The following is a 72,089-nucleotide window of genomic DNA, read 5'->3' on the forward strand; positions in this document are numbered from 1 at the left end:
GTGTATGCCTCTTGTAAAATGAAAACGGTACAAATAATAATGCGTCTTAAATTGTATTTTGCCGTCAATGTTAAAAATCAACTAAAGGTTTATTTCAATTGTTTTCTGACCCACACCGAAAATTAGAAATGTAGTTTTCACTATCATTATCTCAATGTTCGTAGCCACGGCCCATTTTTGAAAAGAAATAGTCACTTCATTATTTTTATAATAGTAAATGAATTACATATTATTAAATTACCTCAATGATTTATTAAAGTATGGGTACTAAATAGGGAACTCTTTTTAGGTTAATGTTAACAGCAAAATGAATACCAATATGAAATATACGTAATAGTCCGCACAGTCAAATTAATTTAAATTGAGATTTTATATAACGATTAGTATTTTTATGTGGTATATTTTGAAAATGTATTCTTTTTCAAGTAGGAACGAGCATATTTTGTCGTAAATAAAAGTACCAATAATTAAGAAAAATATTAACAATACTAATGAGCTAGACTACTACCCAAGCCATCGCCTAAGTCATCAAGCGACTTTTAAAGCCATTAATTTAGGTGGCCGGGTTACAATGCGTAGGAGGGTGGTGGAACAGCACCCTACACTAATAAGCATGGTGCACTCTGAAAAAAAATGTCTTCATTTCTGTTTTATAAAAGCACTTGAGAAGGCAGGGAAGAAAAACGCAGAAAATTAAATAAAATATAATATAAATCTACAAAAAAATTAATTATGTAAATGTACCGTTTTAAACCGATCAATATTCAAACATGATTAATATATTTATTAACATTACCTTTCTACTAAAAGCACTGACGTTCCTTAAAATAGTTTTACAAGTTTCTTGGCTTTCTTTTCTACAAACGCCTCTTATACATACCTGAAAATAAAATTATTATTACAATAACTTATTTAATAGTTGTAATTATTTTCATATTCATCCACGGTGCCCTAACTGTGAACAGTCCATTGCAATTTATAGTGAAATTCATCACTAATTATTGCATGATTGCGAAAACGGTCTACGGTTCGAATCTCTGGCTGAAATTTCGACTTTTGATATCGTTATTTAAGTATAAGATATTTCATATTACAATATAATATTAAATAAATATTTATAATAATATATTTTCATAACAAATAATTATTTTTGATGTAGTTTTATATTAAACTAGCTGATCCCGGCAGACGTTGTCCTGCCAGTGTATATATTTTTTTTGCTATTACTAATTGTTGTAATCACAGTCACAATCACTATTTGTTTTAATTAATATTTGTTGGCGATCGGTTGAACGGTAAACAAAATGTTGCGCTGCAACGCCATCTAGCGGCGAGTTCAAGTAAAATAGATAGCATAAAAACTTCTTCCATGAAAAAACACTTTGATGTGCCAACTTTCATGGTGATCGGTCAAACGATGTTGGAGTTTATCCGCCTCATACATACATACATAACAACATCTATTTATATATATATATATATATATATATATATATATATATATATATATATAATGATAATAATGGAATTTAAAAAAAAATCAAATTCTTACGCCAGCACTTGAGGAAGGTGAGGCGGTTGTTTTAGCCCGGCCTCTAATTGGTTGGAGTGTGCCCTAACTGGTGGCTTTACCAGGGAGTCGGGGTCCGGCTCTTGTAACCCATAAGGGCGTTGGCTCACTGGGAGATGTTAGCTACGATCATATGGTCCTATCTCCACCTTCGACTTCGCTCAGGTAGGGGCTGGAACTGAGTTTCGGCTCAGGCTAACGGAGAGGGTCCAGGCAAACTGGCTGCCTCGGAGGACTGGGTTGCCTGCTGTGGGGTAGCGGGTCTCCGTATGAGGCGCCGTGTTCTCATTTCCCGGCCTTTTGGAGTCCACCGGAATCTCTGGTGCCGGCTGTGCCGGGTTATGCGGACCGCTGTGTGCCCGTCGTTCCCCTTTATACACTCTTTTTGAAGGGTATGACTCTCTACCTTAGGGTGTCGGTTGGAGTTGCTACAGCGCAACGGTCGAAGTTTTTTATCTCCTTTTTTAATCGCTGTTCTACCTAAGAGGGGCGTAATGTCGGAAACGAATTGTGGCTCGTGTAATAAACCATTGTCTTCTGAAAACATTAAGGATATAATACAGTGTAAAGGTCCCTGTACCAGATTTTTCCATATCCAATGCACTCAATTGAAATCGGATTATAATTTCCGCAATCTTGGCAATAAAAAAGCCACATGGCGATGTTCAGCTTGTAAAGAGCACTATGAGGGAGAAAACAACAAGGACGAATCCGCATGTACTGGTGAGCCCATGTTAACTATGCTATTGGCAAAAATGTCTGAAATGTCGGGGAAGCTAGAAAATTAAACGCTATTGAGGGTAAAATGATTGATTTCAATAAACCATAGGCTATTGCTGTGGGAAGCTCGAAGGCTTCACGAGTGGTGGAAACAAGTTTCACACTAGCCTAGCTGATCTACAAAAAAGAAATTGCGACAAACACCTTAAAAATTCGCAGCTAGAAGCGAAGGTCGGTGTGTTAGAGGGAAAAATGATTGAAATTGAACAACACCAACTAAAAGCAAACATTGAGATCTCGGGAATCCCTGAAACTAAAAATGAAAGTGTCGTGGAAATAGTAAGACTAAGCGCAGTGATCGAGGTAACGTTTGAAGATATCCATGTTATTGACTCTTTTCGTTTGCCTAAAATTAAAGTGGGTCCAAACGTCCAATTAAAAAGAAATGGCTTACACGCGTTGAATAACTTGGATATTAGTTTAGATAAAGATTGCCTTAACTAAATCCTTTTCCTAAAAGATTAATTGGAGGTAAAAATCGAGATTTAAATTCTTCTTGGTATGACAAATATCAAATGATTGCCGTCATTTTTTAGGCAGTAAAAATACTGGATTTCTAAAAGGATTTTCGGATTGGAAAAATATGGTGAAACAATTCGAAAAACACTTCACTTCCAACAAATCTTCTCACCAACTAGCCTACAAAATGCACTTAGACTACATGGAATCGAAATCCCGTGGATCAATAGCTTGCCAGGTTAACGACCACCATAGACTAGACATTATTAGAAATAAAGAGGTCCTATCTACACACGTGGAAGTGATTATTTTATTTGCCCAACAAGATTAAGCACTTCAGGGGAACACTTACACATCTGCCGACAATATTGGGAATAGGGGACACTTTACTGCAATATTAGATCTTTTAAAAAGAAAATTCCCTGATTTAAAAGCCAAGTGCGATAATATGCCAAATATATGCACAGCACCATGCAAAACGAAATAATTGGCATATGTGCAAGTTAAGTGATAAAAATTATTGTTCAAGAGGTCAACGAATCCGGTGGATTCTACTCTACAATAGCTGACGAAACTCGAGACAATGCGGGAGTAGAGCAGTTAAGTCTTTGTATTCGATATACTAAAGCAGAAATAGGTGTCGTAGAACCATTTCTAAGGTTCACAGATAAGTTTGATTCTGAGAGAATCAGCTTGTACCCGAAAGAACTCACGGCGTAAAAAGTTTTAAAATAATATTTAAAAATACAATGTTCCGATCATTTACGAACTTTCTTTGAAATTTTATTCATGAGTTAAATTTTCTCTGTTAACCAATAATAAGTTTCTTAACCGAATCTTCGGGCATCTTTCTTGGTGTAACGTTTCGGTAATATAAAGTCGAATTAAACCATTCAGCTGTACTTATAAATGCTTTTCTAAAGCGACAATTATACGTTTTCAAGTCACAGCTGCGACCAGTGAAAAGGGCTTAATTTGATGCTTTTCATTGTGTTGACAATTACTTTTCTTTCACGTACAAATATTATTTTGTCAATATAAACTGCAGTAAAGAGACTGTGACATACAGGGTGTTAAGGATACGCATGTCAAAAATCAACTGAGGTGTTCTTTGGGTAATATTCAGTCGATAATGTTTAATGAACATGGGTCCCAAAATGCGTTACTTCCGAGTAATTGGTCCTCAAAAATCAGCCTCCAAAACGTCGAAAAACGGGCAAATATGCAGTTTCTTTTATTCCTTGGACCCAATTGTTTCCTTTTACTAAGCATTTGTTTTTTCCCCCAAAAAGATAAGAAATCTATCACTAGTAACTTAAGTGCGATATTAAATTAGAGCAGTAGGTGTGAAAATTACATTTTACGTAAAACAAAGATGTTTAAATGTGTCTCAGTTGTTTAAGTGAGAGTGTAATTGAATTGGGATCTTTTTATTCTTCCAAAGTCATGAAACATGTCCTTCAATATAATTACAAAATTGTTCAAAATGACCACCTTGGGCTTCGATACACGCATGCACCGTAGTTATTCGTGGATTACGGGTAACTTTTTTACCACGTGGAGCCATATCACTATGTTCCGAAACGCCCAAAAAACGGCTAAAATTGCCCATAGAATATTTAAAAAACTTTTTGCATATTATGAATCATTGTAAAATCAGATTTCACCCATAGAAATTTCTATTCTCTGCGACCCCTGGCGGCGAAACTAGCCCCCCTGGCGGAATATCGCAACAACACTTATCACAATCTGTAGTTTGCCATCGGGCTAGTCATTTTTAAAATTTTCAGAATTTTTCCACTGCCCAATTTGTTGCCGCCACCGTAAGAAAAGTGAAAAACCCCATTTTCGTCCATGTTGGTAGAGGTTTTTCTCAAAAACCCGCAGGTACCTTTTCAAAAGTTTAACGACGTCTCCTAGTACAATACCCCAACATTACGTTGTAATTACTTTCACGCGTTGATCTCCGCGCATTTTAAAGAAAAATTCGTTTAAAATTTAAAAAGAATATTTCTAAAATAGCCCAAAAACCGCCAAAGTTTTTGGCTAGCTTTGGCTGAAAACAAATTAGTTAGTTTTTTGAAACAAAATGTTTCATTCGTGTACCTGGCTTTATTCAGTTTTATTTTTCTATGTTACAATGTAAAGAGTAAGACTAACGCCTTTGTGATGTGTTGTTGCGATATTCCGCCAGGGGGGCTAGTTTCGCCGCCAGGGGTCGCAGATAATAGAAATTTCTGTGGGTGAAATCTGATTTTACACTGATTCATAATATGTAAAAAGTTTTTTTAAATATTCTATGGGGAATTTTAGCCGTTTTTTGGGCGTTTCGGAACATAGTGCATATTAGAGCACTAAGAAGAATGGTTTTAAATTCAAGAGTAGCCAAATTAGACAAGGCTTAGAAATATATTGTCGAATTGATAATACCTATAGGTGGGTTCACTGGTAACTGGGTAGTAAATCACAGGGGCAGGGCGATGTAAGAATTTGGTTTTTAATTTCAGAAGTTCTTGAGATGGCGCCACTAGTACGTTTTCGCTACAATTAAGGAACTATTTGCGCCATCTTTCGATTGAAAGAAGCTAAAAAAATCCGAGTTTTTGCTCACTCCTGTAAAGCAAACTCTGCGTCGAACGAACTGTAAACCGACCTATTCTCCAAAATATATTCAGTAATGAAAGTCTTTAATATATAACATATATTCAATTACGTACGTTAAAATCTGTATTATTAAATATTTGTGAAAGTAATAAAAATTTTAAAAGGACCAGCGAAAAAACAGACGAGATTAAAAATGCGTCTGCCTAAATAATTGATCGAATACTATTGGTGCTTCGACGTGATAGAAAATAAGTTGAGATAATATATGGAAAAACCTCCTATAAAACCATGAATATATTTAACAATTAATATACAACTGCATAAGATGGCGCTAGTACGATGTCGCTTTGAAAAGGGCGGAAGCTTATGAGCCAAGTGACGCGATTTACGTGTGTCTAAGCTCCAATCAGGAGAGACTAGGAAATGACGTTTTTTAAGTCCTCGATATGTCATAGCAGACGGTATTATTTGTTCAGGAATTAGCTTCGACGGGCTATAATCATGTTTCGGGATTTATGAAGTTTAACAGATGAATGTATTGCAAAAAGGTCGTATTGAAACATGTCAGAAGTCGCGGTAAGTGATATACAATTGTTCAGGCGCGTAGGAACGTTTTGATTTAAGGGGGGTACAGCTTGGATGCTAAATTTGGCGCCCCCTCATAAGCATCCTTTTTGCGCCCCTTCTAAAACAATTTGGCGCCCTTTTCATACCACTTTGGCGCCCCTTTCCAATTAAAGCATTTTCCAATAAAACCAATTTTAACAACCGCATGTGGCGTTTTCGATAATCTAGAAGTAAAAACAGTAGGCCCGGTAACCTTAGGCCTCGTCACTGCTCTTCAACCTCCAAAAAATAAACCAAAACGTGTCAAAAAGAAGAAAAGAGAGAGAATGGTTTCTTTGTCAAAGTATGATGAAATGTTTTCCATTGTTTTCAATTATGCAATTGAAATCTCGTTAAGTCAAATGGATCTTGGCGAGCAGATCATGCCGGTTTTAGTTTGGGCTTTGAAATTGGACAATAAATAAACATATTCTACATCGAAATCGGAGTTGAAAGCATTGTTGACCAATACACCAGAAGACAAATATATCAGTGAGACAGTAAAAAATAAAATCTTCAGAAAAGATTATGGACATAATTTTGGCTAAATCGTCTAATATAACAGTAAGTCTGGGCATGGTAATTTAGAACATTACTCAAATACTTTTCCTAATTCATTTAAACAGGAACCGCAGTTATCGGAATTTCTTAAGAAGTGAGCTAATGTTAATTTTTTGCTTCTCCATATTTTTGATAGATGTTTCAGGTTTGTAGAGGTGCCACCGTCAAAAGGTCAACCAGAAAATAAAATGGTAAACGACGGAGAATTATTTTATGTTGTTGGGACACTTCTGAGGTCATTGCAAAAAACACCAGAAGACAGAGCAATTGTCAAAAAAATTACGTGTGATAAAGAGGACCCAAACTCTGTTGAGTGTCCCATCAAGAACTGGACAGAAAAGCAAGACCGAGGAGCCCTCATTTATGCAAACCAAAATGCCTTTAATTTTTTTTCAAATAATTACGCAATAATTTCAAATTCATTTTCAAACAAAAATAAGCAGATATTAGAAAGAAGCGCTTCAGTTAAAAAACTAGTCAATCAAGATATTGGTACTCGTTCTCATTGGAATTCCATTTGTGATTCTAGTAACATTTCAAATGATCTGCAATCTAAATTTTTGGACAAAATTATTGCGAAATTTATTAACACAGTGGCGAATGGACATGTCAAACATAAAACGGACAATTTAAAGAAAGATCAGCGTTTGAAAAACACCAAAGCAAGATCTAAGAAAGCTTTAAGAAAACAGCTTTTAGAAATAAGCAACCATATGAAATAGACAAATGTACACTCATATTTTTAGAGTAATTAAGCAAAACCAAAGAAGTACAAATTTTCAAAAATAAAATTACTTTTATTTAAAACAATGATCTGGTCTCTATTGACAATTTCTTCCCAATGCTTTAATTTTGATGTTTCCTCTCTTTATCGCAACGAGTTTTGTACAAACTTGTTGGTACGTGGGATGCTGTCCAAATCCGCAAGCTTGTCAGTGCCGACTAAATTCATTTTCCAACGGATCTTGGTTAAAATTGGCTGTTAAAACAAATTTAGCCCCTTTGGCAAGTAGAAATGGGATAATTTCCACAATGGCTTTTGCTATAACACATTAAAAATTAATATATGAACCAGATTAGAGTTGTGTAAAGTTTAAAGGGCCATATTATCGTTTGAAACTACGACAACTGCAGATACGCCCAATCAATTTCTTGCATGTTTGGGAGACTCAAACTAAAATATGGCCCTTTAATGTACTCACTTGTTTGTTTGAGACCAGAAAGTGTCTCCTGACTTAAAGCATTTTCTTCCGCTCCTGATTCGTATACGGTTCCCCATTTAATTTTACTGGGCCATATTATCGTTTGAAACTACGACAACTGCAGATACGCCCAATCAATTTCTTGCATGTTTGGGAGACTCAAACTAAAATATGGCCCTTTAATGTACTCACTTGTTTGTTTGAGACCAGAAAGTGTCTCCTGACTTAAAGCATTTTCTTCCGCTCCTGATTCGTATACGGTTCCCCATTTAATTTTACTCTTTGCCTCACACGATCTTCCCAGTCTCTCAGATATCCCAAAAATTCTTCTTTCATCCACTTCAACCTCCTATCATTTGGGGTTTGGTAAGGGTTTACCCAAGTACTTCTTGTATGGTAACCTTCTTTTGGTTTTTTTACATTCATACAATCAAACCACCAGTTGAATGTACGTAAAAATTTTGTAGTTTCTGAAACTAACTCACCAAATTCTTCTTCAATTGCATTTGCAACTGAAGAACTAAGAACTTGGGTAGCCAGTTTGACTTTCATTTTGGCTTGAGACTGGGGATACACATGGTCATCTGTTAGTTTGTGTGCCTTTCGCAACGTTGACCTGCTCCGTTCCAACTCAAACAAATCGATGATGGTGGTCCAAATTAAATCCTGTCCATTTTTATACATTTGCCGGTAGAGACAACCATCTCGGCTATTTAAGAAGCAGTTCCGTGTAGTTTTTATGAGATGGAGTGGATCAAAAATATAATAAATTTAGCGTTCTTGATCCAATGCATGTACATTAATACAACGATAGCATTGCTCTTCGTCACCCATATGCTTTGTAAAAACTTTCCTATTAGTGGATGCCCCATCACCAATGACAGCTATCATTCGGAAGGCTTTCAACTCCAAAAGGGCAATACAACGCCAAATCAAGAAATGAAGCTCATCTGCTGAAAAGGCATTAATGGGAAAGTGGGCTAGTGCAAATTTTAAGTTAGTGGTTGCTCCTCTGACCATAAAACTAGTGCATGTGTTGCTACTGGTTTAACTTTTTCAAATAACTGTCTTTTTGCTATAGATCAGATCCTCTTTAATTTTAATTTCGTCGATTAGCAGCGAGAAGTATTTTTAGAAGTCTTCAAGGTAATTGTTGTTTGCTTCTTCGGCTAGTTTGATGAACACATGGTTGAAAACTAGGTTTTCGTCCTTCATAATCTGTATGGCGAAGCAAAGTTTTGTAATTGGCAAATGAAGGATGCCTGATGATTCTAGTGATTTATATAGGCCCGGTGACTTATGATACATGAAAAGGCACCACTGAATAACCAGTGGATGCCATCTCCATTGCTTTTTACTGATCATGTGACTCATTTTGAGCTGAGTCCCTAAGAAAAGCTTGGGAAAATCTAAATCTTCTTCATTCAACCCTTTCCCAAGTATATCCTCTAACCATTATTCACCTTTACGACTAACAGCCTCTCCAACCTCCAGGCTCCATGATCAATCGACTAATTTTTTTCCTCCTATTTAGTTTTCTATGTAGGTATTTTTCCTTACATTTACCTATTTTTAGTTCTTGAATGACTTGTGACTGACTTAATCTTTTGAAATATGCTTGTTTTTCTTTTCCCTCTTTCTCCGAAAAACCTCTCCGCGAAAGTAGCTTCTTAAGTTTATATATTTGCCACATCTTTTCATTTGGGAACTCGCATTTTTTTTTGTCTCGTTCGAAATACCGTGATTTGATGTCTCGCGACACGCTTTTTATTATATTTTTCAAATCTATTTTGTCGTTAGTCTTAAATAAATATTGTTTCGGAAAGGTTTAGTTTTTGTGTTCCCCAGTTTTTTGTCTTTCACTCATCCACATTTTCATAGCGTAATTATTATTATTCGCGGTTCTCAACACAACATAATGGTGCCGAAACCCGGGAAGACAGGAAGCTTTAGATCGGATACTTAGGCAAAGTAATAGGCGTGTTGAATCGAGTCAAGTAATTAAGCGGTCAGAAAAATGTCGAATTTAGAGCGTTTGAAGGTCAAACGGGATAAAATTAGAGACAAAGCGAAAGGTTACATAGCCGAATTGAATACGCAACTTGGGGAACCGAGACCGGAGGGGGATGCGCTAACACAGTTAAGAAACCAGCTGAAGGAGGTGGTTAAAACGTTAAAAACGTTGGACGACAAATTTGAGGACGAAGTGGAACTGGCAGATTTATCCAACGCGGTGGATGAAGCTTTCGAGTTTAATAGCCAGATTATCACAGCGATTACAAATGCGGAACTTCAGCTAAATAATGTTCAGAATTCTAAGGAACGTTCGTTACCACCATCGGATAGTGAATCTGGAGAAGATGGCGACTCCAGCGGACGGGAAGGACGGCACAGCAGCCGCGCACTAGGGCGTTCGGTACGGCGGGAAATTACAAGACCATCGGTCAAACTACCCAAGCTTACCATCAACAAATACGACGGATCAACATCCACCTGGCAAGACTTTTGGATGAGTTTCGAGTCCATACACGAGTCATCATTACGGACAACGGATAAGTTTAATTACTTGCATTCATTGTTAGAGGGAAAAGCGCCAAGAACAATAATGGGCTTACCTCGGACCAAAGAAAATTACAAGGCCGCTATAAAACTCCTGACGGACAGATATGGAGACGCTAACGCATTAGAGGACGAGCTCACAGAGAAGCTATTAAATTTGACTCCAGTAAGAAGAGCTACCGACATCGGGGCGCTTAGACAATTGTTTGACACAATTGAAGTTCAAATTAGGGGACTAGAATCTTTAGGCGTAATGACTCAGAGTTATGGCAGGTTTCTTTGCTCTATAATAACGAGAAGTATTCCCCAAGAAATAACGCTAGAATTTAATCGACAGCGTAAGGACAATTCGCCAATGAATGTAGACGAGTTGATAAAGTTTCTGGGCAGGGAAATCATGTGTAGAGAACGCACGGCTGTTCTTTATAAGCGCAACAATGACAAAGATAGAGAAAGGAAAAGAGATAAGGATAAGGAGTCGGTACGAAAATGGTCAAGTAGTGTGGAAAATCTACCATCGGCAGCCACCCTGTCGACCATCACTAAAACTAGAAAATTTTGCGTATTTTGTGGGCGAAATAATCACGTTTCTGAGGAATGCAAACGGTATGGGGTCTCAGAGAGACGTGTTCAGGTACGAAAGAAGGGTAAATGCTACATTTGCTTGGGAGGGAGCCACATGGCTAGGGAATGCGGGAAAAGGGACACACCTTGTAAGGGGTGCGGGGGCTTGCACCATATAGTTCTATGTGAGGGAGAAACTGTAAAAGATGAGGAAAATAAAAAAAACAGTCCTAAAGAAGTTGAGAAACCCAAGGAGGGGAAGGAAACTACGGTCACGACTTCGACCAATTTAGTCCAGGGGGACTACAAGTTCCGGGAAGCTAGAGGTGTAGTTTATTTACAAACTGCAGGCGTACTATTGTCCAAGGCAGACCAAAACGACACAGGGTCGGAAATACGGGCTAGGTGCCTACTTGACAATGGAAGTCAGAGAACTTACATAAGGAAAGATTTAGCTAAACCATTACGTTTACCCGTGACAGGGAAGGAAACGTTAACACTTCATAGTTTCGGGAATAAGGAAGGCCAACGAATTACCACAAATAGGGTAAAACCCACGGTTAAAAATTTTAGGGACCCGAGCAAATTAATTGAAATTGAAGCTTTAGTACGGCCAGAATTGTGCAGTGCCATAATATCGGTACCCGGGGAGGAAGCCGAATCTCTCTTTAGGAAAAGGGGGATGGAATTAGCGGATGGGAGTTTAGAAATTGGACTACAGAACGAGCGCATTGGGCTATTAATCGGGAACGATTACTATTGGAGAGTCGTTAGCGAGAAAAGAGTTGAAAGGCTAGGACCCGCTTTGGTAGCGGCAAAAACATTGTTTGGGTGGACCCTCCAAGGTCAGTCACATATCGCCACAAATATGGTAGTCAGTGAAAGCATTTCGATGCACGTCGCGACTGTTAAGGACAATTTAAGTAATCAAATTAAGACATTTTGGGATCTAGAGACCTTAGGGATAAAACCGGCGGAAACTCTCGTAGATTCAGGTAATGACGAAACGTTAGAACAATTTGAAAATGCAATTAAATGGGTAGGGGAAAGGTATCAGGTACCTCTTCTCTGGAGCTCAAATACCGAGATGCTCGAAGATAATTGGAAGGTTGCTAGAAGAAGAACCGAAAATCTTTACAAGAAATTTCGAGAAAATCCTAGTTTGCACAAAGAATATCACGCGGTAGTGCAGGAGCAAATAGACAACGGAGTACTCGAAAAGGTTCCAAAAAATGAGAAACCAAAAAAGCCTACATTTTACCTACCACATCGGTAAGTTAAACGGACGGATTGCGAAACTACTAGCCTAAGAGTGGTTTGTGACGGGTCATCACACGCGCAGGGAAAACAATCACTCAATAGTTGTCTTAAACAAGGACCAAATATGAATCGGAATATACTAGATCTTTTAATTAGCTTTCGTATTGACGAAGTGGCATTTACCGCAGACATCGAAAAGGCATTTATACAGATAGCGCTCGACCCGAAAGACCGCGACGCGGTACGGTTTTTATGGAACGCCGACTCGACCGAGAATACGTTTGACACCTATCGATTGACGCGAGTCCTCTTTGGGGCTACATGTAGTCCATTCCTTTTGAACGCCACTGTGGAACATCATTTGAAAACGGTCGAAACCGAGTACCCGCGTGCTGTGAAGATGATACGAGAACGGAAATACGTTGACGATTTACTAGGCGGGAGCCAAACAACGGAAGACGCGCTGAAACTGTCCAAAGACTCGAGAGAAGTCTTCAAACGCGCCAACATGAACCTTCGAAAGTTCCAGACGAATTCGCCGGAGCTTCGCCAAGCGTGGACGGAAAACAACATCCCTCAAGGAGGAGGCGGGACGAATTCGAAAGTTCTTGGTTTAACTTGGAATACAGATCAGGACACACTTTCCATCAACATTAAATCACTTTTAGATCAATTAGACCAACGGGAAAACACCAAACGCGGTGTGCTACAAATCGTGGCTATGATATATGATCCACTCGGACTGCTCGCGCCTTTTACGATTAACGGTAAACTTCTAATGAAAGAAATATGGAACGATAAGGATCGGATATGGGATGATCCACTACCGGAAGATTTGGCTTCCAAATTAGACAAGTGGTGCGAGGAGCTTCCGCGTATCACCGAAATAAACATACCCAGGTGCTATTTTCATCAACATTCGGATCAAGACAAGATTGTAGCGCAAGAACTCGTGTGTTTTTGCGACGCGAGTGAGAAAGCTTTCGCGACTGTTGTCTATTTGAGATACGAGTGCGAATCGGGAAAATTTGGAAGCACCCTAGTAGCGGCGAAAACTAGGGTCGCGCCACCGGTCAGCAAAGTGAAAAGGACGGTAAAATCAGACGGCGTGGTACCAGGAAATCAGGAAGAACCGACAATTAGTTTACCACGTCTGGAGCTTTTAGGCGCGCTATTAGGAGCCAGACTAACGAGCCAAATAAAGCATAACAATTTTTTGGATAGAATAAGCCGCGTAAGATACTTTACCGACTCAACTATCGCGCTGGGATGGATTAGGAAGAGCCATAAAGACTTCTTACCTTTCATTAGCAATCGGGTTAGCGAGATTCAGAAATTGACAGGGCCATCCGATTGGAACCACGTCAGCGGAGTCGATAATCCGGCTGATTTCCCAACAAGGGGTCTCAAAATCAAAACAGTGGCGCATTTAAAAAAATGGTGGGAAGGTCCTACGTGGCTAAAACAACCGGAAGAGAACTGGCCGAAATTTAAAGTAAATTCCGACGATCGCGAGAATGACCCAGAGCTTCGGAAGAAAATCGAACCGGAATTGAAGGAGATAACCGAAGGAACAGCATTCCAGGGAAGCTGCACTACGACTCCAGTTCCAGTATCGGTATTGGATTGGCAGAGGTATGGCAACTTTGAGAAATTAGTCAGAGTAGTCGGAAGGATCTCTAGACTGGCCAACAGAGCCAGAGGTAAAGAGACCAGAAAGCTGATGTCACCACTGACGGCGGAAGATTTACTAGCGGCGGAGACAACCATCGTTCGTTTAGTCCAGAGTGAAACATTCACGGAGGAAATTTTCAAGCTACACAAAGGAGAAAAGGTTGACAAGAAATCAATTATATCAGCGCTAGATCCCATCCTAGACACGGACGAGCTGATTCGCGTTGGCGGACGCCTTCAACAAGCGGACTTCTCGTACGCCGAGAAACATCCACTGATACTACCAGACAAGCATCGTTTTACGAACCTCGTCGTCGACTACCATCACAATCGGGTGATGCACGCGGGCATCAATGGTACTATAGCGGATCTTCGCGAGCGTTACTGGATTTTGCGGTCGCGCCAGAAGGTGAAATCGCGAATTAAACTCTGCATTATTTGCAAAAAATTCAAAAGTCAGCCGGGAAACGCGATTATGGCACCGTTACCCAGCGATCGAGTAACAAAATCTCCAGCTTTCAATACGACTGGTATTGATTTTTGCGGTCCAGTATACGTCAAGGGTGAAACGGGTCAAACTAAAGCATATATTGCTTAATTTTCATGCGCGGTGACCAGAGCACTTCATTTGGAAATGGTCACGGACCTATCGGCAGAAAAATTCATATATTCGCTTCGAAGATTTATGTCGTTTCGCGGAATTCCGGCAGTTATCTACAGCGATAACGCGTTAACCTTTAAGAGAGCTGAACAAGACCTCAAGGAGATCTTTGGAGCAATTAGAAGTAAGGCTGTGGAAGATTCCTTGGCGAGCTCCAGAATCAGATGGAAATACATCGTAGAAAAGGCGGCTTGGTGGGGAGGATTTTACGAACGAATGCTTCGCTCCATCAAGACCCACCTTAAGAAAACAATTGGGAAGGCGTATCTCACTTTGGAGCAGATGCAAACGGTGGTGGCTGAAATCGCAGCCACATTGAATTCTCGTCCTCTCACGTTTGAGTACGCGGATAAAGGCGAACCTATGCCTTTAACGCCAGGGCACTTCCTAACCCAAGGAAGACTGACAACTCTACCGTCAAAGATTTTCAGCGCAACGGAATGGGTCTCCAGCTCCAGGGAAGAACTGATCCAAAAATATAGACACCAGCAGACTTTGCTGGATCGGTTTTGGAATCGTTGGCACAAAGATTACCTTCTAGAGCTACGGCAGCTCACGAGCGAAAACCAGTGGAGAGCGGTACGCGTTTCAAAGTCGGGGATATCGCTTTAATTGCAGACAACGTTCCACGGTTGTTGTGGAAAACTGGAATAATTGTCGAGTTGGTTAAAGGACGTAGCGACGGAATTGTGCGTTCGTGTAACTTGAGATTGCCAAATCGGAATGTTATAAAACGGCCGATACAATTGGTCTACCCATTAGAAGTTGATAATAATGAAGATTAATAATGAACTATCAAGTTCATTCCGGGGGAGGGTGTTGAAAATTTAACTGTTTTGGCTCTACTTTTCAAACTTCACGCGGAACTCGCATTTTTTTTGTCTCGTTCGAAATACCGTGATTTGATGTCTCGCGACACGCTTTTTATTATATTTTTCAAATCTATTTTGTCGTTAGTCTTAAATAAATATTGTTTCGGAAAGGTTTAGTTTTTGTGTTCCCCAGTTTTTTGTCTTTCACTCATCCACATTTTCATAGCGTAATTATTATTATTCGCGGTTCTCAACACAACACAACCTCCAGGCTCCATGATCAATCGACTAATTTTTTTCCTCCTATTTAGTTTTCTATGTAGGTATTTTTCCTTACATTTACCTATTTTTAGTTCTTGAATGACTTAATCTTTTGAAATATGCTTGTTTTTCTTTTCCCTCTTTCTCCGAAAAACCTCTCCGCGAAAGTAGCTTCATAAGTTTATATATTTGCCACATCTTTTCATTTGGGAAAGTAGACTGCACGCATTATGGCGAATACCATTTGTAAACCAGCAAAATAGACTATTCGGAACCGGTATTTCACTAAATATAGATTTGTATACTTCTTCATGGGTACTTTCAGAGATGTGAAGGGAATAAATTTGTCAAATCTTCTTTGCATGTTAATTTGTTTCTTAAATTAGGGGGCAAGGTGTGTTCGTGGACAGTAGCATTAATATTCGTAAGGATAAGTCGAAGTCTGGGCTAATCGTTACTGAAATTGTAACCCCTCCAGTCTCAAAGTTTATTTTAATAATTCTCAAACCCTCATCGAATTCGGTAACAACCCATTCTTTGGGAAAAGAGTATGATGAAAACATTTGCACTTTTTTTATGAGAAGAAGTGAAAACCATAGCTTTCAAAGTTGTAGTTTCATTGGACCGTTTATCGCGTAATTTTCCAACATTTCCATCATCAACTTCATTGATATTTTCAGTACTTATATTTTCAATTTCCTCATCCCAGGGATTGGTCATTGGAGAAATATAATCATGGTCATGAAGAATACCGTCCTCCGATCGCTTTCTGAGAGTCGTAGGGGAAGTTGGGCTTAAATCTGAAGTATTAGGAAGGGTAACTGGACTTTTTGAATTGAGACTGGTATTATGCCTGGAGAATGTGGACCAAATGGTGTTTGAGGAGTTACAGCTAAGTCTGGAGTTTTGAGTAAAGACCTTCTTTTCCTGAGTATGAATAGTTTTCTTGGTGGTTTTGGTCGAGAGTGCACAGTAATTGAACTTTGGCTGGGTGTTGTGAGTAAGGAGTTTGGAGTGATTACATTAGAAGTGGAGCTACTGGAATGTACATTGATGTTGTTGACTTCGATGCTATTGAACTAGGCACACTTGACACTATAGATGAAAACTTTTTCATAGGAATAGATTCCATTGACAGATAATCTGTGGTTTTGAGGATAGAGGTACGAGTAGGCAATGTTGAGTTAGAAGCACATACTGTTCCCTTAAATAGCGAGACTGGATTAGTAGTCGTTGCTGAAGGAGTTGATATTGTTCTTAGTGAAGAAGACACTGGAGTCAGAGGAGTTGAATCTGTGTTCAATAGACTAGAGACTGCAGTAGACACTGTCATTGAAGGTGTAGGCACTCCTGTCAGAGAAGCTGAATCTGTGGTCTTTAGAATAGTGATCGGAGTTGACACTGTTGATTGAGAAGTACAAACTAATTCCCTAAGTATCGATACCGTTGTTAAAGGATTGGATACCGTTGTTTGTTAAGTAGACAGTTAATTAACGCTATTTACATTAAAATTAGGCCTAAATTTGGCTAACCAGTCGACCCATTGCTTTCATAACAAAGGTTAGCTTTTTAACTTTGGAAACGCTATAAAAGAAACACCTTTCATGTAGAGTTTGTAATAGTAGCGGCTATCACTACTACATTTTGGGAATGCGCAGTTCTTAACATGTTGTCAGAATTTATAGCCCGGTGTACCGGTGAGAAAAAGATTCACACCACCGGACGCCTATCATCAGAATGCCCTACGTCAGCGTCCACAAGCCCGGACAGGTGACAAAACCAGCATGGGTAGCAGAACCCTACTACTGATGGTCGCACCCTCGACGCAAGCCGCTCAACCCAGCAGAAGGTGCAGCAATGGGACGACCAGCCCGCCACTTCGCACACAGCAGTGGGATAGAGAACGGATGCTCTAGCAACTCCGGCCGACCTACGAAGGGAGAGAGCCAAGCCCATTGGAAAGAGTTATTAAAGGGGAATGGCGGGCACACGGCAGCCCGCATAACCCGGCACCGGAGATCCCGGCGGGGCTCCAAAAGGCCGGGAGATGGGTCCGCCGTGCCCTCATACGGAGGCCCGCAGCCCCACAGCAGGCTACCCAATCCGCCGAAGCGGCCAATTCGCCCAGCCCCTCTCCGTTAGCCCGGGCCGAAGCCCCGTATCCAGCCCACACCTGACCGAAGTCGGAGGTCGGAGATAGGACCATTTGGACGGAGCCACCGCCCTTAATAATAATATGAAAGTAAACTATAAAACTACAGCCAGGGCCCCCAGTGGTCCTATATTTTTAGCAAAATCCCCCAAAAGTCCTATAAAATCCTATAATTTTGATATTTTACCCATATAAAATCGCGCCATTTACGTCGTAAGTGAAATTGCTAGATTTAGCTATATAATAAATTCCTATACCAAGTCATCGAGTCTATACTTTTGTTATTATTAACATGGTTAGCTACAAGTATATTTTTGTGATAAAATGGTTAAATAGTTTATTTTTTAAGTGAAAATCTAAAGATTTATTTCTATAAAATTTGTTTTTAAATGCATAAAGTCCTATATTTTTAGAAAAATAATCCTATTTTTCCTATAAAAAAATTGAATATTTGAGTGGGGGCCCTGCTACAGCTGATAATGAAACCTCGGAACTATTTCAAGAAGGCGCTATTATAAAAAAATATTAAGTTTCCGATAGATGTCGTTACATTCACCGGAAAAAGCGCTCTAAAATAAATTTGTACTAGATGCTCGGCAACCCTGGTTCCGGTTCACAGCCTATTTCCGTTGTTCTTTTAGAGGATTCAGGGAGTCTTGTCCTAGATGAAATCTTATATTGGCCCATGCCTTGCTGTTTCTCTTCGTCTATCATCTTCGCCGTTCTTTTTTCGGCTGTATCGCTACCGCATTTCGAGCATTTTGTGGTCCAAAGCTCAGCCGCTGACATTGCATCGCGCTGAAAAGCTGCCTTCGCCGTTTGGACAATATATTGGTTGCGCTAACACACCGATTTTGTTAGGTGGGCCTTAAAGGCACACTGTCAAGGGCATTTTTTTAAAAAGTCGATGTTGAGCTTCCTTTTTTGAATCCAGTTGGCACCTCCGTCGCGATGCGACGCACTAGAACTAACTAAACATTTTCCTAAGCGGGATATTTGACTTGCAGTGTTAGCCTGTACAAATCTTTAAGATATACCTATTCTTGCTTTTCTTTGGGAAAAAGCGAATGAAGAAAATCCAACTCCTCAGTTTAATCCCCTCTGTTCACAAAGGTCGCTTGACAACAATATGGCTCCCTATCGCGCGGTAAAAAGGGTTCGCGTGTCTACTCTTCTATTCCCCCAAGCTCCGATTTTTGTCAAATATAAAGCGGAAAATACGTTTTAGGCCGTTCACAGATAAATGTAGGGGGGAGGAGAGCTTTTTTACACTGCGTGTTAAAACAGTAGCTGTATAAACATACAAAATTGAATTGAATTAATTAACTGTTAAATGCTCATAATAAGAGTAAGTGGTAAACCGTTAATGTATGAAATAAATAATATTTTAATAATTATTAATTAAAAATAATCTATGGATACTTGAATATAGTACGTAATGTTAGAACTTAGAAGTAACCGCGAAAATATAAAGAATGTTTTTTCGCACTCAATCTAGAAATATTAGTTTTTCGATGAATTCCAAAGCAGCACGTGCAAAGAAGGTGTACGCTTTTTACTCCCCGCGGAGAGGAAACTTTCCTACGTTAAGGTCGTGAATCAATCGACTTGATCCCATTCGAGGTCTATTTCGATACGGTGATAACTCCAGTCCAGTGGCTGTTAACGCTCTTCATTTACTTTTATTTAGCGTACTATCTTCAGATATATCTTGGTTAGTATCAAATATTTCACCACATTCTAGATAAAACTCGTCAACATTCTGGAAGCCAATCCCAACAGTATCATGTAGGGTACACTTTCCATCAATTGTGTCAACGAATGTGTTTCCGACTAGCTTCATACCCTTCGGAGTCACTCTTTTCTCTTCAAGAGATGAAAAAGTAAGTTCCGTCTCAATTTCTTCCATACAACTGTAGTTTACCGTGTGTAGACTACTTTTCTACTCCCACTCATGCTTTTAACTGCAAGACCAAGCTGTAGATGCTTTGATGGTTTAACGTGACCATTAGTTACAGCGTATATTAAGTCCTGCGAAATGGCCGAAATTCTACGCGCGTTTCTAGGTGTATTTCCACGTCTAAAATCAGGGCCATTTATAAGAAGCTTGATGAACTTCGTAAGAAGGTCTGGAATATGCGCTTCTCCTTGAAAAACGTCTTCTACACGTAGGTTCGATGGTAATGGTGTTTTATCACCTTTTAGAATTTCGTTACGTAGTTTAAATACAACGTCCTGAATTTTCATCGTAGTTTCAGGTTTTTCGTTGAAGGTCATTTTTAATGCTGACTCTAATTTCGTGTCACTTTTATAGAAAAAAATTCCCCTTCTTTGATTTCCCTGGACTCCTTTCTATATTTTGTCTCCGAAATGCTGAAATAATTTGGATTCAAGAGATTGCAGAGAACACTCTTCGGCAAAATCCAAGGGGTCACCCTTATAATTCTCGGAAACCAAAGTTGTATATTGGTTATTTAAATCTTTTACATGTGAACTTCTTCGTTTTAAATTACAGTTTCTTCAATATATTCGCACAAAGCATTAAAAGAAGCTTTGTGAGCGGATCTCAATAAATGCCAAGAAGATTGTGGAAGCTGCGTTTAATTCTGCCCTCTTTTGATAGGAAGATCTACACACTGCGTGGTAATGCGCTTGTTTCTCCATTAAGTTATTAGAGGCATTTCCTTGCCATTTAGTAGCACTGCGAATTTGTTAGGGTTTTCTTGGAAATGCACACTTTCACATTTAATTAATTTCAATTTTATACGATTGTGTTTCTTAACTTCTTGTTGGCAAAACAATATAATTTTTTTAGGTACATTCCTAGCGTAAGGGTTGTCGCTATTTTGAGGGAAGGTTCCTCCAAAATTTGTCGAGGGAAGGTTTTCAAAGTTGTCGGTACTTTGGGGAAATGTTTCTACAATATTCGTTGCGAGAAAGTTATCAGAGTTGTCGGTATTTTCAGGTAAGGTTTCTCCAACATTTATTAATGGAAGGTTGTTCGATTCCAGTATTGGGGTCTTCATTATCTTTATTTGTTGTTGTAAGATATGAGAGAGAAATAGAGGTGAAACGTCTTTAGCACACTTGGTGGAATCCATCAACGTCGTTGGGAATGTGTGGTAATTTTATTGACGCATACTTGGAGTTTTTCATTTGTTTTCTTTTTACTAAGAATTTTCTTGCAGTTTCGAGTGTTTAGGCCTAACGTTTGATCGATTAATGCTATAGCATATCAAAACGTTTTACAATTATATTTTAAAATATAACATAATATAACATAATAAGCAAATTGTGTCACAAATAAAACTCACGGTACAATGTTTTTAGCGAAAAAATTTTTAATTCCGCGCTTCCAAAAAAAATGAAGCTACTATTTTGCGTCCTATCGAGGGCTGAACATTTCCCCGATCGTAAAATGTAATATGTTGGCGATTGTAGATGAATTACTTAATGCACCAAATTAATATGTCATTATTCAAATTAAGCTATACTGAGTTACAGGTTAAGAAAGACAAAATATATGGTACAAGAAGACCAACTTTAATTTGTAGAAAGACCTTTTACTGAAACTCTTTTCGTTTAAAATTACTCTTTGCAAGCATTTTGAAACGCCGATTTTCTAATCAAAAACACAATTTAGAGTGCTTAAACCCAAATATTCGTAATCAGCGTCTTCTGGTAGAAACGACACGAGAGACCTTTTCCGTAAGTATCTTCACGCAAGTTCCGAGCTCTTCCGGGCACGGCGCGTTAAATTCAATTTATTGGGTGGCGTGTGACAAAATCAGTCTTATCCGCCGTTTTTTTGCCCCCATTTATGTCGTAAGACTGATATGTTTCTGAAAGAACAGGTTCAGAGCTATCGAATGGCGCTATTTTCAGCTTTGTACCTTATAGGTTTGTTATTGGTGGTTTTGGGTGATGACCTCATCAGTCTTATATGACGTATGGCCCCACTTTCTTTATAAGACTTCATAATTTCACCTTGTAAATACAAATGGCTAGTATATGGACCACGTTTTGATCGTGTACCTTATCGCTTGCCTTATGGGTCTCCGAATGTGACGTCACTTAGCTTATATTTCCCAAAAGCCCCCACTCCGGCCCGTAAGACTTGCAGATATTGTGTAACCATCAGAAATGTTTTTCAAAAATTAAATCATCCACTGTGTACCTTATCACTTGCTTATTTTGGCATGGGCTCTTGGACTATAAGATGAAAGGCGGTGCTTTGCGTGCCCAACAGGTAATGTTATCCAGTTAAAAGTTTTTCTTATAGCGCTATGCGGTTTTTTAGTTAAAGTTTAATAATGTCATAAGTTACTAAAAAGGGACGACTAACTCAATGGATTCAGAAATGTTCGGAAAACAAACTATCATTTTCTAGAAAGCAAATAAACTATTTTCACTTGAAATCACGAGATAAAGTGTTATAAGCTTTGACTGTATTTCGCGTCTTTAGTGTTAATTTAACACAGCGTGTCAATCGAGACGCAAAAATTGGACCGAGGCTTAGGAAACTTCGGCTATTTCTCTGATTTCTTAAAATATTTATGTATATTATATGTGATCTTACTAGACAATGCTTTCTTGTGACGTTTGAAAGGATTGAAACAAGTCTTTTGTAAGCTTTCATATCTGACCAAAAGTAGAGCGTGATGGTGATAACACACTGCTTTTAATGTCTTAAAATGGGTATTGGATCGAATCTGAAGCAACTGCTTTTCAATATCAGTAATATCATTAAATGAGTAAATACCCTTAGAGGAACATTGCGTCGTTTTATGACAAGTTTCTTTGTTGAATTCGCCAATAGAGCATACTGGATAATCAGATATGTCAGCCATTTTCACTACTGAATCACAAAAATAAAATTATGCCATAACAATAACATCAACCGAAAAATGCACGCGTGCAACAGGTTTACTGCCGCACTGGCTCCATATATCAAAAATTAAGGTAACATTTTTTTTCAAATTTGTAGGAAAAATTCAAATCTTTTTTTAGTAATACATAATAAAATACTCTAATAAAATAATTTGTTTTTAGAAAGGTCTCGTTGCGTACTACAATAAAAACTGTTCAATTAGTTTTTGAAGTTGGACAGTTTCCGTAAATGGACCCAAAATGGCACCCCCCACAATTATTTTTTTTGCGTATATAACTCTATACTTTACGAACTATATTATTAACGTTAAATCGGAGTAGCCTACCGTTTTAGTCAGCCTACATTAAATACTTAATGCGGGTTTGACCAGTTGATATAAAAATTGAGGAATTTATTCAATATTTTGTAAAGGGGTACTGAAATGGTCTTTTACGAATTAAATTTTTCTGGGGTATCATACATTTCGACATAAAAGAATAACCACTTCATATTTTTAGAAACCACTTTATATTCGCTATTCGTATAGCTATAGTAACATTACTGTAAATTTTCATTAAAATCCGTTGACCAATGGTGCCTACGTTGACCCTTTAGTATCCCTTTTCATAATGGACTAATCTACTTATTCGCTAATTCGATCATCCTTTACTAATTCATTTTGTTTGGTTTTTATTACCAAACTGTTATTACTTTGGTATTCTATAGCAATCGATTTAATTTACTGTTTATGTTATGATGTTTTTGTATGTCCAGGTAAAAATTATCTGAAACATGAGACTGAAATTTTGTAGCTTAAGTCACATAGACGAGTGGAAAAACTGCAGGTGAAATGCTTCGCGTATGGCACATCAGTACTCGTAACTTGTAATGAAAATGTATCAAATATTTGTTAAGAGTTTCCAATTTAGGTAGTTATTGATAAAAAATTTGTATGAAAAATTTCTAGCAATATAAATAGAGGCCCACCAGATAAAGTTCGCAAATTCTTTGTCTTCTTTAAAGTTAGTTTAAATTTGAACGGTGAGCCGTTCCCGCGGCCATTCCTCCTATCTTAACTAAGGGCCAGGTGCAGAGACGTTTTTAAGTATCGCAAAATAGCGATTCCTCGCTAAATTAACAGAAAACGCGCGTGCTATCGAACTTCGCGCCAAATCGGTGTGCAGAGACATCTCGCTCGCAAAAATAACAGGAAGTCGCTCTGTTTATTTTGCGAGTGGTCTTGGGCATTCGCTAGGCGCGAAAAGACGCAAAAATGGCAGAGTTCGTTGCTATGATTGCCTTGCAGAGACCTCAGGAAATTAATCGAGGAATAGACATAGAACGTGATTTAAATGGAGAAAAAGTATATCATGAAAGACCATATCCATTGGAATTATTTGAACGCGACTTTTTAGCTCATTATCGCCTTCCAAGAAGAGTTTTTATTACAAATTTGGAAAAGATAAGGCCCAACCTTGACCATGAACCATACTACGAGGCCGGCCTGTATCTGCAGCATATAAAAACTAATGTGCTTCCTAATCTCAAAGGAGTCAATTCCTCCAGCTTCTCCAGAAATGCCATACAATGAAACCTCTCCAATTAAACAAACTACTCTCATTTCGAGATCTGATAGTTCTGGTATTTGGGATTTTCCTCCTCCAGTTTTCTTTTTCTCTATCCAGGGCCTGGGTATTTTTTTCACCCTACTTTTGAGGTCCACCCACTTTTTTTCGAACCTGTTGGCCTGTTCTGGTAGCACCTTTACCAACTGCCGTGACCACCCCCGCTATTTCGTTCCATGCAGCATCAACGTCCGCTTTGGTTTGGTTCATTTTCCCGGTGCATATTTATCTTGTTATTAACTCTTGTCTCGCGTCTAAGGGCTTCAAGCTCCCTTGGAGAGTATTTTGTTTAACGGTCATCTCCTGCTTTAGGTTTTCCCATGTTGTAAATAAATATAGAACCAAAAATATACAATACTTAACGAAATCAATAAATATATATAAGAAAACTATCTAGACCAATGGAGAGGAAAATCGCGTTCTTGGCTGAAATTGCGCCAAACGATTCGAAAGAAAAGCAGACGGCTTTTCGCGTCAAAAATCGAGCTCTCTTATTGGTCCTTGACTTTGCGATAGAAAAATTACAAAATAATCCGATTAACAGCCTACAGGCATCGCTAAAACGTCTCTGCACCGCGCTTTCGATTGCGAGGATCGCGAAATAATCAGCTCGCTAAATCCGAAACGCAAAATTGCAATCCGGTTAAAATTAACAGGAATCGCAAAACGTCTCAGCACTAGGCCCTAAGTGTCTAGGATGATTTATCCAAAGCAGATTCTGCTAAGCTTCTCACTGTGTTAACTTTTGAGAAAACGTGAATCGTGTCTACCAACTGCAAGTTCCCCGAGGTGACATGGTTGGAAAACGGTCGGATTGAAAAAATTATACAAATGAAAAATATTTTTATGCTTTTAAATAACATCTTACAACAAGTTTAATAATAATAATAATAATCAGCTAGGCTAATACCCAAGGCACCACCTTAGGCCTAAGTCATCATGCGACTTTTGAAGCCATTAATTCAGGTGGCCGGGTTACAATGCGTAGGAGGGTGGTGGCAAGCCCTGCATGCCACGAGATCGAGCCAACAGCTCCCTACACTAACTATTACCGTTAACCTCAACAAGTTTTTAGTAATAAGGAAAGAGTAAACCGATTTTTTTTAATACTTATTTCAATCTGAGTAAATTTGTAGTACAAAAGCTAGCAAATGATTTCATATTAAATAAAGGGTATTTTAGGGGTTGGATCTACATTGTGGAATAATGAAGTTTCTGGTTCCCATTAACGCACGCTTTTTAAGTTGAAGGAATTACCGTTAACTAATAATTTCCAGTCTAGCATTTATTATTGCAGCCAATGAATCTCCGATACCTAAAATAAGCGATCTATCGTTCTGCTCTCACGTGAGTTATGATGTTTCCTCACATGACGTATCACGTGATACAAAGAGTCAATGACCAAGTCGGCAAAGCTCTAATTTTCAGGCTTGCAGCTGATTGCATATAGCTGCTAATAGACACGTAAAAGATGCTAACTACAAGTGACATTAAACCTTTAATTTGAAATAATTACAGTAATAAAATAATCAAATTAAATGAAAAATAAATCAATTTGATATTTTCTCTATTGGCTGGAAAAACAATTCTAAAGAAGATAATTTTTATTACGATTTTGTCATGTGCGCAAATATTAATTAAAATGTAATTGCAATACACGTAATTATTAATAACTTAATAACTATAATTATAAAGAAAAAATACCGTTGTTAATGATAAAATTGGAACATATGCAATTTAGCAACAGAGTTGCAAACCCCTATACCATTTGAACTATTCAATGTATTATTATTTTTTATTTTAGTTTCCGAAAAATTACAGACAGAATTAATAAGCGAAACCATAAATTTGCTAGAATTGTGCCGGGCCGTAATTCAGCAGTTTACAATTTCGTCTGTTGGCTTTATTGACGGCTATAATAGGCAATTAGCACTGGTGAGCATTCTGCAAGTTTAATTTTAAAACGAATTTTCAGAAAGCCCGACTCATTAATATCCATTTTAGCTACGGTCTGCAGACAAAAATCTTCATTATAGTTCTACGTCGGGGTGAGTACAGCCTTTCAGACCCTTAACCGACTAGTAACCAAAATGGCTGCGCTACATGGGACGTTACGAAGTCATACTAAAAATGCGAGCTAATATTGGTATTTTTGTATTTAGTATTATGTTTTTCATAAGCATAAGAATATATTATCTTCAGAGTGAAACTGCCACTTTGCTTTTTACAGTTTTGTATCGATTTTTTTATCTTCTTAACTGACACGAATATTCCATGAGTCAAAGAAAAATCGAAAACCACTATATGGTTGGGAAATTTGATGAATTCTAGTTAGGAGGTCACCTTATAGATGTCCCAGCTACCCAATTTGGCAGCCGGAACCTTTTTACTAAGAAATACTAACTCTAGAAATATTTAAAAATGTTTAATTTAATTAGTTATTACAAACTGTATTTATTTCTATTTAGTGCACTAAGACAAAACATTTTCCAGTAAACAACAGAAGAGGACATGTGATTTCCATTTGGCATTTCACAAAAACAAAAGCAAAAATATTTAGACTTATTTCTTGAAATAATTTCTGTTAAGTTACCCAAAATTGAGTTTGGGTATTTAAAAAATGCCTAGTCGTTATTATTTGCATGCTAAATCTTTCTTGCAATTTCAATTGAGAAATAATAATAACTTAAAAGGGCAGTTTTTCGACTTGAAAAGCATCGCTCTCAAATTACTTCTATGCCTTCCACACTATTTCAGATGAATTATCTGTGCTTAACTCGAGTAATTCTTCAGAATATTAACAATGCGCACTCACAAGGCAAATTAGGAAAATTTCTAATTAATTAGCCAAATTAATAACTAATATGGCAAATTATGTTAAGTAATTAATTTAGGAAATTTCTTATTACTTTACTCATTAAGCAAATTTTTATTTTGTTAACTGAGCAAATTGCAAATTTACTAATTAAGCCAATTACTCATTTACAAAAATTTGTTTTGTTAACTGAGCAAATTGCAAATTTATTAATTAAGCCAATTACTCATTTACATAAATTTGTTAACTGAGCAAATTCCTTATTTACTTCACTCATGAAGAAAATTACCAATTTGTTGACTGAGAAAATTACTAATTTACTAATTTACCAAATTCCTAAATACTTTACTCGTGAATAGGGCCGTAGCTACCGCAAATTGCGCTCGGGCATGCTTAAATCGCTTATATAAAAATGATATTTTGGCGCCCCTAGACCCTAACGCGCCTGGGGCGGCCGCCCCACCCGACCCAGCCTTGCTTCGGCCCCGCTCACGAAGCAAAACACTAAATAAATTTCGAATTTTTTTTCTCATTCACGGATTTTTCATTATTGGTTGTTATTTCTTTGGACCTTTGGTGCGGGATTCGCTCAGATAACCAAAAATCTTTCTGAGAATCGATTGAAAGCACTAGCTACTGCAAGGTTGGTCTGTGTAAACAAATTAGGTCATTTAAAGCTCGATCTCTCTAGTATATAAAACGTATTTTTATGATACAGAGATGCAAATGGAAAAACTTTCGCTGAGCTGTTGCAAACGACAGACGAACATGACACCATTAATACTGTGTCGAAGAATCATAATTTTTAAACTTGTATTTTGAAAGTTAACGTTCACCTCATTTTTGTAAAGTTAAATTATAAAACATTTTGTGATTATTGTTTTCTTAAAAATTAAAACTATAGTATACTAGCAAGCCAGTATCTAACGCGCTAGTTTTATTTAACTAAATTATGTTAGCCATAATTACAAAACGTAACACATTCAATTTTAAATTTTCGGTATTAGCACAAAAAATGAAGCGAATTATGCCCATCTTGTGAAAAACCACTTGGATCCGCCGCAATTATCATGTGGTTCTATTACATAAAGTGTCACCCTGATATACGGTACAGCGCGATGTAGGTTTGGAAATTACAAGAATGAAAAAAATTGCATCGCGACAATTTTCTTTAGAATCAACTGATTCTTTAGTAAAACAACGAACATAACAAGACTAAGAAAGCGTAGACCGCGTAACAGGAAGCCTTCGTGGAGCTGGATGGTAAAGAATCGACGGTGAAAAGCGAAGCGCCATATTCTTGTTTATACTTATTTACTAAATTTTCGACGGAAAAGTCACGCAATGAGGTATTGCAAAACAAGTGGTTTAGAAGAACGGGATCCGAATTTGAAGAGTTTTGATAGAAATAGTTAATGGATGTCGTGTTATCGAGAAATTGATGTTTTTCGATGATGACAGTAGCGCCGAACATCGGTGGTGTCTCCATCGGACACATCAACAAACTAAGTAAAGCGTTTACTACGACATCGTGCTGGAAATTAAAATAATCATTTTATATTAAAATCAAAACGTACCGAAGCAAAACTATTATTGAGTCCATTCCTAACGGTGAATAGTACAGCTCGGAGCGCGAGAATAGTTTATTTTAAATATTTCAGTGAAATTTCCTCAGCAACGTTTAAATTTGTCATTTCATATTGTGACCAGAAATATTTGCGCTAAAACATGTGAGGACGGTTAAAGTTCAATTTTACTTAACTCTAATGAACTAATAAAAATAATCTGCTAGGCTAATACTCAAGGCACCACCCTAGGCCTAATCATCTAGCGACTTTTATTGCCTTTAATTCCGGTGGCCGGATTTAATTTGCGTATGAAGGTGGTGGAAAGCCCTTCATGCCACGTGAACCAACCGCTCCTTACCCTTACTATTATCGTTAACCTAAAAATGTTTTTATGGAACTTGGAAACCTTAAACCAGGGGGGGGGGAGATAACTTGCAAAACTCAACGTAGAAGTACGTCGAATCCTTATAGTCATTAGTGGTGGTAGCAGAAGATCACTAATCCATAGCACTATTCATTAGTCTATAAGAGTATTTAATACCCTTTTAAATTCCAATGATTAAATATGTGTAGAGCTTAGTTCAGTTGTACGCTTACCTGTCGTACCAAGCAGCCAATACAAATTCATCTCTTATACCCAGTGAACCAGACCTAGGGTATAATTTATTTCTGCCTTCGGCGAAGAATTGGCAAGTTATCTCGCCACTGGTAAGAGGTGTTTACTCCATAGTTCTTCGGTTCCCTCTTTCCATAAAAACTTGTACATGTTATGGCCCGGGTAATAGTGAGTGTAGGGAGCTGTTCGCTCGCGTGGCATGAAGGACTTTCCTACGTAATCTAACCCGACCACCTGAATTAATGACTTTAAACGTCGATTGATAAAGGCATTTAAAGTCTAGATGACTTGGAATTCAGGTGGTCCCTTGCATATTAGCCACGATGGCTATTATTGTTGTTATTATCTTCTTGGAGTTTTGTCTTTAAAATAAGCCTATTTTGGACAATCTTAAAACGCTGGTTAAAATTTTACAGCTTATTTTCCTTTTAAAATCAGTAAGCCTGACAATTATATTAACTAAAAACTTTATAACTATATTTGAAATTTTACCCACAATTCATCAGTATAGAAACGAAAAAATCTGAACGCAGCTACTTAAGTTCCTACACCCGTTTTTAAATTCGATATCAACGCTGAAAGCCGTTTCTGATGAATTCCATAAATGTTTATTACAGCAATTCATCTAAATTTTATTTTAGTATTCTGTATTTTAGCCGCATTTACTTACCGTAAAATAGAAATACGTTGTATAGGGTATTTTGGTGTCTTCGGATATGATCGGCGACTGCCAAATTTTCGTTATTTCTTTAAAAAGGTTTCCTAAATGAAAGAAAAACAAGTCCGCCCAGAAGGCATTTATATTTTTTCATTGCTCCAATTTAAAGGACATCATTCTAAAATCATTGTAACACCGACATTTCTTATTCAAGCGCGAACATAAATTGCCATAGCACATTGTATAAATTCTTGGTCTTTTGTGCACGAGCTGCACGTGTCAAACAAATGACTAAAAATGGATTTTGCTGTAGAAAGATAGCAGCACTAAGGGAAATTTTGAAAATGAATAAAGTTGACAAAATAAAGGATTATCCCTTCTCGCCTATTTTGACTAGCTTCAGTTCGCCTCCGCAGACTTAAAGCCCATTAACTTAATTGTACAGAGGCCATCTCAGCTCTTCTCTCTTTGGTACGCCACTGAGGGAATAATATGGTTTGTTATTCACGAAATTCCGAACAATACCTGCGGTTGGAATCGAAAAAGTCGTGTTAGTTCTCCATTCTCGAAAAAGACTTTCTGCAATTATCTCCAGGCGTGGAAAAATGGCTTCGGACCACGGCGGCAGAGTTAAGTTATGATACAGCTGAATCAAAAAGAAAAAATCAGTTTTAAGCAAATTCATTTATTTCTATTTATGGAGAGTTACTTTGTTTAGATTATCAATTAGGATAAATCTTTTTCATTTGCCAGTTATCTCAGCGGCGGTAAAATTGTAACAATGCCAATTGTTAACTTATGATCTCAGTATAAAATTAAGTAATTAAGGTAAAACCGTGAATTTATTTAAGCCATTAATATTCAACAGGAATACCGTGGGTGTCCTCTCAGGTGGGGGAAGTCCTTTTATAATCCTAAAGCACTCTGATTGGCAGTTAAGGGAAAATGAAAAGCCAAAAGAGCCTAAGTCCATGATTTTTTTTATTTTAAAATAAGAGAAAAAAATATACCTTATATTTTATCAAATAATTTGAAATTTTATTTAAGTTAATAATGTTTTGTAGTATTTGTTTAGTTGTATTAAAAAATTTCCAGGCATTAAAATTTTTAAAAGCATTAAAATAAAAGCAAAATAAATTAAACGGGACTCACTCGTCCACCGTTAATATCGAAATTTATATTGTTCGGGATAACCGTGTAGATGAATTTAGTAGTTGAGTGAAAATAAATACAGTCAAAGTCCAATAAAATATAGAATTTTATTTGGCAAGTAGACATTAAACTTAATACATTTGTCATCAATTAAACTTAAATACTCGACTTGGGTAATTACTTACTCACTATAAATACTTCTTATCAGTTACCAATTAATTCTAAAGCTAATTCCCATAAAGTTTATTTGCCTTACTGTTTGGTTGATCTGCACTATTTCTTCTCTGTTGACTTCCTTCAATCTGTTAATCGCAATCACTGGGTTTTCACTTCACAAATCACTTTACTTAAATCACCGCCAACTCTCAACAATTCCCGATTTTGGCTTCTGACTAAATCCGCCCGGCCGTTCATCTCCCGAGACGGTCTTCAAAATTTAATAATTATAAAACTATTCTAGTTGTCAACACCTTTATATGCTTTCCCTTGTGTTGACATAGCTATAAAAGAAAACAGAAAAAAAGGGGGTGGGGTTGATAATAGATATTGTTCTTCTTAGACCTTGAACTAAGTACCGGGTTTGAACTATAGATGGCGCCAGGTTTGCGATCTATAGTTCAAACCCGCGGATTTTAAATAAGAAAACAGGTGGAACTTAGACTAATTACCTATTACGAATAATTCAACCAAAAAATACAGTTTTTAAACGAAATCGGTTGAAAACGTTATAATAATTACATTTTTCTTTGGCAACTCTCTGCTTTAACCATTCTAATTGCGGTTCTGACAGATTTCATAATATTTTGATTCCAAACAAATTCCTAACTGCAACCACACAGTCATCAATAGCCTTGTTCTCTTGAAAAATAACTTACAAAAACGAACTCTTTACAATTATTACTGACCCAGATTTTCGCGATGCACTTCGCCACTGGGAAATTTTGACGGAGGCGGCTTTGCCTTCTCCAGACCATTGGAGTCATCAAAGAGTATGGGATTCCCCTATTATTGAAAAAACTGCGAAACATCTTTTTGATGGCGCCTCAAGTGATCGCGATAAAGCTCGGCTTTTCTCGGTTGGATCCAAGGAATCCGGTTCATGGCTAAACGCGCTTCCGTCGCCTTCCCTCGGTACCCACCTAGACGATGATTGCTTTCGGATTGTGATTGGCCTAGGTTTGGGTGCCCGCATCTGTGTGCCTCACACATGCAATTGTGACACACAAGTCGAATCCTACGGGACACACGGCTTAAGCGGCAAAAAGAGCTCCAGTCGGCTTTTTTTTTTATTCAAAGAAGAAAGGGCTGATTGAGTCTGAGAAGACCGCGAGCCCGGCGAAGACACCATCTGATTAATCAGGGCGAGATATGTGTAACGGCCACGCCAACGGGGGGATACGTGAGGACAGGGGTAGGGACACCCGTGGCGGAAGTATTCCGACCACCCACAAACTCTGCCTCCCGGACGCCTGGGATTACAGGAGTGAGCCACTACTCCCGGCTAGCTCCGGTCAGCTTTCCCGTCATAGCGCCGTTAATGACATTCTCAAACGCGCTCTGGTTTCAGCCGGTGTCCCATCCGTTCTGGAGCCTCCAGGTCTATCACGTGACGACGGCAAGCGACCTGATGGGATGTCCCTCGTTCCGTTAACCGGCGGTCAATCATTGGTGTGGGATTTCACCTTCACTGACCCTTTGGCCCCGTCGTATTTGGCGTCTACTTCTACAGCCCCTCTCTGGGCCGCTACCCAGGCTGAGTCGAAGAAAAAAGCCAAATATTCTGGGCTTGAAAACAGTTATCTGTTTAAAGCGGTGGCTGTAGAATGTCTCGGATCTTTCGCCCGCGATAATTTGGAGTTGATCCATTCCATTGGGCGTCGAGTTACCGGGGAGCAACGTTCGACGGAGTATTTATCTCAACGCATAGCGATCGTGATCAAACGGGTAAATGCCGCATCGGTGCCGAACACTTTCCCCCCTGGCACCTCCCTCGGGGAATGTTTTTTGTACAAATATTTATTTCATTTGTAAAATATATAAGAAATGATACATAATAAAAGTTATACCTAAAAAAATTGTGATGGTTTTTCAATAATTTCCATTTAGTATAACCGAAGTAAGGTCATATGTTGTATACGCTTTCTAGCCCAAATTTTGTTTGTTTTGCGCGAATTTTTGACATTGATTTTGTGGTTTGTAAATAGCTATATTTTAAATTTGCATGTAGATCAACAAATTCTTTAGACTTTGAGTTTTCTTTTACCTCTTGTCCTCTTCTAACCAAATTAGTGCGGTTTGTGCTATTTTTTGTTAATTGTTTTTAATTTTTAAATTACCTTTTTAAGGATATGCGAGTAGATCAACAAATTTTGGTAAATGGAACTAAAATTTGGGGTAGTGTTCTAGAGAATGTCGAAGAAAGTTCCAGTGGAGACTCGCGCGTTTTTGAGAAATACCCTTCTGAACATGGACGAAAATGAGTTTTGTTCACTCTTATTTCGTCTGCGCATAGAGTTTGGATATACCTAGGACGTTGAAATTGTTAAATTAGACTAATATGATGGTGGAATATTCATTTCCGTCGGCGGATTTTCGTTTTTCTTTCAGGGAAGCTATTTCCGCCGGCAGGGGTCGCAGCGCTTCCGTTCTTGTATTTTAACCAATCGTAAAATATTTCGACATTATCTTTCGTGGAATTTATTCCAAAATTTGGGGTCTGTGGAACACTGTGCCTGTACTATTGAGATTACGCGTATTCTATAGAGTCGGTACCTTTATCAGTGTTGAGTACGCGGAAATGATGTGCAGGCCATCTGACACTGGTTAGTCTCTCGGGGTTTTCCTTAAATAATAGTACTTAATGAAAATTTTAAATATTCATGGGTGAAACTAATTCACGCTAAAACATTCACGTGAAATTTCATTGTGTACGGAGCTCTACGAGATATTCAATTTGAAAATAATTATTAATATTAATTGCAACGGCATAAAATTCGTCGAAATATTACGCGCTTATACTTAATAATAAGTAATAATAATCAGCTAGGCTAATACCCAAGGCACCACCTAAGGCCCAAGTTATCTAGCGACCTTTAATGCAAGTAGGATGTATTAACGCTTATACACGCTGTCGTGAGACTTGCTATTCTATCAGATGATTATCTGGGTTTAAAAGGTTTTACCCCTGCACATTTTATTTTCGAACTCCTAACTCATAACGTCCCAAAGACTGTTGTTGAATTACCTTGTAGATAGGCGTACGTAGGGGTACGGTACGAACTGAAATTTATTTGAGGGGCACTAATTTCTAGAAGTTTAGGACGACCAAAAAGAAAATGGCCGAAAAATATCTTAATATGAATGTACCGGGTGCAATAAATAGGGGGCTTAAAATAGGGTTCCCCGACCTGACCTAAAAAGCCTTTTGTGAATGTAGAGGTCCTTTCCGTAACGTTTAAATATATCATTTTTTGGCTGTTAAATTACACATTTATTATCAAGTTACACAAAATCTAGAGAAGTTAGAGCTAAGGCGTCTATGCCTATTGTAAAATTTCGTGACTATCTTCGTAGGTTGAAACAGGGTCAAACCGAAAATAGCCGAATATCAAGCGTTAACACATCTCTCATTATTTCCATAAATTTGTATTTTAAGTATATTTATACCTCATTTTTCAAGTATAATATTGATATAGTTTAGTTGAATATTTCTACAAGTTTAATTCTATCACAGTCAGATGGGCAAATAGTTAGGTACATGTATCAAAGAAACGTAACAGTTTCTTTTCTTATCAAGTCTGATTTTCCGGGTTTTTTTTTGCATAACCGCTCATTTAACCATTAAGGGACACTTCTATGTTTTATTATTTAAGATGAATTGAACGCTGACAGAAATCCGAGTTATTTTCGGTTTTGAGCCAAAAGAGCGGAAGCAGTTATTTATATTAAAAATTGCCTTTTGACCTCTGTTAAACAGCTCATTTCTGACCACCTCGCGCAGCATTAGTCGAACAGAATTCTTCAAGCGCTTTCTAAATAGACTTGAACAAGTGGTTAAAATACAACAGCAATATTTTCGTTTTTACCCAGGCCTACCGTCAGACAGCTAAGACGTAGAATTCTCTTGGACTATTGCTGCATACATCCCTTAATATTATTTGGTCAGAAGTCATCAAGTGACGTAGTTACAATTTGGGCAATGCGGTTTTTTCATAGCTTCTGCTTTATAGAGTTATATTTTAATCTCTAGTAATCAGTGTCATTTCCACTTATTATTTATCTACTATGCGTCAAACCATGGATTAATAATAGTGTAAAAATTTAATTAATTCAAGGTCAAACCTTAGATATTATAGATCTCCGTACCCTATATGCGAATTCAGAGATATTTATAATGAAGCGATTACCCACTTACGGCCCGTGACTTCCAAAAACCTGGCCTCTGTCGGTTGCTGTATTGCGCTATCTATAGTTGGTTACCATTGTAACTACGGATAGTTTTTTTGAGCAGGGATGTTCTTAGAGGGCTGTTAAAATTTGACCATAGGGATGTATAGACTGGAAGGCCGATACACTCATTTTTCAGTGCATTTCGCCCACGGCATTTCTAAGCACGGCCTTGTTTCTCCGTTCCGACAGGAAGTGGGTAAACGCTATTTAATACGAGCCAGGCAGTGATTTCGAATCTAGGGTACAAGTCCTACTTTCTCTTTAGTCCAAAGTTTTAGTTCTTTTAGACCAAAAACTTAAATTTTAGTTTCAAGAATAAAAAATTAACAACCTCTGTCAGTAGTGAATCGTACGCTTTATAGGCCTCTAACGCTGTGAATGTTTTGGATCCTGTGGCCGAATTTAAGTCCTGTAGCACTTTCTGAAGCAAAATATAACGAAACAAATAAGAAATCGTACTTACATTACACTCCGCCAAAATCTTTAAAATAAAAACTAAAGGCTGGTGTTCACAATGGGAAGAACCATCGATGCAAAATTATTGCATTAGGTTTTTTTACGATGGGCTGATCACTTAGCGTAATCGGTGTACAAGCCTGTAGCTTTGACTGTACTAAAATGATTACGTAATTGATTACATATTTAGTACTACCAAAGGCGGTACTCATTTTTGTACTCCCGTAATCGGTGTACAGATTTTTAGGAAGTGGTTAGCCCCTCGTTTTTTTAATCGACGATTTCGCCACGGGGTATAAACCAGCCTTAACGTATTTTTAATACCAAAGACGAACAGTTAGCCAGAAATCCCAACTATTTCGACAAGTATTCTGAGATAGAAAAAGCCAGGTGGTAAATAGTGTGTACATTAGTAGAATAATCATAAGTTTATTGGATAGTAAAATTTTTAAATAAAAAAATTGAAAGTTGTGTATCAGATAAAATCCACATCAGATTAATTATATTAATTTTTAATTGAAGCATAATGTTACTTCCTTCTAAAATAAATTGACCACTATTTTTCACTATGTGTCACTCGTCTGAAAACAGTTTCCTTCACTACAGTGCAGGAATTCTGGTTTCACTCGAGCATAAGAACTATGTTAAGTATGTAATTACCATAATAAATTCCTTGCCAAGGAGACGATTCATCAGATTTTTAAGATTGATAATTTTCGTAAATTTCTTGGGATAAAGCAGCTGAGAAAAGAAAACGAATTAAAAGTCACTAAAACGAGGATCCATCCCGCCATCATATCACAAGTAAATGAATAAGCATAAATTTCAAGAGTTTTTTATAATGCGGACTGGGAGTTTCAGTTCTAACGGTTCCTACACGTTAGGTTACTACGCTTTCGGACTATGGGAACCATTGAGTTGGGAATAAATAGAGGTACAACTAAATCTGGCTGGCGCGGGACCAATTTCGTTCAATAAGGAGACTTTATCAACTTTATCGTTCTATCGTGGCGGCATCGGTCTCTATAAGGGTGGAAACTATATTGCAATTGAATTTTTTCGCGAATCTGATGCGAAATTGAAATGTATGATTACTCGTAACAAACAAAAATATGAAGTTGTTTAAAAATAATTTTATTCTGTCAACACGATCCTTTTTAACTCAAGTTACGGTGAGTTAGCTAATAATTATTTATTTTTAGCCATATAACTTTACAAAATATAGATGGCGCTACCGCCTAATTATAAAGATGAATTTCGTACAGTCTTATCAGAACAGGTCCCACGTAAACATGGCAACCGAAAGCGTAATTGTAATTCTAGCAGTATTATTCCCAATGCAATGATGGGAACATTATTGCAGTCTCAACGGGGAACGATGCACCGCTGCGTGGCGCTTAAGATTTCTAATCCATTTTTATTTTCTATACTTTAAATCGTTAATCAGATGCACGTGCAGACGAATTCGTAATGGTATGACTAAATTTTTCATGCCCGATTTGCACTTACCTCGTCGCATTCAATCGGAGCGGTGTAAATGGGGATCGGCTGCGTTGAGACGCCATGGACATCAGCATCGTCAGTGAGCCTAGTTCTCGGATAAATCGCCGACAACGTCGCCTGGCCACTTTGAAGGCATCGGGTTACGTACGAACTTCGCGCTAGTACCTATACATAGAAGAGAGTTTGCGCAGAGCGCTGTATAAGTTTAAGCGACAACGTCTAGAGTCACGTGATGATTCCCTTCGGTTTTACTTTCGCGTTAACACTTCGGAATCGGAACCTTTTATAACTTGAAGACTACCTCATATTTATGTCGAGCTAATGTGACACGTATCTATAGCGTTTAAATTAAAATACTGAATATTCCAATTTCCCAGTTCAACAAATCGTAATAATATTATGATAGGTTGTTCCTTTTGGCAATCGCGAATACTGATTTAAATTGAAATATTCCTATGCCTTGTGTATATTATAGGCGAAATTGGATTACGAAGACGCATTTAAAGTAAAGCAGGGTAGGCGAAATCAAACGTTGGTCTTTAGCCAATTTTAACAGCTATTCATAAGGCGCGGTTTAGTAATGGTTAAGCACATTTTTATTTTCGTCATGTACCGGGCTTAGCAAATATTTGTAAATTGTGTTAAAGATTTTTCGCCACTGTACATGTGCACGTATTCTTTGTCAATCAAAATGAAAAGATGAAATAAATTTCACGAATGTCTAAATACTCCCGACGCGTACCAACCCGGGTTCAGGGGCTACATATTGAACCAGGTGCCAAGCTGTTTTTCATGTAGTAGAGCGCTAAAAACACTCCTATTTTGAAAATGTCAAAGCTGTTTATTTTTTGGCAAATAGGGGGTGCCATTTTGAAAATTTTGAACTCAGCATCATATAACCTCGGTACGGCTCAATCCCTACGTGATCGGCCAAACTTCTAGATCGTCCTGCTTAAACTTTCTAGTGGCAGTTTTATAAATAAAATAAATCGAACAAGAAAGATGAAAGTAACTACATAATGCGATAATCAATTAGTTAAAATAACTGATGGCGGAGGGCAAATGTTACGCAAGTCGAGATACGTGAATAAATGAAAAATAAGAATCCACGACTGTATTTACATTACACACATTTAGTGCACGATACTGCTCATTTATTATGCAGAGATTTTTCCTTCCCGGGATTTTAAACCATGAAGGATAGAATGTTGAAATTTTTATCGTTAAATTAATTTTTTTTAAGCCTTAAGTACGGGATTATTGGTGTCAATATTTTATAGATCGTAATATTGTTGTTGCCATAAAAACCGTAAATCTTCGATATAATATAAAAAAATTAAACATGTTAAGCAGCCAAAACAATCTTTAAAAGCTAAAGTTTAAAACATACAAGGTAGTTTCACATTATCCTCTCATCATCTGAAAACTGACCTCACCATTTAATGGTGTATCGTGTTAATATTTCATAAAGCATTGACCTTTTTTATCGAACCATTAATATTCATTAGTTTTCGATGGCACTACACCTATCTCAATGAAAAAATCTATTTTTAATTTAGCAGTACTCAGAAATCGAAGACATTCCTTTAACTAAAACTAATTAGATATAATTTAAATAAACTATTTATTTATTAATAAGTCCATGTATTTAAGTTAATACCAATGCTAGACTTTTAGGCCCTACAAAATTAAGTGATAAATTTGGAGATCGAAGCAAAAGTCATGCTGTAGAAAAAGATAGCTTTAGAGCAGAAACTTAACGCTGGGAACATACTCGGATATATTTTTAGAAAAATTGGCGTTATGATTATCTCGTTACAAATAATTTTAAAATATACAAATATGAAAAGTAACCGACTCTAAAATGTTACGTACGGTGCGGTAATCGCTCTTGATGAAATCGCCGTACCATTTCTTCAGATTGATTCCACGTTCAAACATCTCGGACGTCCCTTTCTGTAAAGTAAGAAAATAAAATCAGACAGAACAGGTGAAAATATTTCGTGTTAAATAAGAGCAAATTATTCTATCAATCGCAGTCCTCGGATTTCTGATCGTAAAAATGTATTAATAAAAGCCTGGATAATGTCATATTTTATGCAATTATATCTTATAATTATAATATCATATTTTAAAAGGTAGACAAATCTTGTTTCAGAACCTTAAGTTTTATTTTCTAAAATAATTAGGAGTGAAAATTATTTAAATATTATGATGAAGTAAAAGAGAAGGAACTTCTATGTTTGGATTTATATAAAATATCTTCAAGGATCTTTGAGTTTATTTGAATAGAAGATGCCCAAATGTTTAGAGCAACAACCATGTTCCAAAAACTCAAATTCTTTGTCTATTTTACTTCGATCGTGTGCAATCAATTGTTCACTTATGAAAAAAAGAAGTCGTTTTCGGTTCAGTTTTATAGTTGCGAGTTCATGTTAAAAAAGATAAATTCGAACAAGGATGTTTGAATAAACTGCAACGTAGCAAAATGAATGATTTGAAATAATTTCTACCGTCGTGAGTTGACCTTTCCCGATGGCCAAGAAGTCGATGTTGACGTCCCCCGGGTAAGACGAAGAGAAGGGGGTTCTGGCCCCGTGTCGCGAAATCTAGGTAAATGAAACAAATTCATTATTATTAGTTTAAACTCTCTTTTAAACCAAATTATTATAATTTAACAATAATAAAATAAATCTTCTAAAAAAAGGTTCGATATATTCTACTATCATTTTCATTAGTATTATATTATTCAAACAACAGCACGAATGATAACAATTAATTTTTTAATGTCTTAGACCCTTCGTCATAATATAATACCAAAATAATATTAATGAACATAATTTAATGACGAATAAATTGCTTACTATTTGCAGTTGTTTTAAAGTGGAAAGATCGCGAGAAGCGACGCAAACCAATTTCACACACGAAAACAAAAACGAAATCATTTTGAACGAGAACATCATTTACTTCGCAAAAAAAACTCGGAGCTCATTCAACTGCTGCCGCTCTAAGTTTTTCACTCCTTCGAATATGTGAAAGTGTTCTTGCACGCGGGGAGGAAACAAGCTGTTGAATCTAACTCATTCGCTATCCAATCGTGTCGGCCTTAAGTGACGTCACTATTTTGGGTAGGGCTTTCAGAATGCCCCGAATTTAAATATGGCGCCAGTTTCGTTTTAACGAATTTAATGTAGTTATTATTAAAATAATATAAAACTTACATTGACGACATAATGGTTCACTGATTCAGTGTCGCTTCCATTTCGCGGAGTGTAAAGTTTTAAGACGAAGCTAATATTGCCACCGAAATAAGTTTCCCATTTATAAAAAAAACAATCAAAAAATAGTTTGGTTACTAGCTAATTACAAATGAATAAGTATTTATTGAAAATTATGGTCAGACTGTTCCAAGCAAAATAGAAGAGTATTTTTGTGAACTGCCTTTCGGTTTCGTTGGATACGAAGCGTTTCTCTAACACAAACATGAAACACATTTGGTTTCCCGAGAGCCGCTCCCAGACTCTACGAATATTTTTAAATGTAGATTTTCTCGAGAAGATTCCGTCACGAAAATGCTTTTGGGACTTTTGAATTAAAAAAAAACAATTTCTCTAAATGCGGAAACTATCGTGAAATTGGTTGCCCATCTGAATAATAGTAGAAATTATGTTTAATTCAGAGAAAACGGCATGGTATTAGAAGATAAAACTTATTTAATACAAGACGTTTCGAGCCGAGGCTCTTCTTCAGTCGTTCGTTAGTTTTAATTTGATTTAAATTAAATTTTAAATCAAATTAAAACTAACGAACGACTGAAGAAGAGCCTCGGCTCGAAACGTCTTGTATAAAATAAGTTTTATCTTCTAATACCATGCCGTTTTCTCTGAATTAAACATAATTTCTACTAATATTCACCATGGTAAATAATAAGTTTAATACATCTGAATAATGTTCTAATAGGGATCATTAAAAGTGTCAAATTAAAAATAGATAAAGACCGTGCTACGAAACGTGGGAGGTGTGCGGTGTCAATATTTTTTCTACGTTGCTACAAACAAAAAGCGCCTCAATAGTTTTGAAAATGCACGAGACAAGAAAACGAAAATTCCACTTGCATCTCAAACAACATTTATTATTCCAACTTTTTTATTTTATGAATCCTCTTTTAAAGTTGATGCTACTAGTTTAGTAATTAAAAACATGACTCGAGTAACATTATTCAAGTAAATTAGACTTAATATTGTACGATATTTTGCGTAATAAGAGTTTCGGTGGCAAGATTATTAGCACGTTACTGTGATAACGATATACAGGGTCTTTTTTTTTGCTCGGAAAAGTGTTTTTTTTCAAAAACTATTTATAGTACCGATTTCAAATTTGGAAGGTCAATTCTCTATACCGGGGGACATCAGTTTGAGAAATTTGAGCGTTTTCGGTAATGTTTTTCACCGATTTTGAAAAATTATTTTTCGACCACTAGGTGCGAGATAAAAAATTTCTATTATAAAGTTGTAGGCCGTCATCGAAAACCCTTAAAAATTGTTCACTCGACGAAAAACAATTTATTTATCAGTAAAAATTCGAGCTTGAAAAATTTACAAGTTGGTGAAGCCAAATTACGATTGTTTGAAACGATAATTGAAACCGAATTACCTAATCCAGTTGAAACTTTGGTTAAAAAAACGACCGGATTTAAAAAACACGAGGCTATAGGTCAATCCTAAACATGCATTGGGTATTTAAAGGAAAACTTTGGGAGATTATTATCAGTGTTTGATAATATTTCGAACAATGCCTCGTTATTCAGTAGCTGAGCGTACCGAGATAGTTGCCATTTACTATGGAGAAGCAGCGCAAAACCTTAGAAGAGTGACTGAAATCTTCGCAGATAGACATCCAAATGGAGCACCATCTGTAAATACAGTAAGACGAGCAATTCACGATTTCAATCAATTTGGTAACTTGCAACCTAGGTTTCGCGGATTGGGTCAACCGGATTTAGACTTCGAGAACAATGTACTCGCGTACTTTGTGGCATATCCTCGTCACAGTTGCGCTAACGCCGCTGCTGATTTGGGTTGTTCTGCAAATCGTGTGTGGAAAATTCTTCGTAAGAATCGCTATCACCCATACAGAGCTACGCTCCACCAAGGACTAATTGACGGAGACCATCAAAGACGTTATGAATTTAGCAACTGGTTACTAAATGCTGTCCAAGAAGATAGACAATTTTTGCTCCATGTTTTGTTCTCCGACGAAGCGTCATTTTCTAGAGATGGGCCCTTTAATCATCAAAACAGCCATCTTTGGTCTGACATCAACCCACATTGGGGTTTTGAATATCATCACCAGGTTCAATTTGAACGGGTCAATGTTTGGGTTGGACTTGTTGGAAACCGTTTGATTGGTCCCTTTTTCCTGCCGACGAACCTCAACGGCCAAAGGTATTTACATTTTCTACAGAACGAACTGAGTGACGCAATCGACGACCTTCCATTGGCTGAAAGACGTCAGTTGTGGTTTCAGCAAGATGGCGCCCCTCCGCATTTTTCCCGGCAAGTAACTGAGCACCTCAACAACGAGTTTCCTGAAAGGTGGATAGGGAGAAATGGTCCAGTGCATTGGCCAGCAAGGTCACCTGACCTAACACCGCTGGATTATTTTCTCTGGGGATTCGTTAAAGCAAAGGTATACGCCACGCCCATTGAAACTAGGGAGGAACTCATTAGACGAATAATCAGTGCTTGCCGAGACGTCACACCAGAAATGGTAGAGAAAGCGTTTGAGAACTTAATTGTCCGCGCACAAACCTGTGTTGCAGCCAATGGTGATATTATTGAAAATGTTTTGTAAAAATTTATGTGAATAAAATATCTGCATTTAAAAACCAAACGTGTACATTTTTTCAAGTGTGAAAACTCTACTACGTTTGTATAAGACTTGTTCCCTTTTCAATTATCGTTTCAAACAATCGTAATTTGGCTTCACCAACTTGTAAATTTTTCAAGCTCGAATTTTCACTGATAAATAAGTTGTTTTTCGTCGAGTGAACAATTTTTAAGGGTTTTCGATGACGGCCTACAACTTTATAATAGAAATTTTTTATCTCGCACCTAGTGGTCGAAAAATAATTTTTCAAAATTGGTGAAAAACATTACCGAAAACGCTCAAATTTCTCAAACTGATGTCCCCCGGTATAGAGAATTGACCTTCCAAATTTGAAATCGGTACTATAAATAGTTTTTGAAAAAAAACACTTTTCCGAGCAAAAAAAAAGACCCTGTATATGAGGACCGAAAATATCAAAAACGTTTTAAATAGTTAATTTTATTTTCCGATCCAATAAATTTTCATCATTTCGACAAAGTAAGCGTTCTTTTACCCGTTGAAAGAGCTTCAATTTCCAAAAAGCTTTAACTGATCTTTCAAATAGGATGTCGCCTTGAAACAAAAACCAATTATAATTAGAAAATTAGCGTCGGAAGAAAAGAAAACGTTTTAGTTAATTCTGTAACGTAACTACCGTGAATAGTAGTGTAAGGCGAAACAGAGTATAATATCATTTAAACATTTGATGTCGGGAAAAGATGAAAAGGGTCATAATTAGGCTCAATATGTAACACAAAAAGATAAATACAAAATTGTTGGGACGACCTCGGAGTATGGTTTTTATGAATAATAACAATAATGAATTAATTCAAGCGGGGTAATGCCGCGTCGGTTATGAACAATTTTCCGCCCGGCACCTCCCTCGCGGAATATCTTTATGGCCTGTAAAGACATTTTTTTTTGTCCTTCTATGTATTTAAAGACTTCATGAAATAAACAATTTTATGCGAGTTGGAAATTTTGGTTTTTGCTGTAAAGTCCTTAATTTTTGTCTTTAGGAAATATAAATCGAGGTATTCAACACCTATAATAAACGTTGTTATACGAACACGTAAGGCAGTTAGGTTTCAATACAAGTTTGATCCCCCATAAGCAGAGTCTAGGCCAATTTTTGACGATCACATGCTCGTTATTAAAAGGTAGGTATTCAAAATCTGCACCTCCAAGTGGTTATGTTCTTAACTATGCATTTCGTAAATAAATTTCGCGAAATGCACTATGAGTGCGCACAAGCCTTGCGCGAACGTTTTTATTTCGTGTCTCCCTATATGGGGGGGGGGCAAGTAGATGGTTAGCTAGTAGTGCCCGTAAAGGCGGGAGAGAACCGTTCGACATTGTAGAGAGAGCTACGGGTAACCTCTCAAAAGATAAGTGGCAGAGAAAACTGGAAATCAGTCACCTCGTAGTGGTCGCAAAGGTGCGCTTACTGCTCCAAACCCCGAAGAGCAGTATCGGCTAACCTTTAAAAAAGGACTGCGGATAAAACGGAGAAAGATAAAATGCTAATAATAAGGTTAGCTGGTAGTGCTCGTAAAGGCTCGAGGAAGGTTAATTTTCTGTTTGAAATCGTAGAGAGTTCGACTTTGAATGAAAAGGTGTGGAGAAAAATAAAATGGGAAACAGTTACCTAGTAGTGGTGACAAAGTCGCACGTAGAGTTTCAAATCATGCAGAGCAGTATCAGTTAACTTAAATTAGACGGCAAGGAACGAGAGAGAGCTTTAGCGCCGACGGTTGGGGAAAATTAGCAAATTGTCTTCCCCCTTTTCGTAAAATGCTCAGCGTTAGGGCTCGTCCAATGAAAGGTGTACACAACACTGCGTTAGTGTGTTTAAAGACCTGGTGTGGAACTTTCTTATCGACGTTGTGTATGGCCAGAAGTAATAAATAAGTGTGGCACTTTCTTATCGAAATCGTGTTTGGCCAGAAGGAATATTTCACTCAAATTTAAATTTTATTACCAATTCATGATTTTCTGCTACCTTCTTCAATGACATTTCCTCCGGGGCCTCGCTAGTGGACTGTCTACTCACTATTCATTAAACGAGACTTTTAATAAAAACCACAATTGGGCTAAATTATGTTAAAACTCCTCCTCGAAGACCTATCGGTCCGCGTTCTTTAAATTTGAATATTTCTTTTTTATATTAAAAGTATTAATTGTTGTACCTTCTTAAATGGAATATGACCAGGAAATAATATTAACGCCTTCTTGGCGAACTTGATAAACTTACGTCGTTAGAACCAAGCGGGAGCTCACCGTAGCCAAGGCTTATTCACAATTTTATCGCTTTTAAACTTAAAATTAACACTTATCTTTGCAAAATTATTCATCCAATCCTAAAACTGGCTATTAGAAATAAGAGCTGTTTTTCTGAAGGTATTTATTTTTGAGATTTGAGATTTAGACGCGTTTTGTGGCATTTATCAACCCGAGCGTGGCTTCTCTACCAAGTAAGAGAATATTTTATACGCAAAAATTTTGAAAAAGAAGATGTCGCTTCTGCCCTATCGTCGTACGTTAATTTTATCCCGCATGGACAATGCCGTAAACATGGGGCTCTATGCTAGACATTTACTTATGGGGATCTTTTGATAGGCTTATGGTTTGATAAATAATGATTTTTTAAGACGTGTCAGGTAAATCGACAGCAGGTTTCTGCAGCTGATCATTTATTAATTTTCCTAATCTTTTTTCTACGACTTTTTCTACCGTATAAACCAAAATCTCAACTTTCAGGAAAATATATACGTAATGTATAAGGTTTTATTCATTCTAATTGACAAAGTTATATCACGTGAAACGGTAGAAAAGTTCATAGTAACTGGTGGAAAATTAAATTAAATTCAGGCTATTTTCATTCTATTTTAGTTTGTTTTTTATTCAGAGATATATTTTTAATTTTATTCTCGAAGACCTATTGGTTCTAGAATTTCGTAAGTTTTATCTTTACTTTAAATTTGTTAGGGTTTAGCTTTTTTGCCCCTTTTAATTATGGGTTTAGTACCGTTACGCGTAATTTAACCGCATAATAATCTAAAGGGGGTTTATATAAACTTAAACTTATCGTACGTAACAAAGGAAGACCCGAAAATTTATATCGAAGAAGATAGCTATTTGACCTCAGTAGATTGCATACGTTTAAGCACAAATTTTCCGAATTACTCCTCCTTTTATGTAACTTGCGCCGGAGACGAATTTGACAAGCTATTTGACGCCAAACATTTTCCACGAGATTGTTTTATCTCCCGTTTCTTCGGTTCTCTTAAAGAACAACAAAAATATATTTTTAAAACCACTTCCGATAGTTTAGTTAGACCCGATACTTCCAAAATTTCTGGGTCTCATATATTAGCAAACTAACATGGAAGGGGGAAACATAACATTTTATACAAAACAGTCGTGGTTTAAAATCAAAAGCAGAGGCATTTTACGAAAACGCTCTTTTTTACGATCGACATATTTATTGCTTAACTGAAACCTTTTTATCTACAGACAATTTTAATCACGACTATTTTTCGAGTAACTACATGTACACCGTTTTTCGAAACGATCGCGACAGCAACGGTGGTGGCGTTCTTATTGCAATCTCAAATGATTTGACAAGTATCATAGACTGGTTCACTTTTCTCTAAAGTGGTCAATTTAACAAGTCTAGCGGCATTTTGGGTAACATTTGGCCAAATGAGTTTTTTTTACTAATTCGGACCTCCTGAACACGAATTTCGATGTTGGCACTCCCGATTTTGGACCGGAAGCTCAGAATTCAAGATGGCGGACGTTTTATTATATTTTCACTCCCGAGGCCGTTTTTTTTTGCCGTTTTCAAGGTTGTTTTTGTCGTAGAATGCAAAAATAATTGTTATAGACTGTTAAAGCAATTATTTGACCGTTTTATATTATAATATTCCATAAAATAAATAGATAATCATGGAAAAAATTACATAATATTGTGTACTGGGCTACTTATTTCGGCGATAAGAGCCTGCGAGGGTCTGGAAACTCTGCTCTGCACTATTTTGGTAACTAGGCCTATAATCTTATTTAAAACAAATTGGCTGATAAATGGACCGTCGGCCAAATGGACTGCTCATTTGGCCGAAGAAACATTTGGCCAAACCTCAAGGGGTCGGAGTGTGCAATAACTGGTGGCTTTAACAGGGAGTCGGGGTCTGGCTCTTGTATCCCATGGGATCTTAGCTCCGTCCAAATGGTCCTATCTCCACCTCCGACTTCGGTCAGGTGTGGGCTGGGTACTGGGCTAACGGAGAGGGTCCAGGCAAACTGGTAGCCTGCTGTGGGTATCTCCGGTGCCACCTGTGCCGGGTTACTTGGGCTGCTGTGTGCTCGTCGTTCCCCTTTAGGAGCTCTCTCCAAAGGGTATGGCTCCTTACCTACGTAGGTAGGGTGTCAGCCGGAGTTGCCAGAGCATCCGCTCTCTATCCCACTGCTGTGTGTGAAGTGGCGGGCTGGTCGTACCTTTGCTGCACCTTCTGCTGGGATGAGCGGCTTGCGTCGAGGGTGGGTCCATCCGTAGTAGGGTTCTACAACCCATGCTGCTTTTATCACCTGTCCGGGCTTGTGGACGCTAGAGTAGGGCATACTGATGATAGACCTCCAGTGGTGTGGTTTGAATCTTACCGGTACACCGGGCTATGAATCTGACACATGCTCATTTGGCCGACTGCTAATTTGGCATTTGGACGATACTAGGTGCATTTGGCTAGGTACTGTCCTCTTGGTCGCGTTTTAGAAGACCCAGCTTAGAAGGCCCTCGAGCAAAGTGAGGGCGCAACGCCGTTAGGCTCCAATACTTAGAAGACATTGCCCGTTCTATTATTCCACCTAACACTAAAGACATTGGACAGGCTATAGTATAAGAGTCGGTTAAATGAGCAGTCGGACAAACGAGCAGTTGGTCAATTAAGTAGTCGGACAAATGAGCAGTCGTTCAAATGGGCTACTCATTTGGCTCATCAGAATTTCGGCTAAAAGAGTAGTCGGCCATATGGTCTGCTCATTTGGCCAACCGAAAAGTCGACCAAATGAGCTGTCGGCCAAATGGGCATTCGGACATATGAGCAGTCGCCCAAATGAAATTCGGTCAAATGAGGAGTCGGCCAAATGCACCCCACCCCACATGGCACGCACACATAGCGCCCCGTGCCCGTCACTCACCCCGATAATTACATCGCGTTGCGAAAATCATGAGTTTTCTTGTTTTTAGTGCTATAACTGTTCTTAAAAAGTGGTAAGTGTTTATAACCAGCGGTTCTGATCATCTGTATGTTTATTTCAGTGTACCATTCTTTGAGGTTATGTATGATCTCGTGTGTTTTAGATAGAATCGCAACTAAATCTACACGGTGATGATGACAATCGAAGTAATTTGTGCATTCTTTGTTCGAAATCTAAGGAAAGTGGCGTACTTACGTTGACAAAAGGAACAGTGTCGGGTTATGATAAACTGAAAGTTAAGTTAGAAGAAACCACCTGTGGACTGTGAGAAGGATGATAAAATACGCGAAAAAGTAGATTAGTCCATAATTAAAAGGGATAATATAGCTAAATCCTAAACAAATTTGAAGAAATTAAAAAACTTACTACTAACTCGTACCCAATAGGTCTTCGAGCAAAAAACGGGAAACTCGGATCAAATAGATCTTTGAGTAATAAACTAAATTATCTATCAGACGAGACGACCTACAGACTTCGAAGCCGTCTGGATTGAAATGAAACTTAAATGCAATCGGGATCTTCTGTCGGGGAATATTTATTTGCCTCCCAACGCCGCGGTTTCACAATACAGCGATCTCACGAACCTTTTAGAAGCACCTCTTTTAGATTTACATAAATTACTTTTTTTTTGATGTTTTCTAGTTTTTTTAAATCATTATTACAGGTACTACTGGAGACAATAGGTAATCGCGGGTTTGACAGTGACTATAGATTTATAAAGAGCTATAAAGCAGGGATTTAATTTGATTTGCTTAGATATTTTATAAGATGCACCTATTAATTTATTAGCTTTTTTTATAATATGGTTTATGTGTGTCAAATATTACTCCTAAGTCATGGACTTTATCTCGACGGTTTAGGATCGAACCGTGTAAATTATAATTATATACAATTTTATTAGATTTACGAGTAAAGGAAACTACTATTGTTTTATCGTTGTTAATTGGAATATTGTTTGGCTGACATCATTCATTTAATGCAATTAGTATATATATATTCATATATATTATATATATATATATATATATATATATATGAATTGAATGGAATTTTTATTTTGAGTGCATTGAAACAGTACACAATACCAACAAGTTAACACCTTGATACAAATCATAGTCAAATAGCTCTATTTACATATATTTTATTAGGAAATGTATAAGTACCTACAACATATGGTGAATTCTTTATTGAAAAATTCGTCAACAAATACAAACGGTATTTTGTTAGAAGACCTTGTAACAGAGAGTAAGGTACATCGAGATAAAACTAAAAATTACTGTACATTAAAAAATAAAGATAAAATAAATCATAATCTAAAAACTTTCATTTACTTTAAAAGTATTTGTCGTGTTAGAAGTGTGCTACTAAAAACATCATTTACATTTCCATATGTATTAATATTAAACATTATTCTTTTTAGTATATTTGATTTCCGGGGCGACCCATAAAACATTTTTCTTTCCCTGTTTGTCCGTGTGCTACAGTTTAGTAATAGGCCCTGAAGTAGTTCGATACATTTGTACCGTGAGACCATGAGGTTGTTTGCAAATTTCATGTCTCGTTTAATTGCGGTGTGCCAAGTTATACTAGCAAAACAAATAAAATCACCTTCAACTATAAAATAAACGATAACATTTTAAACCGACAAAGAAATGTTAAAGATTTAGGAGTATTTTTTTATTCGAAATTTTTATTTAATAATCATGTTAACCAAATAATAATTAAAGTGAATAAACTTCTTGGTGTCACATTTAAAATCTCCAAACAAATTAAATTAGTGCAATGTCTTGTAGCATTATATAAATCGTTAATGGTGTCTTCAATGTTTTACAGTTCGGTAATAGACGTCTGTAACAAACCAAGCAAAATTCATCTAGGCAACGCTATTCAAAACCAAAGCCATAAAGAGAAGACAAAGATAATCTATTTACAATTTCTCAAAAAATATAAAATTGATATTCCAATTAACAACCATTATATACATGGTGTTTTGAATTGCTCTGACTGGGCATTTTTTTCAAAAACTGCAAGAGATAGAGTTGCGAGATTTTTAGGGTATTATTTCTAGTGTAGGATCGCTTAATACCTAAATTTCAGAAAAATCGGAAATAATTTCGGGTTTTTGTAAAAAATATTTTTTCACCGGTAGGTGCTAGAAAAAACGTTTCAATGAGAAAGTTGTAGAGTGCTGTCGAAAATGTTCAAAGAATTTGGTTTCATTGGAAAAGAACACTTTCACGGAAAAAAAACAAGCTATCCATAGGGGCCAATAGCCTTCGCATTTTTGTACGTAAATGAAAGAAATGTCCGAAAGATTTAATTGAACATTTAATTCGAATAAAAATATAATTTTACAAGTGAGGTTCTATGATACCTCCATTTTGCCGCGATACATGTATGGGCATGATGAAGTATGTTTTGAAACGAGCGTCTGATTATATCAGGAGTGACAAGTTCGAAGGCTGCGTCCGGTAAACTTGTGTTTTGATGAACCCCCACAAGAAAAAGTCAATCGGAGTTAGGTCCGGAGACCTCGCAGGCCATCGAACGTGACCGTTCCTGCCAACCAAACGCTGAGGAAACAGTAGCGTAACTAAGTTCCTCGAGGCCCCCCCGCGAAAGTCTTTTTGGGGGCCCCTTTATGTGACTCTTTTTGAGAGGCTATTGTTTACTATTAATATTCAATGGCGTATTTATGATGAGTTTTGTTGATTTAGCACTTTCAAAGATATTATTTCTGCCAACCTTCCTTAATACCTAAAAACCGCTCCGAAATGGATGTCCCGTAGCTACTCAGGGCAGGACACACTGCCTATGTGAAGGCAAAAATGGAGAATTGTCATATGGCACAGTAAGAGAGGGAATATAATAGGTGCACTATGATCAAAAGAGCCAGGAGAGCTGGTAGTTGGTTTCATTTTATAAATATGAAGTAGACCAGGGTTTTCTAGGAAGCACAATTTTCATTTAGCCCTTTAATTAAAATTAAATAATTTTGTAAAGTAGGCGATTTTAGCCACACTCTGGGAAATATTCACGATACTTAAATCGCCAAATAAATTCCATTTTACTTATCACACCAACAATTCTAAACACGTAACAACTTTTACTTTTCAATTTACTTACTTTGCGGGAAAAAACGAATTAAATAAACTTTGATGTTTTCAAGCGAAAAAAAATATTTAACGTCGGATTAAGTATGTTTATTTAATACAGTATCAGTAAATTGAAGCTACGGTTAGACTACGAGGTCGAAACATTTATAAACAATTCGAAACGGGGTTGAGTAAACCGTCCTAGTACCATAACTAGCTTTTTATGCGCCCGGTGCGAGATTCTCTGATTTGCTAGCGCTCGTTGAAGTTGGGGCACCTTCGCCAACTACTTAACTTCAGGTACAATATTACGTTTTGTGAAAAATGCAGTGTTGCCAAAACTGGGTCCTAGTCTGGTCATTTCTGCGCCCCTCCAGGGTCTGCGCCCTGTGCCTGGGCACCGCCCTAGTTACGGCACTTAACCGCCCTTAAAGTTATTGATGTTACTTTTAACCTACGTATTTTAGTACAGTTTAACACTAAAATTGCTCTTTTATTTTTACCAGTCGCGTAAGCCAACTTGCCTTGCATTTTATTATGTTTCCTTTCATCAAAAGCGGCGGTTTAATTTGAAAAAAATAAGATACTCTAACATCCAATCAAAAAAAGTAGGAATTTAGTTATTATAATTTCGGAGAGCATAATCATGATTAATTTATTAAGACAAAAAGAATTGCTCAATAAGCCTCAGATGGGTTTTGTTTGAGTATCGCTACAGAAAGACGCAAAAATTCCATCTTTCAAAATAATTTAGTGACTGTGACCAATCATGTTAATATTGACTACCGTAGAGATTAGAAGACATTGGGATGTTTATTACTAACACCCAGTCACAAGCTTAAGCATATTTTAATATTATTAGATAAAAAATTAACTTACGGTTTCATACAAAGTTGAGTCTCGACATGCTCTCTAAATCGAGAAGTGAAGACCTTTCACGAGCTGCACTTACTTTGATCCCTCGAACTAGACTGTGCCTGAATTTCCCTAATTCAGCGTAGATCGGAGCTCTGCCGTTATATTTTTTTTATTCAAAGAAGAAAGGGCTGATTGAGTCTGAGAAGACCGCGAGCCCGGCGAAGACACCAGCTGATTAATCAGGGCGAGAGATGTGTAACGGCCACGCCAACGGGGGGATACGTGGGGACAGGGGTGGGGACACCCGTGGTGGAAGTATTCCGACCACCCGTTGGGGGAGTGGTGGTCGTCCTCACACGGCCATCCACAAACTCTGCCTCCCGGACGCCTGGGATTACAGGAGTGAGCCACTACTCCCGGCGACTGCCGTTATATCACAAAATAAAAGCTCTTAACACGCGTCGAATAAATACGCGAAAATTATGCAACATTGCGATTTAAGGCCGCGTCCGTTAACTGCCAGGCAGAAAGTTTGGTAATTTAAAAACAAAATCTTCTACCTAGCAATTTTTCCAATTATCATTTATAATTGCCGTGCTAGAATAGAACCAAAGCAAGGTTATAAAATGAACTACAAAGGGGCCCCTATTTACGCCACTGGGCCCGTGAACTGAATTAGAATGTATATTCTTTTACGAATTTTAGTAGTTCCTTAATACTTAAAATTTAAGTATTTGATTGTTCGATTTTCTCACTGTGATTCTAGACTGCGTTCTGTTTAAAATACTAGTCTTAAATATAAATAATTAAGCAAATTATGTTTTTAACGTATTTACACTAAAAATACGCGTTTTGAAAAATCTCACGTGATATTAGGGGTGGAGGGAGGGGGTCGAGCCCAATAATCTCACGACATCTCACCAAGGGGAGAGGGGGATCAAAAATTCACCAAAATCACCTCACGTAATTAATGGACTTTCCCTTTTTGTTATGAATTAACGAGTCCTAGCAGTAGCAGTGGTACACTCCACTGATAACTTGGTAAATAATAATTATTGGTAAATACTAATACTCTAGGATTTTGAAACCGGCTCCGGCTTTTTAGGCGAGCCGAGATTTGGCTCCGGAGCACTAGCTTAAAGAGAGACGGGTAGTTTCCGTTTCCCCTTAGACTTAAGGTCTCGTAGCTTTGTACGTAACAGATTTTAACTACATAGCGACCTCTTAATGGTTTTTTAGAAGCGCTTGTCCACGCCCTTAACGCGATTTCCATTACTCGCTACGAGTGACATTCCATTTTCTGGGCGATTAGGGACTCGAGACCTTCGAAGAGGCAGTGGCGTCGCTACGGAGTGCGGGGATGCGGACCGCCCTGGGTGTTAACCTCAAAGAGCATCTGACGACAGAATAAAACCATACCTCACTCAATGTCAGGGCCGGATTAAGACTTCATGGGGCCCTAGGCCCAAGATAATTTCTGGTGCCTCCTTTCAATAGCGAGCGAAGCGAGCTAGGCGCTTCCTCAATTTATAATTGAGAAATGGAAGGAAAATTCATTTTGCTGCCAGATTTAGTATGTCGTCAGGGGCTAGACGGCAGTCCGTCAGAGAATGTGACAATCAAAGGTTTTCCGTTCATAGGGGTGGACGCATTTACTAAAATTACTCCGGAAAATATTTTGTGAAACGCAAATGATTAAAGTTTTGTACTTTTATTTTTTTCGAACCCTCTTGGTGCCCCTTGTAGGCTTGGTGCCCTAGGCCGCCGCCCAAGCCTATTCGGCCTATTGGTTAATCCGGCCCTGCTCAATGTGCAAGAGTGACACTCTAAATTTCCGCATTGGTTAACACTTACCTTAGCTTCACCACTGTGGAGTAGCTCCGCATGTTTGGATCTATCAAAATAGAACGTACCAATCTTCCTCGTCCATAAATTGGGCATTGGCTGCTATCGCACCCAAAAAGATAAATATAAAAGTGGTACATCAAACGATAGGAGATATTTTCCGCTTGAACACTTCGTAGTCGCTTTCCCAAGTTGGGCCATTGGAACCCATAAGGTGGACATTATCTATCACTCATGCTTTTGACAATAGAAAGGTAAATCGTACATCAATTTCATCAGGAGATTGCTCCTTCGTTGTCGCTGTATGTATTTAGTTCGTGGGTATTTTTGGGTACTTGGGGCCCTAAAAAGTTTGACCAAAAAAACTAAGACAGTTGCCAAGTTTCAGAAGGCACCCTTCAACCGAGCAACGTATCCATAAAAGGGGCGTCTTTGAATTCTTGCTCAGGGTTCGTACACGACCTGGAAAAGCTGGGAAAGTCAGGAAGGTTGAGAATTTACTCTCTGAAAATTGTAAACTCGTCGATTCCCTGAATCCTCAATGTACATCGCGTAAAAGTCCTAAATTCGTGCCTTGGAACTAAACTAATTCCTTAGGTTTATAGACAAATCCTAGTTTTTGTGTATATAAAATATTCGAGATACTATAGAGGTCTCCGTGGTGCTATTAGATGTAATAGAAAACGTTCAGGGAATTTTATTAAAAATGGTCAGATAAAACTATATTATACTACTAACCGACCGCGACCTCAAATTATACCGAAATGGAGATCGGGTCTCTTAAAAAGGTGTTCTCGATTTGGATAAAAGTAAACAAAAGCGAAACCGTTTTTTCTTTTGTACATGTAGATAATAAATTAACAATAAAAATTTTCAAATTGTTTTAAATTTATCCAGTCGGGAATTTTTTTCGTAAATGAATTCGCCTATTGTTTATTTAAGATTTGTATATTTTTATACTTAAAATACGTTTTTGAAGGTTTGAGTTCGTTAAAGAAAAAAATCTGCTTTAGACCTTCATTCCGTGAATAACTATTTCTTAACTAACATAAACCCTAAAACATATAAACAACATTTTCTTTATGAACAGCGAAATATTATTCAGATAAATAATTGTTTAAAAATATAAATTTTAAAGAAATGCATTTATTCACTAGTAAACGAAATCTATTTTCTTCAAATAAACAATCGTCATTGGATATAGTAGGCCTTATCCATTGGATAAAAGTTGTAGGAATTCCGAGCACTAAGCACAATAAACTCAATTCAAGTCAATTCAATTCAAATATATATATATATATATATATATATATATTAAATTAATTGCAAGTTAGGATGTTGATATATATATATATATATATATTATTCATTAATTAATTAATTTAACATATATAGAGCCAAATCGGATATAATGGTTAAACAGTCATGTTTTTCAAAGCAAAATCAAATATCAAATGGAGTCATTTAAAGTTATATTAAGTTTATTGTTATTATTATTAAACACGAGTTTGACTCACTAAAGAAAAAAGTGAATAGAGAGAAGTAAGTAGGGCTTCCAGTAATAAAAATTAGGTCAATTTACACCATTTAAAATAATTTTGTCATTTTTCAATTTTCTATAATTAAATAAATCGTTTTTAGATCAAAACTTATCAAAATTATACATAAGTCTATCAATGGTTCGAATGTCGGGACTCTTCATATAGAACAGGTGACAATTTCTAGGATTAAAGGTGCCGCAATTAAAATTTATGTAATGCAGAATTTCCGGACATGTTATTTTCTGGTGTATAACGCGAGATAAAAACTTGATATCAACTTCGATAACAGCAGAACGAAAAGAGTCCATACGTAGTAATAAAAGATTATGATTATTAAAAGTTTTATAATAATAAAAAAAATTCCTAAAAACATTTACAAGTGTCAGAGTATATAATTGAGCCATAGAGTGTAGTGGACTCGGAGGAATCTATATATTTATTAATGACGCGGTGAAGAAATTTTATGTCATTACTATCTAAATTAAATATTTTTAATGCACTTTCGTAATTAAAATACTGAAAACAAACGTTTAAACTCCTATAGAGATAAAGAAACTTCTTTTGCGTGGATTCTAAAGTTAATAAGTTTGATACAATACTACTGGTTAAGATGACTAACGCTTTATATAAAGTTAAAAGACACAAGGGAGAACTAAGTTGTCGCGAAATTCTATAGACGCCGCCCAGCATTTTATTGGCTTTGATTTTAGACTGTTGTATGTGATTAGTAAAATGTAATTTGCTATCAAAATTCATTCCGAGATCTTCAACGTTATGGGATCTAATTAAGGTAAAACCATTTAGTGTATAGGGATAAAAGACTGGGCTCGATTTCCTTGTATATGATACCACCACGGTTTTATCCTTGTTTATAGGTATGTTGTTTTCACAACACCAATTATTTAAGTTTATAATGTTATTTGTAGCGCAACTCAATCAGAGGTATATTTAATTTCTAGAGCCAATTTGTGATCGTCTGCCAGTTGATTAATCTTTTAATCTTGATGTCGAATGTTGAACAAGAGTGGACCCAAGGAAGAACCTTGAGGCACTCCGCATCTAACTGTATGGGTAACACTCGTGGTCTCTCCGTTTAATTGATATGATTAACCCTGTTACTTAAGTAGCGAACCATGATGAGCTAATTTTTTATCAAACGAGGGTGAGAAACCCTGTCGAATGCTTTTGAAAGGTCATCATAAACTGTGTCCACTTGGCCACGATTCTTAACTATAGGGCCAATAAAGTTAACGAAGGATCAACTGCACGACCTTTCACGAAGCCGTGTTGTGCTTTTTGAACCAATTATAAGAATGTTTTTGTATTACGAAGTCAAAGACCATGCCAGAACCATTTAGGACCGAGATAGGTCTATAATTAGCAGGATCACCTCTAAACCATCTTTTAAATATTGGGGAGAGGACATATACATATAAAAATATATTCGGGACACTTTTTGTAAAACGCTTTTAGAAATAAAAATTCAACATAAACCTGGGAAATAAAAGGCTTAACGTAAAGAAAACTCTTCATTATGAAGTAAACGAAATTTCAAACGTAGAAGACCGAAGTAAACTAGAAAAGGTAAATAAAGTAGAAGACCGAAGTAAACTAGAAAAGATAAATAAAGTAGAAGACCGAAGTAAACTAGAAAAGATAAATAAAGTGGAAGACCGAAGTAAACTAGAAAAGATAAATAAAGTAGAAGACCGATTTAAACTAGAAAAGAGAAATTCAGTAGAAGACCGAAGTTAACTAGAAAAGATAAATAAAGTAGAAGACCGAAGTAAACTAGAAAAGATAAATAAAGTAGAAGACCGAAGTAAACTAGAAAAGATAAATAAAGTAGAAGACCGAAGTAAACTAGAAAAGGTAAATAAAGTAGAAGACCGAAGTAAACTAGAAAAGGTAAATAAAGTAGAAGACCGAAGTAAACTAGAAAAGGTAAATAAAGTAGAAGACCGATTTAAACTAGAAAAGAGAAATTCAGTAGAAGACCGAAGTTAACTAGAAAAGAAAAATTCAGTAGAAGACCGAAGTTAACTAGAAAAGATAAATTAAGTAGAAGACCGAAGTAAACTAGAAAAGATAAATAAAGTAGAAGACCGAAGTAAACCAAGGATCCTATATGTTAGAAGGATATGAGGCGATGGACGAAAAATGGCAGCGCCGTCGGTGGGTCATGCGCGATAGAGAATCCGTCTTTAGATTCCATCAAGGACAAACAGTGGCGTAGGAACGTTCTAAAAGTTGGAGGGGGCAAAGAGAAACGAAAATGGGTCTGGAGAATGGTTTTTAATTTTTAATGGAGTGTAGCTTCTCCGAATGCATGTGTACTTTTTAATACTATGTAAATTGGCGGGAAAAGACTGGAATTTAAACAGAGTTGAGGTTATATAAGCTGAATATGCTTTTTAAAATGATAATTTGAGCTTTGGAAAATTTCAACTTACCAAAAGGTTTGAGGGGGCAATAACATTAGTTTCCCCTCCCAGAAAAATTCTAGGGAGGGGCACAGTGGTGTAGTCGGGCCAGGGCGGGGCAGGGCGTCGCCCCGGTGCTTTTTTCAAAGGCAGGGCCCCGTCCCGCCTTCATCTTTCCATTTTGCCAGGGCGGGCCCTGTCTCTTTTTTGCAATTTGCCAGGGCCTTGCTTCTATTTCGTATATCATTTTTCTGGAATAAAGGGTGTGTGAATTTATGATAAATTTTGCCCGCAGAAAAATACCATAACAATTTCAAATCGTTACCTAGTTACGGCCAGCTTCGATCACGCTAAAAATCGAAGTTGGAAGTACATTTATAGCGGCCGGTACAGCCAACTTCGATTTCGCGCGTAATAGAAGTTGGCTGTACCCAGGTAGCCCCCGGTTCTTTTTATTTTAGGACTACACCACTGGAGGGGCATTGCCCTCTCTGCCCCTCCCGGTTCCTAAGCCCCTGAGGACAAAACATGGAGGAAGCCCCGCCAAAATGTGTCCTTGAGGGAATAGAAACAAGACGTCCCATGTTTAGAGGCTCTCTTAATATCGACGGCGCTGCCGGCGTTTTGAAATCACGGGCTGGCCGGAGGGCTACCTATCCTTCTAACATATAGGATCCTTGAGTAAAATAAATAAAAGAGGTAAATTAGGAGAGAGAAAGAGGCTAGGAGAGAAAAAGCGGATAGAAGAAGAAAAAAAGAAACCAGAAGAGGGAAAAAATCTGAAGCCACATCGAAAATAAATTAAGGGAAATAACCAAATGGTTTAGGGAAAAGCCTCAAAATGACGAAACGGTGAATGAGATCATGCCAAAACTGTACAAAAGTACGTTGTCCCATACAAAAGGAAAGACAATATCTTATTTTCACTATATTTCTGAAAATTATAGTATTATTTTAGTGGTTTTATTCAAAATAAAGTTTATGCAGTCATTTTATTATTTATTTAAAATTAATATAGGGTAATAATCTTAACCACTCCTACCGCAAATTGACCATATTTACCACTCCTACCCCAAATTGACCATCCCTATCGCAAACTGATAGTTTTTGACCACATTGACCACTGCCGGTTCAAACTGGCCAGTTTTGTTCATTTGAACCTATATTTCATGATTTTGCAAAGGGGGGACCCTTTGATGCCCATGAAATTACCGTATAAAATTCCATAAGGAATATCTGAATTACATCCGCTCTGTCCCGAATTAGGAGCTCGCACCCTATATATATATATATATATATATATATATATATATATATAGGTTGTAAAAGTTTTAAGGTTTACGTTGTGTTTATATGAATCTTATTTATACTCGAGCTCTTCTTACCTTATATATTTGGTAAATATATAACTAAATTGGCAAGGTTGTTTTCATAATATTGACCAATAACCAGTAGCGTCGAGAAGGGAAGGGCGACCGTGTCCAAACACCTCCCTTGGGCGCAGTGGTGGCGTAAGGGGGGGGGGCGAGGGGGGCGGTCCGGCCCGGGTACCAGGGGTGCCATCGGAGAAGCTCGAGGGGGGGTGCAAATCAGAACGATTAAATTTGAAGAATAGTGTTGGGCTCGAGGGGGGGGGGGGCAGTCGAAGGACCCGTGAAAATTTCTGCATGGTCCTGGGGAGTGTCACAAAAGATTCCCGCCCCGGGGACCCAGACTTCTTAAGCCGCCACTGCTTGGGCGTATCTTTGACGTCCTATAAATGTACACACTTCTTCACCCTCTCTTAACGTTTACATAGTCTGACAATCCTCTTGACTAGAATTCACTAATTCTACATGCAGTGATGTAAAAAGGCTGTTACATCTACACCTAATTGCCAGGTCTTGCAAGAAAGTCCTGTTAATATAAATTTTGGACCGCGAATGGTAATTTAATTAAAGAATCAGTTGGACGAAAATTGAGCCCATAACATCAATAGTAGATAAAAATACTGATAAATCTATTGCAACTCAACCTAAAAAAGTTATTAAGCATACAACTGTAAATTTGAAATGATTTCCTGATGGTCCTTAGAAGAAACAACTCAGATCTCTTCCAACAAACTACGGACTTCGTATAATATTCGACTATTTTAAATTAAACGAATTAATCCATTTGGAAGATAGCAAACGGATGGTGAAAGCCAGAAAAGTTCAATAAGTGTTTTTATGCCCGGTTCCGACTAGTTTCTCCCTTTATATTAAATGTCTAGTAATATCATCGTACAGTTCAAAAGAATATAAAGTGCAACTTGAACTTCATGGCCAAAGCGATGTTGTTCTACAAGGCTATTGCGAATGCCCGTGTAGGACTGGAAGAGTATGCAACCATATCAGTGCAGTATTATTTTTCATTTGGGACTGTAAAGTGGAAAAGCTAGTCTACATAAAATATGACATTTCTCGCACGGAGGGAGTGAGACAATGGGGTAATAAAATATCAACTAGTTCTAAATAAACAATTTGATAAATTGCAATTCGTTAAGTTTAAACTAAGTGATCGTTTCAGTGACAATGACAAGAAAAGTAAACAAAAGTCAAATATAACTAGATTTTGTAAGTCATTCCCAAAGTTAGCGGAAAGCGAGACTGTGATAAATGATTTAAAACTAAGGGGAAGGGTTGAGATATTTGCGAACAGATTTGGGGAACGAAGGAAAATTATGAAAGCTATTATTGCTGAAAATGAATTCAAACCAGTGCCGATCTCTGTTTCACCAGTAAAAGAAATATCAACCAAAGAAAACCAAATAGCTTTGGGAATACATCGTGGAGATATTCTGTTTCCAAATATATTGCCTCCTGAATTTAAATTTACTTTTCCCCATAAGTGTGTGCTGACCTTAGAACAAGCCAAAGAATTAGAATGTTTAACAAAAGATCAATCTGACCCAAAGTCTAAACATTGTCAGCTGTGGAAAATCGAGCGCGAAATTCGAATTACAGCATCAAAATTTGGAGAAATAGTTGAACATCGAAAAGAGGTTATATCGAAACATTTCTAGTCACGCTTAAGAAAGGACTATATTTAAGTTTCAATTGGTTTTGACCAAGAAGGCCTAAACAATGAGAATAATGCAATTGATATGTATTTAAATTTCAAAGGGGATAACGTAGTTTCATTTAAAATTGGTTTCTGTGTAAACCCATCTATGCCCATACTAGAGGCTTCTCCAGATCGAATGTGCTTTGATAAATCCATAAATGCGTATGGGTTGGTCGAAATAAATACCCTTTCTAAAGCGAAAAAAGATCTAACTATTGTAGATTCTATAACTCGGAAGCATGCACCGTGCCTTAAGAAAGAACAAAATGGCGAAATATCATTCAAAATAAACCTTTATTACTACTATCATGTGCAGGGGCAAATGGGTGTACATGTAACTGGTTTTAAATGGTGCGATTTTTTTATTGTCTCTGACCAAGATTTTATATACCAAAAACTATTTGAAAAAATTATAGTTCCTAAGATTTGTAATTTTTATTTTATACATTTTTAAAATGAGTTCTTATAGAATGTGTGATATCAGAAATAAATGTATCTGGTGCTACGTTCTCACCAGATTGGTAACAAAATCGAAGATAACTATTTTGTCAAATAAGTACACAAATATTTGGATAAAATATTTAAAAAACATGTTTTATTACATTTTTCCACAAATGCATGAATTTGTACTAGTTTTAATTTGAATTTTTATCAAGCCTGTCTAGCAAAGGTTCATTTGTAATGTTGCCAAATATCCACAAATCATCCACAATTTGGTAAGTTGACTGTACATGGTATTTGGAAATATATACTTTAGTATTCGGTTCTTTTTAATCTCCTTAATAACACGTTCTATATGAATTCGCAAATTAGCTTTTTCTAGAGTTTTTTTTACTTCTTCTGTTGATAGCTGTGTTTTTTACCCAAAAATGGTGGAATGTTCAATTTTACTCCCTTACTTTCAAGCTCTTCCCCAATAAGGAATCCACGGTCAGCCATTAGTGAATCTCCTGGTTCTAAAAGTTCGATCAACCCACTATCTACAATTATCTCTTTATCTGAAATCCTACCTGGTGCCAGTGTTGATACGAAAGTCACAAATCCATTGGGCGCTATGCCTAACAACTCTTTTGTAGTGTAATGTTTCTTGCACTGAGAATACGTATCAGACTGGGTTGCGTAATGATAAGGCTTCTCAATGAATAACTCAGTTCATACAATCAGACACCTAGTGGTAGGATATAATAGACGAAAGGCTTCAGGCATTAACTAGTCAACAATTTTACGAGAAGGCCAGATAGGTATACGTGTCAATCTATTGAGTCGAAAATCCACCCAAGTACATATTACTAATTGTCTGGGTTCTAATATCAAAGCGATAAGCTAAGTCTTCCTCTAATAGCCCATCTCTAATTCGGCATACAACTAAAATCAGTTGGTTTTTAAAATCTAAACTTAGTGGTCTACCCCGATTTAATTCATTGCTAGGTTTCTTATCTCTTTATATACAAAGCGAGAAGAAAAAAGAGATTGAATGATGCTACAGCAATTTAAAAATCCCATCAAACCCGCTTACTATTTTCTCGTCGTGTACGTTATCTTTACCCAATGTGATCGTATTAATTTGGTCTGGCAAAAAACCGGGATTAATAGGCAGATGTTACTTGTCCCGTTCCTAAAGAAGCTATCACCTCCTAGTCGAAAACATGTATGATTTTTTGTTTAACCGCCTATTGAAATTTAAAAATTAAACTTGAAGTGAGCTTTTATACATTTGAAAGTAAACATTTATCTCATTCGTTAGTAAATTTCGGCCGTTTGCAGGTTGCAACAACACGTTTATACTCCTATGGACGTGATGGGTTTTTAAACCCTTTGTTGGGCTTTAATCGAACTAAAGAACTTCATACAATAAGAATTTATTTTTATGTATTGAACAGTCAGTTTTCTTGTATTAAGTGGTTATTTTGCATACAATAAGAGTGTATTTTTCGAGTAACAACCGCTTATTTGGCATTCATTAAGATATTATTTTGCGAACATTAAGCTGTTATTTTGCTAGTAGTAACGGTAATTTTCGTGTATTAAGCATTTTTTAATTCATGGCGGAGTCTTTTCCGCATAAATATATATATATATATATATATATATATATATATATATATGCGGAAAAGACTCCGCCATGAATAAAAAAAATGCTTAATACACGAAAATTACCGTTACTACTACCTTTTAACTTTACGAATGGATTCAATTCGCTCAAGTTTAATTAAAATAGATATTAAATTACTTCATCGTATTGTAAACAATAGTATTAATTGTCCTAGGAGAGGTAACACGTACAATTTACAATAGATGTTAGAAATGACCACCTCGACTTCGATGCACGCGTGTTCCCGTCTAACAAATGATTGTTGAACTCGTTGGTTACGAATAGTATCACATACATCAATTATTCTCTGTTGTAGGTCGGCGATATCGCGGACTTCAGTCCCAGAGATATTAGAAATGAAGTCGGGAGACCCAGCGGGCCACTTAACGGAGCCCCTTTGACCAACCCATCGGAAAAGAAACTCCTCATCCAGGTAAGCTCTTACATCGTGGCTGAAGTGTGGTGGAGCCCCATCGTGCAAAAATCAAATTCGACATGTATTTGGTAAAAATCGTAGGTACTCCTCACCAGTTAGCCGGAGTGGAAGAAAAACAGGTCCAAGTAAGTTGTTACCAACAATGTCACGCTAGACATTTAGGATAAATTGTTGTTGGTGTGATCGAACAGTTGTCGCGTGAGGGTTTCTTTGACTCCACTGATGGTTATTGTGCAGATTGATCATGCCGTCGAGAGCAAAATTGGCTTCATCAGCCATTAGGATTATAGCCGGAAACACTGGATCTTCAGCGATTCTGTCGACAATTCACTGGCAAAACACAACTCGCCTAGGATAGTCTTCTTTGTTCAGGGACTGGACTTTTGCAGATGGTAAGGGTGATACTAATGGCTTTGAAGTATTCGCCACACTAAGACATGATTGACTCCCAGCTACTTTCCCACTTGTCGAGTACCTCTCTCTATGTATATACAGGGTCTTTTTTTTTGCTCGGAAAAGTGTTTTTTTTTCAAAAACTATTTATAGTACCGATTTCAAATTCGGAAGGTCAATTCTCTATACCGGGGGACATCAGTTTGAGAAATTTGAGCGTTTTCGGTAATGTTTTTCACCAATTTTGAAAAATTATTTTTCGACCACTAGGTGCGAGATAAAAAATTTCTATTATAAAGTTGTAGGCCGTCATCGAAAACCCTTAAAAATTGTTCACTCGACGAAAAACAACTTATTTATCAGTGAAAATTCGAGCTTGAAAAATTTACAAGTTGGTGAAGCCAAATTACGATTGTTTGAAACGATAATTGAAAAGGGAACAAGTCTAATACAAACGTAGTAGAGTTTTCACACTTGAAAAAATGTACACGTTTGGTTTTTAAATGCAGATATTTTATTCACATAAATTTTTACAAAACATTTTCAATAATATCACCATTGGCTGCAACACAGGTTTGTGCGCGGACAATTAAGTTCTCAAACGCTTTCTCTACCATTTCTGGTGTGACGTCTCGGCAAGCACTGATTATTCGTCTAATGAGTTCCTCCCTAGTTTCAATGGGCGTGGCGTATACCTTTGCTTTAACGAATCCCCAGAGAAAATAATCCAGCGGTGTTAAGTCAGGTGACCTTGCTGCCCAATGCACTGGACCATTTCTCCCTATCCACCTTTCAGGAAACTCGTTGTTGAGGTGCTCAGTTACTTGCCGGGGAAAATGCGGAGGGGCGCCATCTTGCTGAAACCACAACTGACGTCTTTCAGCCAATGAAAGGTCGTCGATTGCGTCACTCAGTTCGTTCTGTAGAAAATGTAAATACCTTTGGCCGTTGAGGTTCGTCGGCAGGAAAAAGGGACCAATCAAACGGTTTCCAACAAGTCCAACCCAAACATTGACCCGTTCAAATTGAACCTGGTGATGATATTCAAAACCCCAATGTGGGTTGATGTCAGACCAAAGATGGCTGTTTTGATGATTAAAGGGCCCATCTCTAGAAAATGACGCTTCGTCGGAGAACAAAACATGGCGCAAAAATTGTCTATCTTCTTGGACAGCATTTAGTAACCAGTTGCTAAATTCATAACGTCTTTGATGGTCTCCGTCAATTAGTCCTTGGTGGAGCGTAGCTCTGTATGGGTGATAGCGATTCTTACCCGCAACTGTTACGAGGATATGCCACAAAGTACGCGAGTACATTGTTCTCGAAGTCTAAATCCGGTTGACCCAATCCGCGAAACCTAGGTTGCAAGTTACCAAATTGATACAAATCGTGAATTGCTCGTCTTACTGTATTTACAGATGGTGCTCCATTTGGATGTCTTTCTGCGAAGATTTCAGTCACTCTTCTAAGGTTTAGCGCTGCTTCTCCATAGTAAATGGCAACTATCTCGGTACGCTCAGCTACTGAATAACGAGGCATTGTTCGAAATATTATCAAACACTGATAATAATCTCCCAAAGTTTTCCTTTAAATACCCAATGCATGTTTAGGATTGACCTATAGCCTCGTGTTTTTTAAATCCGGTCGTTTTTTTAACCAAAGTTTCAACTGGATTAGGTAATTCGGTTTCAATTATCGTTTCAAACAATCGTAATTTGGCTTCACCAACTTGTAAATTTTTCAAGCTCGAATTTTCACTGATAAATAAATTGTTTTTCGTCGAGTGAACAATTTTTAAGGGTTTTCGATGACGGCCTACAACTTTATAATAGAAATTTTTTATCTCGCACCTAGTGGTCGAAAAATAATTTTTCAAAATTGGTGAAAAACATTACCGAAAACGCTCAAATTTCTCAAACTGATGTCCCCCGGTATAGAGAATTGACCTTTCAAATTTGAAATCGGTACTATAAATAGTTTTTGAAAAAAAAACACTTTTCCGAGCAAAAAAAAAGACCCTGTATATGCATAAATATATATAAATGAATATTAATATTTATATATATATATATTATATGCATATATATATTTATGCATATATATACATAGAGAGAGGTACTCGACAAGTGGGAAAGTAGTTGGGAGTCAATCATGTCTTAGTGTGACAATAAATAAATAAATAAATTAATTATATAAGGCTACCATTCCTTCCACACAGCATACATATTAATATTAAAATATGGTTCGTCAATAGACATATCAAACATACCAGTCTGTATTTACTCAGGAACAGTATAATTAAAAACATTACAAAATGTTAAAAAATATTTCAAAATTTAAATAAAATTAAAACGAGTAAAAGTAAACATTTCGATTAAAAATTAAACATTTAAAGATATAAGACGTGTCGGAAGAATTTTAGTTAAGACGTCATTACAATTACCATATTCATTTGTATTGAACATTGCTCTATTTAAAATATTAGTTTGACATGGAGGTGCGTAAAAAAATTTCCGATTTCTATTTAAACGTGAACTACAATTAAGTGCCAGACATTGAAGGAGTTCAGGCCATTTGTATCGTGACACCATTAGATTATTTACAAATTTTATATCACGTTTTAAGAAGCATGTTGAAGTTAATTAAATTTTGTATTTAATTAGGAATTTCGAATAGTTTAAAGTGATATTTGTGTTGTGATTTAGATTGCATTGCACAAATGATATAATTTGCATTGCGTCTTTTCAATTTTTGCTAAGTTTGATTCACATGTACTATTAAAAACTACAGAACAATAAAAAATTGTTGAAATAATTAAACATTTATATAACGCTATTAGACATGGAATAGATTTCGTTTGTTTAGAGATTTTAAAAGAGGCGCCAAGATGTCTACTAGTTTCCATAACGATTTGGTGGACGTGATTGGTGAATAATAAGTTCGAGTCAAATAAACGCCAAGGTCTTTGACGTTGTCTTGCCGGTGCAGTAAATTATCATTAATTTTGTAGTTAAAAGCTATTTTGTTTGTTTTCCTCGTGCAAGAAACGACAATGGTTTTATCAGGGTTGATAGGAATATTATTATTTTGACACCAGATATGTAACTCGTAAAGGTCACTTTGAAGTAAATAACAATCGGATGGTGACCGAATATTTTGCACAGTTTGTGGTCATCTGCTTATTGAAAAAGTTTGGAATGTTTAAATAGAGTCGGAATCTCTGAGATGTATACATTAAAAAGAAGGGGGCCCGAAGGACCCCACATGTGACGTCATACGACACCTTGGTGATTTCTCCATGGATTTTTACTAAGTTTCTACTGTCCGACAGATAGTGGCGCGGCTCTTGTAACCCATAAGGGCGGTGGCGCACTGGGAGACGTTAGCTCTGATCAAATGGTCCTATCTCCACCTCCGACTTCGATCAGGTTTAGGCTGGATACTGAGCTTCGGCTCAGGCTAACGGAGAGGGTCCGTGCAAACTGGCCGCCTCGGCGGATTGGGTAGCCTGCTGTGGGGCGGCGGGCCTCCGTATGAGGGCACGGCCGTCCTGTTTCCCGGCCTTTTGGAGCCACACAGGAATCTCCGGTGCCAGCTGTGCCGGGTTACTTGGACTGCTTTAGGAGCTCTCTCCAACGGGTTTGACTCTTTACCTACGTAGGTAGGGTGTCGGCTGGAGTTGCTACAGCATCCACTTTTAATCCCACTGCTGTGTGCGAAGTGGGGATTGGTCCACCCATTGCTGCTCCTTCTGCTGGGTTGAGTGGCTTGCGTCAAAGGTGCGACCATCAGTAATATGGTACTGCTACCCATGCTGGATTTGTCACCTGTCCGGGCTAGGTGGACGCTGGCGTAGGGTACTATGATGATAGGCCTCCGGTGGTATGGTCTCTGTTACTAGGTACACCGGGCTATAAATTCTGACACACTGCCCGACAGATAGTCGTTCACCCGCTGAAGTAAGCTTCCACCGAGACCGCAATTAGATAATTTTGCAATCAATCTCGGATAGGAGACGCGGTCAAAGGCCTTTGAGAGGTCGATATAAATTGTTTCGACTTGGCCACGGTTGGTCACCAAAGGTTCGACGAAGTTAGAAAAACAGGCCAGATTAGTTTCGACAGATCTCCCACTGACGAATCCGTGTTACGATTCCGGTAAAATAGTTTGAACCACTCATAAAAATGTTTATTAATGACGTGGTCAAAAACTATGGCCAAAGAATTCAAGACCGTAATTGGCCTGTAGTTTGAAGGATCGCCTGCAAATCCTTTTTTTTTTTAGTATCGGCGATTTAACACCAATTTTCCATTCAGTGGGGAATATTCCAGTTCTTATCGAAAGATTAAATATATGTGCTAGTGGTCTAATAAACAGGGACGCACAATATTTGATAATAAAATTGGGAATTAAATCTTTACCAGATATTGTTGTTGGTTCCAGTTTTTTGATAGCGTCCTCAATATCGGTCTCAAGTATACGTATCGTAAAGAAGTTATTAGATAGTATTTCAGGCAGTGAACTTGAGTTTATATGTGGATCTGAGTTGTCGTGGGCTATGTTATAAAAACAGTTCGCAAATTCTAAGACGATATCTTCATTTTCATTAGGAAGTTGACCATTTTTTAACAAGTTCAGGAATTGTCTAGATTTCCCCCGCTTTTTGTTTATATACGACCAAAAACCTTTATCACGACCGATAGAATCGGATATTGAACGTTTATCCGCATATTTGTCTCTGGTAAGAAGACTCTTAAAGTGGGTGCACTGTCTCTAGTAATTTTCCTTATTCTCCGCGGTGGCACGGCACTTTAATTTTCCGTGTAAGTACTTTTTAAGTTTAATCCCTTTTATTAGATCAATGGAAAACCTATCGGGAAAATAATGTTTGCTTTTACGCTTGCGCATGACAGTCGAGTTTATCGAATGTCGACTGCTTTAATGACGTGTTTAGTATCGTAGAAAAGTGTCCAATCAATTGAGTCAAAATGCTTGAATAGGGAAAAATAATCGCCTTTTGAATATAAATATGTAGTTCGAGTGACGTCGCGTCGAGTATCTAGAGTGTCATGATACGTTATACATAAAGCCGGTTGATATTTATCTTATTTTACCGCGGGCAGATGTGATTCTACGGTAGCTTTATTTCGATTGACGAAACACAGGTCCAAAGTATTTCCTTCAAAATAACGTATACGATTAATTTGAGCTAAATTTAAAAATAGAGAGAAGTCAAAAGTTATATCAGACTTGGCTTTAGTGTAAAATCTGCAAATGCTGTTATCAAACGTGTCCCAATCTAACCTGTGTAGATTAAAATGATCCAGAGAGTCCATGATGGGTCAATTTCCTTAACAAATGAGGATGGGAAACCCTATCAAAAGCTTTAAACAAGTCAATGTAAATTTGCGCTTTTTAACAGCCGACTCGATATAATTAATAAAGGTAAAGAAGTTGCTATCAACAGCGCGGCCCTTGACAAAACCGTGCTGTGTATCAGGTAGGTTCGTCAAAAACCATAGCACTTCCGTTTAGGACAGAGATTGGTCTGTAGGTGCTGGGGTCACCTCTGAAACCTTTTTTTAAATATGGGAGAGATAACTGCAAATTTCAAGGCGTTTGGAAAAACACCAAGGTTAAGTGACAAATTATAAATGAAGGTTAGTGGTCTAATTAGTAACGCCTTACAGCCCTTGATAATAAAATTCGGTATACCATCAGTGCCCGATGTGGTGGTGGGTTTAAGTTTTTTAATAGCTTGATTAACGTTATCTTCAGTTAAGACCAACTTAAAGAAATTATTAACAGCATCAGGCTCTTGCGCATAAATCACGTTGGGACTCAAAGTGTCATTGGCAACGTTCTTGAAATGCGTCGCAAATACTTTTGCAATTTCGTTGTTGTCGGAAAGTAAATTGTGGTTTTCTAATAAGGTGATAGACGTAGTTATTTCGTTTTTCCTGCTGTTGACAAACGACCAAATTTTTTTACTGTTGGAGCGGATTGATGAACTAATCGAATTTGTATTAAGAAGTTTGTCCTGGTTTAGCAGACGCTTAGTTATGGTGCGTTGGTTTTTATAGAAGTCATGGTTCGAGTCTGAAGGGATCCTCTGGAACTTTCTATGCAAATATTTTTGCGGTTTAAAGCTTTTAAAAGATTGGGGGAGAACCACTGTGGGAATTTCACCTTCTTATTTTTAATTGGTTTAGTATCCCTACTAAAGTTGTTTCTCTTAGGTATGGATAGGCCCATGGCGTTCTTGATACTCTTCGTATTAAAATCGACAGCAATATCGACGTAATTAGAGTTGTAAAGGACGGACCAGTCAACTTGCTTGATATGATTGTATAAAGATAAATAATCAGCTTTGATAAAAGTATACGTATTTTTAGAGTTATAGGCACGGCGATCCAAAATATGTAATGGTAAAAGCAGGGTCATAGTCGTCTTCCTTGACTAATGGAGTGTAGCTATTTACTATAACGTTGTGGCAATTAGTCAGACATATATCAAGAAGGTTTCCTTCGAAGTTGCGTACATCATTAATCTGAGAACGATTACAATAGTCTGGTAATTCAAAGACGAAATCACTTTTGATCCTGACGTAATAAGGGCAATTTGAAAAATCTCTGTTCAGCCAGGAAACTCCTCGAAGGTTGAAGTCCCCGAGCAAGATTATGTCGCCTTGGAATGTTGAAATAAGTGTAGTTATATTGTACAAGCGGCAGAGTAGAGTTCGACGGTCATTGAAGGAGGGAGGTATATGTTACCGAGAAGTAATTTCTTGTTAGTCTCATACTAATTAATGTAAACTTTAATTAGTCCATGTAGCCACTCTACTTTCAAATCAACCGAAACGACCCCTATAGTTCCCCCCTCCCCCCTTCCAAAATTCGCCACGGAAAGAGATAAAATATTATTTCGGGTGTATTTCGGGTTGGGACAAACACGGCCCAACTCTCAGGGGCGACAGATTTTGATAAATTTGACAAACTGACATTTGCGTCACTTATAAAAATTTGTAATAAATAAAATAAAAACCAAATTGGAAATCGAAGCCGACTCGATGCGAAACGCGAATCGTAGCGTACGCAACAAAAGGTCGACGTTCTGATGATGTGTATTAAAGTTATCCATAATACGGTTAAAAATTGCACCTTTATGTTTTGTCGAATAAAATAGATGATTATTCCTAGTTGATTTTGTTTTACAATTAAAATCTATATTTCCTAATAATTCTGAGGATCGATCATTTTATTAACAATGCGGTGTAAAAATTTAATGTCATTTTTCACTAAACAAGATATAATGGTGTCGAACAGTTAAGAGAGAGTTTATCTAAAATTTCTTGACAGTCTAGTTTATTTTGAATGATCCGATTTAACAAATTTATGTCATTTTTATGAAACACGTGGAATATATGCTGGTTGTTATGGTATCCTCAAGGATGATAAAGCAAAATATACAAAGATTGGCTGGACCTCATTTATCTGTGACACTTGCTAAACCGCTAAATTACGCAATAACCGAAAATCAACTGAAATGCCCCCAAAATTTCATTGGGGGACTCGGACTTCGGCTCGTCTGACGAAAATACCAACTAGTCCAGCCTCGGCGATGACAACCTAGAGCCTCCAACCAGTAAGCCAACCAACTCAACTACTTGATTCAAAATCTACAGATAGACGTAAAGACCTTGAAAAAGCCAAATATCGGCGTGCAAAGGGAATTAGCAGATATAAAGCCACAAAATAT

At 37.3% G+C, this 72,089-nt stretch overlaps 3 protein-coding genes across 3 annotated transcripts; 2 read left to right on the plus strand and 1 right to left on the minus strand.

Annotated features, from left to right (window-relative positions):
* The first annotated feature begins 9,799 nt into the window (after positions 1-9,799).
* On the plus strand, positions 9,800-12,181 carry LOC149933936 (uncharacterized). Its single transcript, XM_090153369.1, has one exon. It carries the CDS (start codon positions 9,800-9,802, stop codon positions 12,179-12,181), a length of 2,382 nt encoding a protein of 793 aa, XP_090009495.1.
* Positions 12,182-12,565: 384 nt separating this feature from the next.
* Positions 12,566-14,437, plus strand: LOC149933937 (uncharacterized). The gene has a single exon (XM_090153371.1). It carries the CDS (start codon positions 12,566-12,568, stop codon positions 14,435-14,437), a length of 1,872 nt encoding a protein of 623 aa, XP_090009497.1.
* A 13,603-nt stretch (positions 14,438-28,040) lies between these two features.
* Positions 28,041-48,768, minus strand: LOC149933938 (testicular acid phosphatase homolog). Its single transcript, XM_090153100.1, has 10 exons — positions 48,760-48,768; positions 43,820-43,878; positions 39,951-40,046; positions 39,313-39,393; positions 37,444-37,602; positions 36,595-36,675; positions 35,810-35,899; positions 30,403-30,523; positions 29,890-29,981; positions 28,041-28,569 (listed from the first exon to the last, which is right to left on the minus strand). Exons 4-10 carry the CDS (start codon positions 39,376-39,378, stop codon positions 28,225-28,227), a joined length of 954 nt encoding a protein of 317 aa, XP_090009226.1. The 5' UTR covers positions 39,379-39,393; positions 39,951-40,046; positions 43,820-43,878; positions 48,760-48,768; the 3' UTR covers positions 28,041-28,224.
* Between the last annotated feature and the right edge of the window lie 23,321 nt (positions 48,769-72,089).

Source organism: Leiobunum rupestre, chromosome 7 (genome assembly GCF_980474605.1).
Source record: "Leiobunum rupestre chromosome 7, qqLeiRupe1.1.hap1, whole genome shotgun sequence".
Taxonomy (NCBI): domain Eukaryota; kingdom Metazoa; phylum Arthropoda; class Arachnida; order Opiliones; family Sclerosomatidae; genus Leiobunum; species Leiobunum rupestre.

What these genes read in the sequence shown, in the direction of transcription:
- LOC149933936 (XM_090153369.1), top strand. Translation starts at nt 9,800, where the DNA reads ATGTCGAATTTAGAGCGTTTGAAGGTCAAACGGGATAAAATTAGAGAC.
- LOC149933937 (XM_090153371.1), top strand. Translation starts at nt 12,566, where the DNA reads ATGATACGAGAACGGAAATACGTTGACGATTTACTAGGCGGGAGCCAA.
- LOC149933938 (XM_090153100.1), bottom strand. Translation starts at nt 39,378, where the DNA reads ATGTTTGAACGTGGAATCAATCTGAAGAAATGGTACGGCGATTTCATC. An exon ending in CTCCGATTGAATGCGACGAG is followed by an intron (nt 36,676 to 37,443) that starts GTAAGTGCAAAT and finishes TTCTTTTCTCAG; the next exon opens with CTGCTTTATCCCAAGAAATT. An exon ending in TTGGCAAGGAATTTATTATG is followed by an intron (nt 35,900 to 36,594) that starts GTAATTACATAC and finishes ATTTTGCTTCAG; the next exon opens with AAAGTGCTACAGGACTTAAA.